The sequence below is a fragment of the Solanum verrucosum genome, unplaced genomic scaffold (genome assembly GCF_900185275.1).
Source record: "Solanum verrucosum unplaced genomic scaffold, falcon-dt-bn FXZP01000254.1, whole genome shotgun sequence".
NCBI classification, from domain to species: Eukaryota; Viridiplantae; Streptophyta; class Magnoliopsida; order Solanales; family Solanaceae; genus Solanum; species Solanum verrucosum.
In genome coordinates, this window is record NW_026019983.1 from 287,571 (window position 1) to 340,929 (window position 53,359).

The 53,359-nt window shown below is 29.6% G+C and overlaps 6 protein-coding genes across 7 annotated transcripts in view; 2 read left to right on the forward strand and 4 right to left on the reverse strand.

Moving 5' to 3' along the window:
* Nucleotides 1-691: 691 nt before the first annotated feature.
* Nucleotides 692-3,302, reverse strand: LOC125817838 (zinc finger protein 4-like). The gene is made up of 2 exons (XM_049497350.1): nucleotides 3,075-3,302; nucleotides 692-1,596 (listed from the first exon to the last, which is right to left on the reverse strand). The coding sequence occupies exon 2, from the start codon at nucleotides 1,525-1,527 to the stop codon at nucleotides 784-786; it is 744 nt and encodes a 247-aa protein (XP_049353307.1). The 5' UTR covers nucleotides 1,528-1,596; nucleotides 3,075-3,302; the 3' UTR covers nucleotides 692-783.
* A 5,560-nt stretch (nucleotides 3,303-8,862) lies between these two features.
* On the forward strand, nucleotides 8,863-9,710 carry LOC125817877 (ubiquitin domain-containing protein 7SL RNA2-like). Its single transcript, XM_049497384.1, has one exon. It carries the CDS (start codon nucleotides 8,880-8,882, stop codon nucleotides 9,708-9,710), a length of 831 nt encoding a protein of 276 aa, XP_049353341.1. The 5' UTR covers nucleotides 8,863-8,879.
* Nucleotides 9,711-10,425: 715 nt separating this feature from the next.
* On the reverse strand, nucleotides 10,426-18,998 carry LOC125817940 (transmembrane 9 superfamily member 3-like). Of its 2 annotated transcripts, none has more exons than XM_049497444.1 (8): nucleotides 18,737-18,998; nucleotides 14,807-14,847; nucleotides 14,104-14,689; nucleotides 13,880-14,017; nucleotides 13,608-13,764; nucleotides 11,511-11,995; nucleotides 10,863-11,115; nucleotides 10,426-10,646 (listed from the first exon to the last, which is right to left on the reverse strand). In XM_049497444.1, exons 1-7 carry the CDS (start codon nucleotides 18,898-18,900, stop codon nucleotides 10,896-10,898), a joined length of 1,791 nt encoding a protein of 596 aa, XP_049353401.1. In that variant the 5' UTR covers nucleotides 18,901-18,998; the 3' UTR covers nucleotides 10,426-10,646; nucleotides 10,863-10,895. The 2 variants fall into 2 exon arrangements, with proteins under 2 accessions (XP_049353401.1, XP_049353402.1); XM_049497445.1 differs by having other exon boundaries at nucleotides 10,426-10,656; nucleotides 18,737-18,928.
* A 943-nt stretch (nucleotides 18,999-19,941) lies between these two features.
* LOC125817941 (glutamate decarboxylase) lies at nucleotides 19,942-28,040 on the reverse strand. The gene is made up of 8 exons (XM_049497446.1): nucleotides 27,813-28,040; nucleotides 27,063-27,267; nucleotides 24,141-24,341; nucleotides 23,157-23,371; nucleotides 22,361-22,614; nucleotides 21,985-22,037; nucleotides 21,096-21,380; nucleotides 19,942-20,336 (listed from the first exon to the last, which is right to left on the reverse strand). The coding sequence occupies exons 1-8, from the start codon at nucleotides 27,896-27,898 to the stop codon at nucleotides 20,127-20,129; spliced, it is 1,509 nt and encodes a 502-aa protein (XP_049353403.1). The 5' UTR covers nucleotides 27,899-28,040; the 3' UTR covers nucleotides 19,942-20,126.
* A 15,168-nt stretch (nucleotides 28,041-43,208) lies between these two features.
* LOC125817868 (isocitrate dehydrogenase [NADP]-like) lies at nucleotides 43,209-48,435 on the reverse strand. The gene is made up of 15 exons (XM_049497374.1): nucleotides 48,243-48,435; nucleotides 46,417-46,460; nucleotides 46,201-46,310; nucleotides 46,001-46,038; nucleotides 45,632-45,709; nucleotides 45,492-45,545; nucleotides 45,308-45,409; nucleotides 45,031-45,122; nucleotides 44,741-44,844; nucleotides 44,521-44,589; nucleotides 44,314-44,429; nucleotides 44,130-44,164; nucleotides 43,762-43,904; nucleotides 43,427-43,549; nucleotides 43,209-43,325 (listed from the first exon to the last, which is right to left on the reverse strand). Exons 1-15 carry the CDS (start codon nucleotides 48,289-48,291, stop codon nucleotides 43,235-43,237), a joined length of 1,248 nt encoding a protein of 415 aa, XP_049353331.1. The 5' UTR covers nucleotides 48,292-48,435; the 3' UTR covers nucleotides 43,209-43,234.
* A 3,864-nt stretch (nucleotides 48,436-52,299) lies between these two features.
* Nucleotides 52,300-53,359, forward strand: part of LOC125817843 (homeobox-leucine zipper protein ROC8-like) — a 9,061-nt gene continuing 8,001 nt past the window's right edge. Inside the window, exon 1 of the mRNA XM_049497354.1 lies at nucleotides 52,300-52,429. Within this exon, the coding sequence (XP_049353311.1) occupies nucleotides 52,317-52,429 (113 nt within the window). The 5' untranslated portion in view covers nucleotides 52,300-52,316. The remainder of the gene's footprint in view (nucleotides 52,430-53,359) is intronic.

Genomic DNA, 53,359 nt, shown 5'->3' on the forward strand with positions numbered 1-53,359 from the left:
CACAACAACAATAACGTATTATGAGGATTCATCATAAATTTACTAGTTTATGTTATATGTCAACCTACCACAACCCTCATCGTTTATTCAGGTCTGGGACCGACCATGTGAGCATGCTCATATAGGCAGAGCACAACATGTAACATATAATCACAAGTTGTAACACATGTATTTTACACACACACACCGCACATAAATAGAGCTTAGTGTTGGCCTCAAACCTCTCAAGGCAGGACCTACATTGAAGTCTCAATCCATACCCCTTTAACTGTTTACGAGACAACGACTAATGAAAGCAATAATAACGAAAAGAAAAAGTTCATAACTCAATGTTATATGTGCTCTGAGGCTAACTTCATATGAATAAGCACATAGTTGAAAGTAACTCGAACTTGTCTAGACATCAACACACACACAGAGTTATAACTTATAGTCATCGATACTTAAAAAAGTAATGCAGTCATATAAGGAGAAAATACGAAGTATGATAACCGTTACAAGTCATTACTAATACATTCAAATTGTAAAACAATCATGTAGTGTTCGAATCACACTGGCCTGAGTTATGTTGTTCAGACTTTTCAAAAATGTTGCAACACCAGTATCGGATCCTCAAAATATAAACTACTTTTGAAGGATCCGTCAAGCACCAGACAACATGTTTTGAAGAGTCTGAGCACCATAGGGCATTGTGCATAGTATCCACACATAGAACAATATATCTCACTATACAAATAGAAACAAGAAAGCTAAGTGATGTTTGGCTATTTGCTGTCAAATATCTCAAAGCCTCAGAGTGAGATCTGGTGCAATTGGTTCATCTTTTTCGACGTATGGAGTCAATGTCACATTTGAACATCCATCAAGAGAAAAATTAGTATGAGAGGTACCAGGATTCGTCACTTGACGGAAACTGCCAGGCCATAGTACTAATTGATCAGCATCATCATTTTCCATGTACAGAGGTGGACTCTGGCGATTACCATACTCAAATCTCGCGCTTTTAAAATTGAGTGGCCTAATTGCTGGTGCAGACATCTGGTGTAGTGAAGCATGTGCTTTGATCCCTAAAGACCTTATTGTAGATCCATGTAAAGGTAAAGACGCCAAGTTAGCGTACCTTTCAGAGAAAACGCCCATTCTCATAGCACGTTTAGCTAGTGTTCGTTCTCTTTTATGTGCATTCTGATGTCCACCAAGTGCCTGTGAACTATAGAACTTCCTCTGGCAGAAATTGCAACTAAAAACTCGTTGAAATCCCGGTCCTGATACCGATGTTTGTGTAGTTGCAAGTTCATTGCTGCTTTCACTTGTGCTGGATACTGAAAAACCGCCTATCGAGTCCTGGCTGAGAGACAAGTCAAGTGACACATGTTCTGAACTTAACTGTGTGAAATCTATAACTCTGTTCTTGGAAGGGTCCGTGAACGTTTCACCCACGCATATGTTAGACGCTACTTGGCTAGTAATATCTGAATCATCTTCAAACAAGGCCTCAACTTCAAGATTGAATCTTGGTGTTTGCATCTTTGGTTAAATATTAACAACTTATTAACACTATCTAGTGATCAATTGAAGCAAATTACTAACATTGTCCTGCATATAACAATAAAAAGGGTTGGTTTAGTAAACATATACTCTTAAGTAAACAACATGCTGATGAAACAAATTCAAGAATCAAGTTTCGAGTACAGTTTGAACCTCGCGAATTCTATAATTTTTTAGTCCATTATCAACAACGGATTGATCTATGGAATCAGTCACTGATGCTTGGTTCAGGGTAGGCCACCTACGTAACACCCCTCGTGGTGTGGCCTTTCACCCTGAATCATGCATGAATGCGGGATGCTTCATGCACCGGGAAGCTCTCTTTTATCAATATATAGAAATTTTAATATGTTTCATGTACATTTAGAAGTAAATCTCACACTATCAAAGGGAACCACACATATAAGTGAGACTTAACACCAACATCTACCATTTTGGAACACTTCTCAAAGGACTAACAACACCATAATTTAGCTAATATAGTCATTGAGAGCCGGAGATTTGAGGCGGAGCTAGAAGTTCAGCTACAGGTCCGGGCAAACAAAGTAGTTTTAGTCCAAACTCCAAATTATGTATTAGGATAATGAAATTTACTAAATATGTACACAAATAAAATTCAGAACTCAATAACTATTAACTAACACCTGATGTCACTATCCTAGAACCCATAACGTTCAAATCCTGGCTCCACCTTCAACTAACTTAGTGAGAGTGCTAGGTTTTTTTCTACTATCCAAAACTTTATAAACTAAGTATGCTGACTCATGAATATGAGTTATTAATTCTATACAACAACAACTACTACTACTACTATACCTAAATTCTAAGTAATTTAGTTATATGAATCATCACTATCCACATTGCTCCACTTAAAGTACTTGTCTTTGTCCAAGATCACTTGTTATAAATAAATTCAAGAAAATTAACAAAACTATAGCAAGTTGATTGAAGAAAGATTTACAGCAAAGCACACTCTTGTTTATATTAGATCTTTATTCCACAAAGAGATATATAACCTATGTTGCTCAGACTCTTCAAAAATATCGACAGGTATGTGTTGGATACTCCAAAAATAGTATATTCTTGGAGGATCCGACACGGGTACAACAACATTTTCAGAGAGTCCGAGCAACATAGTCTATAACTTGAAATAAACAAAACACATTCAATTCTTCTAGATTTTCAGCTGCAAGAAAATTGCAAATAGAATGATAACTTCTTTTTCTTTATGAACTTAATTAACCTCCAAACATGAGGAAACCATTTATTTTCAAGATTTCAAACAAAAGATTAATGAAGAAGACATAAGGTAATCAACACAAAGCAATAGTATATTAAAATCTAAGCCACAAAAACACCTATATTGCTCAGACTCTCCAACTCTCCAAAACTGTTGTTGCACCCGTGTCAGATCTTTCAAAAATGGACTACGAAGAATCTAACACGTATCCATCAGGCGTTTTTGAAGAATCCGAACAACATACACAAAAACTAGACAAACAACACAAGAAATTAATCAAACTAACCAGCTTCTTCTTGCTGTTGACTTGCTGTAGGACAAAATATGGCGATGTTTAATTTCTAATGGGACATTTCAAAGTATACATGAAAAAAAGGAACTTTGAGGAATTGAAGAGTGGAGTTGTAGGTATCATTTTTTTTTTAATGTTTAAAATAATTTAAATTATGGGAAAAGCCAAAGAGAATGGTGGGACATTAGAGAGTCAGAGAAAAAGATGGTTATAGTGGGTATTGGCGTTTAATAAAGAATAATATTAAAAAAAAGTACACAACATGCATTTGGTTATAGTATATGAAACATGCATGACATTACTCTGATTGTATGTTTGTTAACATTTTTTTTTTTTGACATGTTTCAAGAAAGGATTTACATTAATATACGCTGACAGTATAAAATAAATATGTTTTTCATAATTATTTCCACTTTTTATGTATTTTACTTGTACATGGTTAGAGTCTTAGAGCCTAGAGGGTTAGACAAGATGGAATGTAGAAATGCAGCTCGATCTCTAGAATTAAACCTGATTAAGTCATTATTAGTGAATTTTCGATTTAATGATCTCAACCAACACATGTAAAAGATTTATAACACACAAGAAGACTGGACTAGAGCTTGAATATTGATATATTTCACCAAAAGAAAGAAGACATGTCGATAAGAAGATCGATCACATAGGTGAAGTTTTTTGGAGCGTACTGAACTTTCATATATCCCCTTGCTATATAATTATTTGACTTAAGGTGATCTGGTAGTGTAAAATTTCTTTTATATTGTCCACAAATACAAATGTGGGAATTATTCTATGTTTGAATTAAGCAAAATAATTTATGAGAGTTATTATGGTACAAGTCATTTATGTTGTTAGTCCCACAAAAGATTCTCAATCTGCCAAAAAAGAAAATATGTCTTCCACTTTTCTCTCTCAATCTATGCCCACTTTTAAATGTTTCACAAAAAAAGAGATGTAACTAAATATAAGGTTACTAGTCTTCATCATGTCCCCTATGTCTCTAATTACCATAACATATAGTATATATAATCATTCATTTAATCGAGACAGTTATACGTAGTTATCTTTAATTTAACGTAATAACAAATTATAAGAGTATCATATAAAATGAAATTGACTATAGAAAAAAAGAGTATCATATAAAAGGGACTAGCGAAAGTATACTACTAAGCATTAAGTATTGAAAAATACTTTTAAACTTTAGAATTAATTTTATAATAAACAGTTATTTATTAGATAAAAGTGTTGAAGCTGATAAGTGCTTAGAATGAATTGAGAGTATGAAGATTAAACAATTGCAATCACAAATAAATATATAGAAAGTTAATTTATCAATGAAAAATACAAGTGAAAATTTATAAATCGATCCATTGATTCTTCTACTCTAAGTTATTCGTCTTGAGCTAACATACTTCTCGAACGAAGGATAATGTTAAACTTTCTCGTATTAGTATTTGATCTTTAAAAAAATCAAATATCATTTAGCAAGATATACATTAGTCCAAATTAACTAATCACCAATCTCCATGATTTAATGTTCCCAAGAACATTTTTAATATTTAGTCTATCCTTAAACCCCACATCCTAGGTTAATTTTTAAAATTCTAAATTAATGTGAAAAAAATATTTTTTTTATATTTTTATTTATTTATTTGTCCCCCAAGTCCATCACAAGACTTGCACGTGACACCCTAACACCCAACACTACTAATTAACATATTAAACACAAGAGTTTAAGCCTTAATCCCAAAAATTACCGACATCTTCACGTTACCCCGCCGCTTGGCACGCTGCTCGAGGTAGTCGAATAGAAAAATATCTTGTTGAGCTTGCTTCTCGTGATATTAAATAAACGAATAAATAAAATAAAAAATATATTAAAATTAAAGAAAAAAAATTAAGATTTATTAATTTTTGTGCTCACTCATTTGTTGCCCACCACCTAGAAAAGCACATCCACTAAACTTAATTAGTGTATTTTCTTTATTCTTCTAATTTTTAAATAGCTGGTACTAATCCAAAACTTATAATAGTAAGTTAATTACAGGTTTTGCTTTGATGAAGATAAGTTATTGTAAGGCAAAGCTAATTAATTTATTTGATTAAAATAGTAATTAGGTATACATTCTTCCACTAAGTTTTGGTAGTGCTTGCTTTTTGTATACTCACATGCTTTGCTTTTATTATCATACTTTAGGTTAATGAACTATTAACAAATATATGGACCACCAAATTTTGCGATAAAGTTATGAGTACTGTTTTATTCTTAATTATAAGTCTCGTATTTGAGTTGTGAAAATGAAATTACATGTGATAAAGAGCAATTTACCTCCAAAATGAAACTTTTTTGAACTCAAATTCAAATTAATCAGATTTCAAAATGAATATTTTCTGATGCTAGATGAAAAAAAAAAGACGCTGAACAAATAACTTAAAATAAAATAAAATAACTTGGGACTAATTCTTAGCAAGTGCTTTTGTTTCTCAGTTGGTATCTGATATTTATAAACAACGTAATGAAATATGATTAAACTTAAAGTTTATGTGGCAAAATATAATATTTGGGGTCAAAACTAGCAAGTATATATGCTTCATATAAGAAGAACTAAATGGATCCCTAAAAGGTGGATTGAAAAATATGTGTTAATTTTTTATTCATTTGTTTTTTGAGTTGTCAACTATATAATGAGGTAAAAGATATATACTTTAATTATTTGAAAACTAAATATGCGTAGTCATAAAACACAATGATCAAGATTATAATTTATGATAATTAAGAGACAACATATATATTATTAATTTTGATCTTCTTTTTATTTTTATTTCACACCTAATGTCCAATGCTCCGTATCTAATTATATTAGAGTCTGAATAAATCTGAGACCTCTAATTATTTTCATGATCTATAATTAAATAGCACCAACACACATTTAAAGAGTTGCTACATATAACCCTCAACAATTATTTGAGCAGTAACTCTGGGTTATTCTTTTTTTTGTTTGGTAAAAACTTGTTATTAGTAATGAACTATTAAAGAAATATATGTGTGGCTCTAACAAATTCATAAATTTGTCAAGAACATTTTTAGTATAATAACGATTTGTATGTTGGTGAAGGGATAAATATGAGATTTAATTTAAAGGATGTCTAGTCTAAAAACTCCTAATTTTATTGATCTAAGAAAGAAAAATATTAATTGTATTGAAATAAAATAGAGTCAAGAAATCTTTGGCAGGCTCCCAAATGATCTTACTTGGCGTGAATCTGAATTAGTCAAACTTTAATGAACTTATCAGACACCAAATGAAAAATAAAAAAAAAGTACAGCGGATCAAATATAGAAAATTAATCATGTCATACAATTAAACTTCTACATTATAAGAATGAAATTTTAATCATTTTTCTATAAATACCACAAGTCAATGGATATGATCCTATAAGAAAATACTTATGCTAATTAAATGATGGATTAAGGTAAAAACATATATTAATTAACTATAATTTAGTGATATCAGTGTCCATTTATATGCTAATTATTAATTATGAACAAATGATATTCTTAAAATGTTGAATATTTTATTAAATGGTGAATCAAAATTATCTAATAAAAAAAGTAAAGACATTAAATAGAAGACTAAAAACAGATCTTAATATTTTGACCAAAAAAAATAATAGAAAAAAACATTTACAGAATGTGGAAAAAATAAATAAATGACTATCCATAAAATATCAAATATTTAGTACCAAAATCTAATCTTCTTTAATATTCATTCACCATTTTTTTCTTATAAATTTAACCTTGAATGTTCTGTTTTAACTAAATTCAGACTGAAAATCTTTATATAATTCAGTTCTCGACGACAAACTAATTTGATAATTTAGATATTATTATTCGTGATATCGAAGTCAAATGGATTTGTTTTTTTATCCAACAAAAGGATGTTCATTTGCAATTGAAGTTGGCTATTTTGACACTATTTTAGAGGTAAAAGAGAAGATACAAAAATATCAAGGTATTCCAATACCAAAACAAACTCTAATCTTCAAAGGTAACGTTTTAGCTGATGATCTAAATGTTCATTACTCTGATATCCTTGACCGATCTCACATTCAACTCGTCACAGATTTCGAACCGAATAAGAATGTTGTGGTTAAGTTGGACCATCAAAAAATCAAACTCCTTCTCAAAATGCCGACGTCGACCAAATCAATTATCATGTTAAAGGCGGACGTTACGGTTAGCCTTCGAAGGGTAAAAGAGAGAATCCACGAAATGAAAGGCATACAAGTGAGTAAATTAATACTGCGTGTGAATGGACTCGAATTGATTGATCATTACCGCCTTCAAGATTATGGATTTTCAGATAATTCAGAAATTGATGTTAGTATCAGGTCTGGTACCATTGCATTCCCACCGACAACAACAACTTCTTCAGAATCGTCCGTGAATAACTAAAACGGACCAAAGAAATTAATAATTACTCCATAATTTTGTCTAAATATACTACATAGTACTAAGAAAATTCTAATCGAAGGATGCCATATTTGTCAAGGTGACACAATTGAGATCTTTAAGGGTAGTGTATTGGTGGAGATTAGTTTTTTTTATTTATTTAATCGTGTGCTTGCGATATATTATCTGGAATATTGTTATAAGCAATTTAATATATTTTACTAATATATATAAAAGTTTGAATAGTTTTATTCAAAGATCCAAAATATTTATTGTTAAAAGTATAATAGAGTCTTTCTTTCATTCTTTTTTTATTAAAGATTTTTTACTTTTTCATTTTTTCTACAAACTTAAACATTATTTAAGTGAAAATAAATTCATAATTCATCTTTATTAAGTGAAAAAATAAGGTAACAACGTGTATTAGATAACTTCTCTCTTTGTCCCAATTTATGTATCATAATTTGAACATCTGAGAGTCGAATGTTTTATTTTGACCGTGAATTTGAACACAAGATCTTTAATTTTTTGAAATATAATTTATGTATCTGAAAATCACATAAAAATATTATAAGATGCAACAATTAACAACTTAGAGTATTTAAAAGGCATACGGAAAAAAATCACAATTAAAAAACTCATTTTTTTCGAAATCCGAACACATCCACATATTTTGAATGAAAGGAGTATCTATCTAAATAGAATAGCAGATGCAAAACAATTTGTAATGATAAGTGTCATCACCATAAAACTTCAAGTTTGAAAATTATTTTGAAATAGAAATTTCAAAAATAAATGCCAATGTTTTTTTTTTTTTTTTGATATCAACATGAATTCAAATTCAAATTAAAGTGTCCTATTTCCATTCGATTATTTCAATTTAAATAGGGATATGAATTTTGAATTACTATTTTTCTTATGATAACAAAGTATAGAAAAATATGTTTTGTGTATTCATTAGATTGGTATAAATATCGAGTACACCTTATTTTTTATCCATGTGATATTAATAGCATTTAGCAACTTGTACATATAAATCACAATTATGTTGTCGAAAAAAGTAATAAATAAATAATTAAATAGAATTTTGACAAAAACATAAAAAAGTGAAAAAAAGCAAACAAATGACTCTCATGCATTATCGGATATTGTTGTAACTATCCATATATTTAGTAGCAAAATGAAATTTGTTGAATCTTCTTTCACCTATATTTATGGTACCCTATTATTTATTAATTTAAATTATGCAATAGTTTTATTTTTGACTAAATTAATAGTGAAGATTTGGCAGCATAGCAATAATATATTCAGTATATTTTCACAAGCACGAAACATAATTTGTGTAAATGGATGTATTCATTCAACCAACAAAAGGAAGGTCATTTGCAATCGAAGTTGGATATTTTGACACTATTTTAGAGATCAAAGACAAGATCCAAAGAGATCAAGGTATTCCTATACCAAAACAAACTCTAATCTTCAAAGGTAACGTGTTAGACGACCATTTAAACGTTCATTATTCTGATATCCTCGATCGTTCTCACATTCAACTCGTCGTAGAATCCGAACCGGACAAGAATAACGTGGTCAAGACAGAACCATCACCATCATCTCTAACGAGAAAAATCCAACTCCTCCTCAAAATGCCAATGTCCAAACTCGGAGTCGCGTTAGAGGTGGACGTTACGGATAGTGTTAGGAGGGTAAAAGAGAGAATTCATGATATGGAAGGTGTACATGTGAGTAAATTAGTCATGCATGCAAATGGAATCGAATTGATCGATCATCAGACTCTTCAAGAATATGGACTTATAGATAATTCAGAAATCAATGTTAGTATCAGACCTAGTACGATCATGGTGTCCGCACCAACAACAACAACTATTACTTCTTTGGGATTGCCCATGAATAGTAACGGAAGCGGACTGAAGAAATTAAGAATTATGGTTTTATCGAAATGTGGCACTAATAAAATTCCGATCGAAATTAATCCATCAGACAATGTGGGACACTTGAAGAAAGAGTTGCAAAAATTGGAATTAGAGCTTCCACAAGAAGGGTATTTTTTTATTTATAAACAAAATGTTATGGATGATGATCGTTCATTTAGATGGCATCATGTTTGTCAAGGTGACACTATTGAGATCTTTAATGGTAGTGTCACTGGTGGAGTTTGATTTATTTATTTATTTATTTTTGTTGTTGTATTTTCTCTATTGGTTCAAAGTTTAATAAAAGTATATAATAAAAAATAAAAAAAAATAGAAAGAAGAGATTAAATTATGTTGATTGTGTTAAAAACTATTTATACTAAGAAACTTGTATATATAATGTTCATAGTGGAAACAAAACTCTCAAAAATATTGTGAGAAAAAGTAATATTTGCGTACATTCTATTTTTCTCTGACCTCACTCTTTTCAAAATCACACTAGGTATGCTGTTATATATATATATATTGTGTTGTATGAACAAAGCAAACTATTATTTCTTGAGAAAATCACAGAATAGTTTGTCCATAAGTTTGTAAAAAAATCAAAACTTTTAATCTCTATCAAATATTCAATAATTTATATTTGTTAGATTTAACAGAAGCTCATAAATGTTGTGTTTTTGCTTTCATTTAGTCGAAGGTCTATTAGAAACGAAACATTCTTCCAAAGGTCTTTCGAGAACAACCTCTCCACCTGCCAAGGTAGGGGTAAAGTCTACATACACTCTATCCTCCCCAAACGTCACATGTTTAGGTACAATGTTCGTAGTTTCTGCTATTTTTGATTTATTTGCGCAGTAAGATGATGGTGTATAACTTGCATTCTAATAACAAACGTTGAAAACTAGTTTAGTGTAACAAGTATGAATAACACAACAATTGGAACATAAACAGCTTAGGATGCAATTAACAGAACCATATTCTATATATTAAGAAGGTTAAAACTAGGAAAATTAAGCTGAAGCTAAAACTATTTATAGACTCTTTGTTCTAAACACAATAAAAAGAGCACTGATTTGAACTTCTTCTGCTTTGTTGCTCCACACCAAATTCTAAATGGATCTAACATGTGTAGCACTACTCCAAGCACGTTGACGATTTTTACACCAAAAACACAATCCCCTGTTGCATTCTTCCATGAACATCGCATGTAGTTTAGCCAGATGAAAACTTGATGTATTCTACAGTCTACGAGTTATGTTGCTCAGATCGTCCAACAAATGAGCTATTTTTTGGTTTTGGAGGATCCCGGAAGGGGTGTGCTGACATCTTTGGAGGATCTGAGTAACATATGTTGTGATAAAAAAAAAAAGTTGAAATGTAAAATGAGAAGCTTACCGGTTGAACCAGGCTAATGTGGAATTCTGCATCTTACTCGCACTTGATTGAGCGGTATATGTGGCGGACGAAAAACAAAGCAGCTCGGAAACCAACAGTTCCAAGCATGAGGAAGAAGGCATAGCAAATGCAAGCCATGTAACCAAAGAAGAATGAGGTTTGCATGAAACCTGACATGTCTGATCGGGCATAATAGTAATACAGGCAGTAGCCATAGATGAACAAGCCGGTTGATCCACCACAAACGAATGACCTAGAAGATCAACGTACATGTTAGAGACTCGACAAATAACATGTATTTTCAAAAACAAAATATTGTCAGCTTTCAAGAAAAGAGTTACAAGCAGAAGAGATGATTTGGTATTTGCTTACCAACTGCAAAGACATGAAAAGTAAAGAACAAATTTCCACAACAATACAACTGACCTACTTAAACACACTAACGAATACTTGGCATGATCGTGCAGCATATTATTAGTGACATATTAACATGCAATACACAGGAACATTCGGAGTTCTATGTACGCCTGGGAAAGGATAATCATTTGATGCATTCAACAAAAGTACACAGTTTTTAGTACTCGATTCATTTTTTGCATCCTTAGACTGTTTGAAAAGAATTGGATCAATTAAGTACTATTAACTTACCTCCACCACCATTCATGGTCTTCTGCGGCAAGTTGGAAGTATGTCAAAGCCACCGTAATAAATGCAGTGACAATGATCAGAATGATGAAAACTATGAATAAGATACTGTAAATCGTGTAAATCCTATGACCCCACACGCTGGCAAATATGTAGTAGAGTTCAATGTAGATAGCACTGAAAGGCAAGAACCCAGCCATTGCCATCTGAGGAAGAGCTCCACGATACCATGGTAATTGTGGTATCTCTCTCGGATACTTTGTTGTTCGGGTTGGAGCTTGAAATTCTGCCTTGCTATTCTTTCCTGCAATTCCTCCCAAGACCAGCAATGGTGATGTCACAAGGGCCCATATGAGGAAAATAACCACAATGGTACCGAAAGGAAGTGCTGCAGTGGCATGATACCCAATTGCAACAGAATTAAGGAAGCAAAAAGTTAGAAGCAACGGCCCACAGAACAGACCTCCTGTCAACAACAAGTTCCTTACCTGTAAAAGGAAATTGAATTTGAGATCAGTACACATTTTCTTCTTTCTACCGGAAACCAACCAAACAATGTCAAGTAATTATTAACTCCACGAAAGGGCCAACCACTACATTAATTGTTAGGAACCACTGAATTCGGTTTCAATGATAATAAGTTGCAAGGCAAAAGATGTGAAAAGAGAGGGGGAGAGAAAAGACAGTGAAAGGGAAGGGGGTAAACTTAAAATAGGAAGTTGTCTACAACTATGTTGATCGGACTCTTCAAAATCGCCAATGGATGCGTGTTGGATTCTCCAAAAGTAGTGTATTTTGGAAGAATCCGACATGGGTGCGGCATCGAAATTGAAGAGTCCGCACAACTTAGGTCTACAAAAGAGTGTCTATCTTACAAAATTCATGCAATCCTAAAAAAGAGCATAGTAAAATCGGAAGCAAAATTCCATACAGGTGATACCAACCAATCAGAATTAAAGTTCCATGTGCGTACAATTAAATTAAGAGTGCTTTTAAATAATATTTTTTTACAGATTTGTTTGTCAGTGTAAAATGTGAATAACCTCTAGTTTTAGTAACATTAATTTGTCTTAAAAGACAAGTTTCTGTAATGAGATGAAACAGGTCCAGATGAGGCATAAGGGACAATGAAAATTTATATAACTAACCCTTGATAAGTTTGGACTAAGGCGCAGCAATTGTTGTTGCAAGGGAAGGCCAAAGATGATTCTAATTGAAGGAAGAGAAGCTCCTCATTCACAATACAAAAGTCTATCTTGTGCTCTCAAAATTTCCCCTAATTCTATTGTGGCTTGCTAACTGCTAACTGCCCTTTAATCAAAATCCCACTACATTTCTACTAAATTTTAAATTTGAAATCCTACTTAACACCTCCCCCCCCCCCCCCCTCAAATTTTATCTTTATCCATCTTCTCAATTTCTTCCATCTCTCTTATTTCCAATTCCTCCTCAAATCTCTTGTTCACTCAACAGTGAACCCCTCCGTTTTCTGTTTTTCCTCTTTGCTCCTTTATTCAAGTCCTTCCCTTCTTTTCTTCCCCTCTCCGACCCTCCAGTCAAGACACATCTACTCCTCCTCCTGTCCATCCACCTTCAATAATCCACCTAAAAAGTAAAATTCATGTACTCTTCCATCCAACAGAACCAAATAGAAGGATAGGTTGCTTTAAGTTAAGGGGTAATGATGTTAATAGAATCATTTTTGAAATATGCTAGGGTGTGTTGCCAAAAGTTTTTTTTTGTATAGCTAAAAAGATTATTGATATAGGGGCAAAAGAATTAGTTAAGCTATTGTGGGATGCATTGTCCAAGATCCCTTATGTGGGGAGGATCTTTAGGAAATAGAGTCCACCATTTCCCCTCCCATAAAACAAGACTTGTACTGCAGAATACGCTCTGTTAAACTAAATTCGCGGAGGAAGTTTTCACCTTGCTATTAAAAATCCTATCATGACTACTCCATGTCAAAACCAAGAGACCTCAACTAACAGAAGAGAAATATGAAAATCAGGGATCTGAGTAAACAAAATAAGAGATGCACTTGCAGGAAATTTTGGCTACTTTACAACCACCAAAATAATTCTCTCCATACTTTCTTACCCAATTTTTCCCTTCAAGTTGGCAATAGAATGATGCTGCAGTATAGCCAGCAATTCCTGATGTAAGAGCGTAAATAACCACCAAAGCTGTGAAAAGAGCTCCTCGGTTGTAGGGGTAAAAAACACCAACAAGAGCAAGTATGAATATGAAAATTGCCCTGGGAAAAAAAGGCGGCAAGAATTAACATTTGTCAAAGAAATTTATCTCGAGAGCTGAATGGATTTTGCAAATCTCGAACTAAATAAACCCATATTATAGGCATGCATACTCACAGGGTAAACAACTGTGTGCCAGAACCCAGGGCTGCTGCAAAAAGTGACTTCTGCTTCGGGTACCTAAATACATCACCATGAATGTACTTCCACCCAGTTTCTTCTTGGTCATCAGCTGCTTCCTCATCATGGGCATATCTTTAACCAAAACAGTAAATGCCATAGAATAAGTACAAGCTCCTTAATTAATAAGTATGTTACCCAACAAAGTTTTTGTTACTTACTTGACAAAGTCATTTTTAAGGACACGCATCAGAATTGTAGCAAGGAAACCAGTTAAGAGCAAAACTGTGACACAAGAATTAATGATAGAGAACCAGTGGATCTCCAAATGATGTGGTAAAGCTGAAGTCTGCGAATATTTTTCCATCCTTTTCTCAAAAGGGATGCCTGTTTCCTTCCATTTTACAGAGTACATGAAGTCTACATCAATTTCCTTATCTTCAGTTATGTCCACTAGCGCATTGGGGTCAGTTCGTGCATTGACTTCAATCACACGGTCTTTGTTGTGATGGATGTCAAAATGAAGATGTTTAAATAGGTAATATTTGTACTCACTGGGGTCAGCTTTCCCCTCCTTATCTACCTTACCAATGAAACCCCAAATAGGAAGGTCATCATAGAACATCTGGAAGTAGTAGTCCTTGGCAACAGCATCACGGAATCTTGCAACTTCTTCCTTCGACAATGTCTTCTTGCAAACTACCTCGGTTTCTCGATCATTTGTGAAGTCAAGTTTGTATGGAGCAGTGACTAAACGATCTCCATTCAACACCTCACCAAGAGCTTCAGTTTTATCTTTTACATGACCTAAAGCAAGAGCATGAATAGATACATATTCCAATGGTTGTTAAAATGTAGTCAACAATAAAAGCTAAAAAGGGCCAAAGATATTAGAGCAAGAGAGGGCAGAGAAATGAACCTGACCTGGAGAACAAAAAGGAAGATCAAAGTAGCGATATGTTTCACTGCAATTGAGTGGAAAAATTTGAGATCTAAGTGGAGAACAGTAAATGTAGCATGTGCTAGAGAAGTACAATCAAAAATATTTTGATAAGTAGAAGTAACAATCAGAGTTATTCAATAGTTTAAACTGAGTCACCGAAGTTTTTTCAGTTTATATACTGCATCAAAGGAGTCAATTTTCACTAACTCAATGCTTTGCACTCCTCAGAGTAAGTGCGAGAAACAGCTAAAGACACACTCCAGGGAAGATGCATCAATTGCTGTTTAATTGCAGTAAGCAAGAAATCATTTCAGCAGCAATTTGCAAACAACGATGCAGACAACTCTCCAGGGGAGAAATCAAAGAGAAGTCACTAAACGACCATTCCAGGAAGAAATTGGGCAAACTTAGGAGAGATTTCCTTTGGCATGGTTGCAAAGAGAACAAAGGATACAATTTGGTCAAGTGGGCGACAGTTTTGCATAGAAAAGATAAAGGTGGCTTGGGCATCAGAGATTTGAGGAAGCATAACAACAGTCTTTTGATGAAATGGTTGTGGAGATACACTGAGGAGAGGCAAGCTTTGTGGAAAGATTTGATTAAATGTAAATATGGGGAGGATGGATTCTGGTGTAGTAACATAAGCACGGATGCTTATGGAGTGGGGGTTTGGAGACCTATTAGAAACTTATGGCCCAAGTTAGAAGCAAATTTACATATCAAGGTGGGGGATGGAAGGAGAACTAGATTCTGGTGGGATGTATGGATCAAACAAACCCCCTAAAAGACCTGTTTCCTGATCTATTTATTTTGTGCACCAATTCTGAGGCAATGATCAGTGATTGCTGGATAGTACAAGGTTGGAATCTCTATTTCAGAAGACTTCTAAATGATTGGGAAATAGAGAGAGTAGCCAAATTGTTGGAGGAAGTGGGGGATTTTGCAGGCACCAATACTGACAATGATGTTGTTAGATGGTCACACAGTGAGGATGGGATCTTCACAGTTGGCAGGGCATATAAAAAGGAGTGCAACTCGCAAAGTAGCAGATACCAGAATTCATGGAAAAATATCTGGAGGACTGCAGCACCAACAAAAGTTAAATGCTTTACTTGGCTGGTCATTAGAAAGGCATGCTTGACACATGAAGTCTTGAGGAAGAAAAGAAAGATCATACTTCCGTGGTGCTCTTTATGTGGAAAGACGGGGGAAACTAACAGTCACCTATTCTTACATTGTACTTTCACAACAGAAATATGGTCCATGTTTCTCAACTATTTAGAAGTGAAATGGACTATGCCCGAACATACAGCTGATTTACTTAGTTGTTGGATAAGGAGAGGAGGTAGCAAGAGACAGAAGACCTGGTGGAATTTGATTCCACATTGCATTTGGTGGACAGTGTGGAAGGAGAGGAATAGTAGGAATTTTGAAGATATATCCAATTCCATTCACAAGGTTAAATGGAATTGCATTGTATCTCTATATTTTTGGTGTAAAGAGATAGGATTAGAGGATTCAGATCAACTTTTAGAACTCTTAGGATCCTTGTAAGTCTTATGCTTTTTGTTCTTTTCTGAATTTTTTAAAGGTCCCCAGCATATCCTTAATGCTGAAGAATACAATGTTTACCAATTCTCAAAAAAAAAACAAAAACATCCAAAAAAGGCACTTAGCACATGCTGAATGTTTTTGCCTCCATATCTAGAGACTCAGAGTGATCAGTATAATTCCTGCTCCTGTGCAAGTGACCGCTGAGATAAGTATCATCCACGGGGAAAGTGAAAAATTTCTAGCATAGCTACTAGGTAGTTCCGCTATTCTTTCTTAAAGGAATAAGGACACACCATATATCCACATTGTACATGCTTTTGAAACCATCTTGGTGTATTAACAATACAATATATTGAATTATCAAAAGAGAGAGTGAGCATTGACACACACACAAAACTTGAAAAGACTCTTTGTGAGTATAAGTATGTCCATTTTAGAACTTTGCTTGCAAACAAGTGTGAGGAAATTTATGGGTACTCCATACTACCATGCTCATGAATAAGCAAGTACCAAAATTCAGAACAAAATTTGAATCTTTCAATATCTAAAGCAAAGTGATTAATGCTACAATAACTCTTATGCATAGAGCTGTCTGCAAAGCTCTCAGGTTAAGCAAAATGGATGAAAGTACTCCGTTTTTCATGATTATATCTCAGTAGCTACCTTTCACCAAAATAATTTTCTGAACAGAGGACTAAGTGATGGTTTAGACTAGCTCTTGGAAGATAGGTCTGGCTTTCTCACTCTTATGAAGCTTCTTTTCCTTGTTCTACAATTGTTTGTCATCATAAAAACACCTATAACTTCGGTCAATCATATACAGAATATATCCTAAAAAAATGCTAATGATATCTAATGTGCCAAGACACAAACTTAGCAAGCATAAGAGCCGAAACAAGATAAAAGAAGTAGAAGAAGTCTTTTTCAAAAAACTACTGGCATGCACACCACAAAACTCTTCCCATATCCAAACATCGAAAGCATAAAAGACAAGCCCTTTGTCCCGTTCTCTTTTAACAGTGCTCTTACAAAATGGACTACATTAAATTTGATCTAGCATGTAGAAGAACCAAGACGTTGGACAATGTCTTTCTCCTTACTTGTAGATATACAGATAAACTCTCAGATGAAAAGATTCACAATACTCAATAACCAAGTAGACTCATCAACATACATTGACAATTACTGCCAAAATCCAGCAAATATCATATAAGTTTCCCCTAGAATCCATTCCAAATCTACTTTTTTAAGAAATTCAGCACGTCAAAATGTAATGTTACAACCAAAACGTAAAAGAAAATCTCCCAATTCTCAGAAGATGACCAGCAAATATAAATTGAAACAGATCAACATTACACCCAAAATTCAGCAAATTCTCATCAAGTTTTCCCATTTTCAATCCAACACAGCCCAAAACAAAATCTTGACGTTTGCTCAAATATTCAACACAGACAACATGCAAGCTACAACCAAAAGAAGCTCACAATTCTCAGAAACAAAGATGACCCAACTAATATACATTGAGAAAACTCAACAATACAGCCAAACTTCAGCAAACTCTCGACAAGATTTCCCCTTTCCAATCCAACACAACCCAAAACAAAATCTTTAACTTTTTCCCAGATATTTAACACGTACAACATGTAAACTACATACAAATGAAGCTCTCAGATCTCAGAAACAAAGGTGAACTACTAACACACATCGAGCAAACTCCAATATACCCAAAACTCAACAAAGTTCTCACAAGATTTCCCCTTTTCAATCCAACATTATCCAAAACAAAATCTCAACTATTACCCAGATACGCAACACGTACAAAATGTATACTACAATCAAAGCAAGCTCGCGATTCTCAGAAACAAAGGTGACCAGTATTATACATTGAGAAAACTCAGCAATACACCCAAAATTCAGCAAATCCAAACAAGATTCCCCCTTTCATTCCAACACTACCCAAAACAGTATACTCAACACGTCCAAAATGTAAACTACATTCAAATAAAGCTCACAATTCTCATAAACAAAGGTGGCCCACTAATATAAATTGAGCAAACTCAGCAATACATCCAAAATCCAGCAAATCCCAGCAATATTTCCCCAAATCATTTTCCCCAAATATCAAAATGCCTACAAAATGTATACTACATCCCAAAACTAATACATATTGATCAAACTTAGCAATACACCCAAAATACAGCAAATCCCAGCAACACTTCCCCCAATAACAATCATCCCAATACTACACAAAACAAAATCTTGATTTCAACCCAGATATCAAAAACGTACCAAAAACCAAAAAAACTCATAAAAATGAAATCTTTAATGAGAAAAATTAAAAGGGTCAAAAGGGTTACCTTGGATTATGAAAAGGACCAACTTTATTTGCATACAAAGGGACTTCTTCTCCAGATTTATACTTGTGATCTGATGAATCCGATCTCACTTTCATAGCCCCAAAGAACAAAAGCACCAATACGACAACGTAATTCCCACACCCCATACTACTCTTCCTCACCATTTTTTCTGTTTTTTTTCTTACTCACATACAGAGAGAGAAGAAGAAAACAAAATACCAAAGATTGTTTCTTCCTTTGAAACTCTTCTTTTAGGTACAGTGGATTTTTTTGTGTAGAAGAGAAAGAGGGGGAAGTGGTGACCACGCGCTACTATAGCGAGTTTGTAACAAACGTAATGGTGACCTATCAAGGAATGACATGTGGATAACGACGTGTCAACTCTTTTTTTTTTTTTCTTTTCCATTTGATAAAAACGTGTCACCAAGGCTTAAAAGGTAAGTTCTACATAGTAACATTTAGACAAATATTATTATATGGGACATAGTGTTTGTCAATCAAGAACGTCCACATTCAGAAGATGAAGAAACTAGGTTTAAAGATGTTTAGTTGAAAGTATGGACAAACTAAGAGAGATGTGATTAAAAATAAAGATATATGGGCAAGGTGTCTTTCGAGGCATATAAAGGGGAGGTGCGTTGATGCATAAGCAGTGATTAAGGAGTCGTGAGGAGTTGAATGTAACATAAGTTGTGATCAAAGGTTGAGGTATTTAGGGAGGTGCGTGATTAGATAGGACATGACAAAAGTTTTAATTACATAGAACATGACCCTAAATAGGAAAATTTTGAAGTCGGAGGACTAAGATAAAAGTCTAGCAAATAGCCGAGTATTGTCGCACTTTGTGTGTGAGAAGTAGGGGGCTATTTAGCAGACACGTCATCTCTTAGTTTTCAATGTGTATATATTACAATTTATTGTTTCATTTGGTTATTATCTTCCTATTTTATAGTCATAATATTTTGAACAAGTATTTTGCTTCGAAAATATATTTTTGAGCCAAAGATTTATTGAAAACAATGTTTTTATTATATTCGAACTCCACTTATAAAATTATAACTAAATATATTATAGTTATTATTTCTTTTCCTCAACGTTTCTTTATTTTGTCTGGTTTATTAATTGAAAAAAAAAAAAAAAAAAAAAGACATGATGTTATATATAAAAAAAAATATCGAGAAAATAAGACTTCAAATTAAACACACATTAATTAAAATATATGATAAAATATAAGTTGTTACAAGAAAATCATATTACAAGTACACAAGAAAATTGACTTTAATAATGGTCCAATTTTACAATATTGTCGATTAAAAGAGCTCATTATTAAATACTTAAGTTATAAACTCATAATTAATTCATCATATCATAAACAATATTTATGAATTAATTAGCAAACTCCCTTAGTCTTATTCTTTTTATTAGCAACAAACTTCTTCCATGCTTCAGTAACCTCTAACTCCCATTCTCTATCCGTTTTATGATGCGATGCACTGTCGCTACCGTTCGCCGCGGCCGCCTCCCCGGCCATGACGAGCTTAGCTTTGACACGTGCAGGAAGCATGTCGAGCTCGTGGAGGACTTTAGCAATGTCCATAACCTATTTGAAAAAAACACAAACAAAAAATGTAAAAGATTAGGTAAGACTTGAAACACGATACAAAATACTTTTCTAAAAGAGATTGTTGTGAATTGAATGCAAACAATTTTAGTGAATATAACAAATCTATGTAAAATTGTAGAGGAATTTTTTTTTAAAGAAAAAAACAACAAATATTTCTAATAACTTCTCATTCAAAAACAGTTTATTTACCTTACATGTTTCATTTTATATGAATTTTTTTATTCAGTCAATTAAAAAAAGAATAAATTTTTTTTAAGTCTAATAAGGGACAATAACACTTTTAGCCCATCAATTATGGATAAAAAGTGTGGTTTTGATCCCTTATGATATGAAATAGGTTATATTTGAATTATTTTTAAAACTATGATTACTATCAAACATGTAATAACACTATAAACTTAACATAATAACATATATAAGTGGTAAAATAGTAAATTTGTGAGTAAAGCAAATGGATCAAATGTGTGCATATATTTCAAATAATTAAGGATGAAATGTGCTTAGTCAAATATATATCAAAAGGATTACTATTAAAATCTATCAATAACCGAAGGACCAGAAGTTTCTATATATTAAAATATTTTAACTTTAAACTTCATATTGTAGTTGCAAAATATTCATATCATATTTAAGACTATATGTTTCAAGAATCTCCCTTTTACTTTTAAAAATTGTATCCAAGTAAATGTCGTCATATAAATTGAAATGACAGCTAAACAGAAATAGAAACATTACCAGTCGTTCCGCAAGTGTTCTAGAGAAATCTTCTCTGATAACAACTCTAAGAACTGTGATGTGTTGAGCATCTGGTGGCATAGTGTATGCTGGAACAATCCATCCAAATCTCCTTAAAGATTCAGAAATTTCAAACTCATCATGTTTGCTATTGTCTTTAAGAGAAAATGCAACTAAGGGAACTCCAACTTCTTTGGAGACTATGTCAAATCTTCCTGTCTTTTCGAGTCCTTCTCTTAGTACCCTTGCATTTTCTTGACAATTCTCCATAACGTTCTTGTAGCCCTGGTTTAAAATAACAAAATATTGAGCTTTAAAGCGCGTAATTCTTAAAAGATATATAGTTTTATACACTAATAGTAACAGTAGCAAAGTATATGTTGATCATATTTTTCAAAAATGTCGTTGAACTCATGTTGGATGGTCTAAAATAGTATATACTTTTTAGATGATCTGAAAAGGATGTGTAATCAAATCTTGAGTTTAAAGCATATAATTCTTGAAAGATATATAGTTTTTATATACTAATAGTCTGTTAAACTACACTGATAAAAGTAACGAAAGCAAGTTATTTGTTGCTTGAATTTTTCAGAAATGTTATTATATCCGTATTGAATCATCTAAATCATATATACTCTTAGAAGAATTGACAAGGATGCATAACAAAATTTTGAGCTTTAATACATGTAATTCTTGAAACTATATAGTTTCTATTGCCTAATAATCAAATCAAGTAATAGTAGAAGTTATATTGTTTGGATCTTCTAAAAATGTTAGTTGTATTTGAGTCAAATCATATCAATATCAAGTATTTTTATTTGATCTATCACGTACACAACGATATTTTTAAAGAATTCAAGTAATATAGAATTATTAATCTTGTACTCACCTCATAACCCAAGCGAATAAGTTGGTAATATTGAGCAATTACTTGACTAGATCCTACATGACAATATAGCAAAATATGATCAAATTCATAAGAGTATACAACATACTAAAATCTTATCAAATTTTCGAATGAATATTATACTACTAAAAATCAGTCAATTTTCAACAGACGTTTCATGGAAAATCCATTTAAAAGCACTTGTTAGAGCTATTTTCGATACACTTTCGTCAAAAATCTCAATTTTCAGACTACTTTAATTTCTAGATAGTACAATAAGGAAGTAAATTTGAGTGTTTTTTTTTTTGGTCAATAATAAATTCATATGGATTAAGAACATAATTATGGAATTATCAAAAGGGATTAATTAATTAATTACCTTTAGAGAAATTGAGAGTGAAAGTAGGTTGATCAGCACCAAGATAATTAATGTGGAAAATAAGTTCATCAGGCAAGTCTTCTTTGTTCCTCCAAATGACCCAACCAATACCAGCATAAACAAGACCATATTTGTGACCACTCACATTAATACTTTTCACTAATGGCAATCTAAAGTCCCACTCAAGCTCTGGATAAATAAATGGTGCAATAAATCCACCACTTGCTGCATCCACATGAATTGGAGTGTCCCACCTGTTTTCCAATTTACAAACTATTAATTATTTAAAATATATATTCAGACGCGTAAAAGACTTTCATGTTGTTAATATTAGGAGACGAACTACGACATCTCAATACACATCATTCCCTTACTTTCATGTCTCCACACCCACTTTCAATATTATGTTGATAAATGTTAGCAGACGACCTACAACATCTGACTATTGTAATTAGATGTTTTTTGTTGGTATAACTTGGAACGTTCAAAACGATATATGTATCGATGCCCAATTTTCAATATACATATATAATTCCATGTTTTCATGTCCTTAATTTTAGAAGACGACCTACGACACTTGACAAATAGTCGATATAACTTTGAAAGTTTGAGATAGTAAATGTGGCCGACACACCCCCCTCCCCTTATTTTCATTGTTGCTAATACTAGAAGACGACCTACAACATCTGAAGGTCCGATGCCTATGGTTGATATCAACAAACTTCTAGAAGGGCGCCAAAAAACTTAACAACCAAAAAACTCGACAAAAGTAATAATGTTAGAGATTGAGATTTACCCTGTTTCTTTGTTCTTCTCAATCAAGAGGTCATTCAATTTCTTTACATCTTCAAATTCTCCATTAAGAGTTGAACCCAAAATAGCAGCTACACAAATTGTGTTCTCATCCACCATTTCCACAGCTTTCTCAGGATTCATCACATAGTATCCATCAGTCAACTTCACTTCCTTTAGCTCCACTTCAAAATACCTTGCAAATTTCTCCCAACACACCTGTTGAAATTACTAATTAGTCCCTCTTAACTCTTAAGTTTATTTTGTAGAATCTACATTATCAGGTCAGTTATAAGATTATTATAGATAGTCATTCGTAAAAAATGTGTTGGATTCATTACCTAAAAGATAGAACAGGTTACTTGCTATAACATGTTAAATTACATTGATGATACAAAATGTGTTTATACTGGCAATGTATATAAGCTAAGTCCATGAATATACAACAGACTTCTCTATAACGTATACATTTCACTGTAACAATCAAAAAAAAATTCTTTAGACCGATTTTTAATATTATGTTATATTATATGTTCTTTATAACAATATTTCGCCATAGCAGTCAAAAAATATCCAAAAAACCAATGACATTATAAAGAGATTTGACGGTATATATGTGCGCACATACAGTGTTGAGGAAATATGAGGAAAACATGTAAAAATAACGCTACTTGATCACTTTTCGATTCAATCTTTGAAAACTAACTACTGACATATAGTTTCAAATTCCACGAGTAAAATTTTGTAACAAAGTGTGTAGAGTCACATGTGTAAAATTCAATGACTATTTTTCAATGATAGCGCTTATTAGCCACTTTTTTACTCAATCTTTAAAAACTAACTATTGACATGTACGTAGTTTCAAATTCTACAAGTGAAACTCTGTTACAATGTGTGTGGAGTCACATATGTAAAATTTAAGACTATAGAACAATGACTATTTTTCGATTACGGGGACCTAAAAGCAGCTATATGTGAAAGACCATACCTGGACATTAGCACCAGTAACAATGTTGGGCTTATCATAGGGCTTTCCTTGGGCTTTCATTTTGTTTTGCCATTTTCTCTTAAAGGCCAATCCAGCAAGCATAATGGCTTCTGAAGATCCAACTGTTCCAACTCCAACTGCAGTTTCTTTATCTTCAAGTGGTGCATTAAATAAGTGCGCTATCATGTTTACACATCGATTCTGCAAAATAATAATAATAAAAATTGATTTTACAACTTTACTTGATATGTAAAGAGGATATGTAGATTTTAACGTTGCAAAAACTCAATGTGAAAGAATAACATAGTAATAAATCTATTGACAAATTCATCGAAAAATCGACAGATATTTGTTAATTTTGTGACACGTCTATGTATTTGTTGTAAATATTATGTCATAAATGTGTTTTTCTGGTATGAGAAGAGGTAGAAAATACTTATATATAATACTATAAATAAATAAAGTACTAGGGAGAAAGGGTTATGGTTATTTTTCCAAATTTGATTAATTTCATCATAATAGCGTTAAAAAATTGTCAATTTTATGGTGGGCCACGAAATAATATTATTAAAATCATATTTTCTAGAATCTTTTTTTGAATTGTATTTTTGACACTTATTAGACTAGTTTGTTTCTAGGTTGTTGAAAAGTCCAATTGATTAGTTACGATGTACTATGCTTAGGAGAAATCGAAAACGACTTTAAACTTTATATAATCATATTTTAATTTGAATAAATCAACTGTCTAATTAGTCAAAGTAAAGCACTTTCTAATTATTATTTTTTTAGTCCATCTTGATATTTGACTGAGTTTTTTACTTTTAATTACAACTTTACTCATAATACCGTAAGATGGAGCTTTTTTTAAAATTCGGTATCTAATACTAATTGTAGTCTGATTAAATTCATATTTACATGTTATATAGCTTATTAAAAGCATAGAATGCATTTGCATCATCATCATTTTTAAATAAGTATTTTTTACGACAGCACCATGGATAACATAGTAAAGCAACGCTCAATATACGATCTGATGTAGTATTAATCTAAGCTTAATTACCTGATTAATAAGACTATTTTATGTAGTATTAAAAGAGACATGTACAAGTAAATGAAATACTAATGCTAAAACTTTATTCTTCTACCTAACTTCTAAATATATCGAAATTCTGAATAATGAAAAAAAAATGGAATGATAGCTACATTTACAAGATTGAGATTTGTAATGTGTTAATAGGTTAATAAGAAGTCCACATGACTTTTATGGTTGGATCACACACGTACTACAATGACAATTACAAATAAAAATAATGTTATAAAATCGAGCCTATTTTTGAGGATAACACTTGTAATATAATTTTTTTGTATAAACTTAAACTCGAGATGTGCATGACCTATATAGATCCAAAACTACAAAGGGACATAAGATAACGACGATCCAGTGAAAAATAATTGAGCAGATTTAATTATTATTATTATTATTATTATTATTAGTATTATTTTATATTACTTTTTTTAGGTAAGTAAGAGACTTATGGACTAGCAAAAAAACACACTAATGAATTTGAATTTATTCGAATTTTAATATTAGTGTTAAATATCTAATGAGAAATAAAAAAGAAAATCATTCTAGAATTTTATATGTAAGTCGATAGCACTTTAAAATAAGGTACAAAGTAAATATCTTTGTTAGAAAAAAAATCATTAAAATTAAATTACTATAATTTCGGAATACATGACTTTATCAAAGAAATTTATAATCTATTATATATATAAAAATAAAATTTTAACTTTATATATATAATTTAATTTTTCAACGAAGAATTTTCCCGACTCCACTGGGAGTTGTAGATAGAACACTTAATATAAAGGATATTATTTTGATGTGTGTGAACAGAAAGAAAAAAACGCGTGGGGGGCAATAATGCATTGAAGGACCACTTTAACAACCCATACTCTCTACTTATTAGTCATATTCTATTTTGTTTGGTTCTCAATATTTATTTTGAATTTTGATTAATTCAATTTTGTTAGACGTGAAGTTTATTAAAAGAGAAATCATTTTTTATTAGGACTTTTTTTCTTGTAAGGGGTCGAAATATAAAATTTTCAATTGAAAATGGAGGATCTTATATGCTTATTCTGTCACAATCCTCGATGGTGTCTATTTTCTTTTTAGCTAAAAGAAATACCATTCTTTATTAGATTTTTTTTTATCGTCAAGACTAGACATTGAACTCGACATGTGATTTTTTAAAATTTCTTAAAGGTTGAGGAATTTTGTGTGTCCATCCCATCACAATCTTGGGTGGCTCATATTTTCTTATTTAGCACTATTTTTTGATACCATTATACTATTAAAGGTTGAGGAATTTCGTGTGTCCATCCGATCACAATCTTGGGTGGCTCATATTTTCTTATTTAGCACTATTTTTTGATACCATTATACTATTCAAATTTTAAATCGTTGAATTTATAAAAAGTTCCATCAGGAATTATGACTTTTATGAAAGTAATAATTTCCTATTAGACTTAACAGTTAACATCACTAATTTTTTTTAATATATATATATATATATATATATATATATATAGTATAGTTTGTGTGTTTGGACGAACTTAACAATATTATTGTAAATCATGTATTTGTCTTAAAAATTTTATTATATTTGTATTATTCATAAAATTACTGGATTCTCAACTCGTAAATTTCAAATTCTGATTTATTTTTATGTATACTTATTTCACCATATAATGATTTGATTGTGTGAATATCTTACCAAACTTGTGGATGACTTTATACTTACTCCACCTACCTAAACTTTTTTTTTTTTTATTGCTTTGATGGTGTATATATCGATCTCTTTATATTGTCAATACATAAAACTTAAACTCTACCGAGACGATGGAAAAAAATAATACCTGAAGCTCAGTGGTGACAGGATATTCATCCATGTCAACATAATTTTTGTTAATGGAATCCATCATCAATTTGTCACATTCTGGTTCCATCCATGTTGTCACAAATGAAGCTAAATTCAACCTTGGATTTCCATCTAACATAAGTTCATCATTTATTATTTGATAGGCTGCTTCCTTTGGTATTGAATTTTCTGGCATCTTAAACCTAAAAAATTAAGAAAAATTAGATAATTTTTTTTTGAAAAGAAACTCTGACTTTAATTAAGTATATATACAAAAGAAGATAATAAATTTGTGTTGGTACGGCAGAAGTCATTTAAATGATTTGTTTTCTGAAAAATATTTTTCATTGTTTGGTTGATGAACGAAAAGTATTTTTTTTTTAGGAAACACATTTTATTATGAAAGATCTACGATGATATTAGCAAATCAGATAGTGTTTTGATGAAATTTGAGAGACTTTAGACTTTACAATTTGAATTCACGAGTTACCAAAAAAAGGAAAAAGACATTTTATTTTTCTCGACGATCAAGCACTAAGAAAATAGAAAGTAACTTATTTTGCTATAATTTTTTCACAAAAAATATTTTACGTCATACCAAACGTATCCGATGATGAGTAAATTCTTTAAGTGGAATGGATAACTTTTATCGCTAAACAATAAAAAAATAGACGATAGATCATGATCATCAACAAATAATCCTTATAAGCTACGAACTATTTAGCAACAAATTAAGTATTATCAATACCTTGGAAGAGAAGTTCGTACATATCGAGATGCGAAAGTCGAGTGAATGGATATGTCACTTTCCGACGCTATCTTGGACAGAACCATGGTGGCGTAGTGGTGGTACTACGACGGAGAAGATCAATGAGTAAAGCAAAAGAGAGAAAATGGAGAAAAAGAAGATATATTTTTTTTCTTGAAGAAGAAATGCATAAGAAGAGTCACTATATATAAAATAATGAAAATTGGAATATGTGAAAGGACTAACACGTCATTATTGAAACTTAGAATTTAAGTTATAAGTCTATAAACATCCTCGATTATTTTATTTGTTGTAGCAGATAATTTATCTTATCTTAAAATTATAAATTCAGCATTTAAGCAAATTTATTGGTAAATATATTTTAAAACGATTTGATAGTATAATTAATAGAGATATGTAGTGTCAATAAATTATTTTTTAGGTGTAATTAAATTAATATCACTATATTCAGAATTGCTAAAATTTCCGATGACATTATTTATATAGAATACTAGTTATAACTTATAAATACCTATACTATTGTCGATCAATAATTGGTACAAAACTATTAATTAGTTGTAGTGATAGAAATTAGTCTCATTCAAAAAAGTTGATTACATTTTTTTTTTTAAAAAAACAAGAATATAATAAAGGTAGCAATATAATTATTATGAGAATTTTAATGCAATTAAAGGTAAGAATAACAATATGGACTTTTAACTTTATAAGTTGTAAATGTAATGATGCTGCTTAAAGTATATTATAAAAATTTTGAATTTTAAAAGTTTCCACAATTAATTTTATATATTAATAATTAACTAGTATGCGTACCCGCGCGTTGCGCGGAAATTAAAGAGTTCCCTCATCTACACATAAATAACAATAAAAAGAACTCTTAAAAAATGAGTGAATGTATCTCATAATGAACAACACTACAACAAAAAAATTTAACAGAACAAACTAAAAGACTTCATCTTTTGAGACTTAGTCTTGATACTTTAGAGAATTCAAATATAACATTCCATTAAAATATAATAAATTGTTCATTCATCTGAATAATTGTTCCTTTCTGAATCCTTTGGCATAAAGACACTAAAAGAATCAAACATAAAACAAATAAATAAAATAGAAAACAAACTTTAAAAAAAATAAAAAATCATGAATCAAACACTTAAAATGAACAATTAAAATAATAAGAAAAAATTTGTGGACCCGTTATCAATAAAATTCAAAAACTTCAATTATTTAGGATATAGATTTGGATAAGTACAATATTTAAAAATTTAAAAATAGAGTGAAAAAGGAAATAAGAACTTGTATTTAGTTGTTACAAATAAGGAAAAATTGTTTTAAAATGTTTTAAATTATAAATAGATAAATTTTAAACTTGTTTCCATGTTAATTTTAAAACAGTTTCAAAATAACTGTTTTGTTTTTTAAATTGTAATTTATTTATTTACTTATATAATATAATTACAAATAATTAATTTTAGTCATACAAAAAATTGAAAATTTGATGTTGATTTTGATTTTGGAGAAGTATAATATTAATAAAATAGAGAGAAAAAGGAGATTAAAATTTTTATTTATTTTTAGTTGCTGTAAATAAGGAGCATTTTGTTGTGTATAGTGTAAAAAGTGCGGTTAAAACTGCTATAGTTTTTAAAATTGCATTCACGGTAATTTTTAAAAAAATTTGCTTTTATAATTGTAATCTATTATCTATTATTTTATAATAATTACAAATAATTAATTTTGATTGTTCAGAAAATTAAAAAAAATTATGGTGTTGACACATGATACTTTTAGCGCGCACACACGCATATATATATATATATATATTTTTTTTTTTCCTCTTATATTATATATAGATATATTTTTATTTTAATGATAAATATTATTTTTTGTGGGCAACAGTGGTTACTTCTATATGTTCTTTAAAACAAAGTGCAACATAATTCATGCCCTCAATTTTTTTAAAAACAACATATATTCCTCGAGTTTTAATTTAACTTAATTTTTTTTATTTGATTTTATGTTTTTAAAAATAAATACTAAATATTCAAAGTTTCATATATTCAGTAGTAAAAAAGAAAAAAATAATAAGTTAAAGAAAAGTAAAATACACGGTATGACCCCATTACCCCCACTTATTCACAAATATACTATTCAGTAATAAAAAAAAGAAAAAAAAAATAAGTTAAAGAAAACTAAATAAACGATACTTACCCCCATTACTCCACTTACTCATAAATACATGGAATAAAATAAATATTCTAATTAGAATAAAAATATGAGTCCAAAAAAATAAATAGTAGCCATATATAAAATCAGTTACTTTTTAAAAAAATGAAAAGAATATGGAAGATTTACATTAACTATGGTAACTTTCCAATTTTAAAAGGAATTCGTTTAGCATATAATTGATGATTTTAAATTTTAAATTTTAAATTTTAAATTTTAAATTTTAAATTTAAATTGAAAATTACTAACTAATACAGATTTAATTATTTTTAGATTTTAATTTTTTAAGAATGGAAAAATTTTGTGGTACTGATATGTGGCACTTTTTACTTTTCATATTATATATAGATATAAAATATTGTGTTATACGGTTAGTTTTTTTCTAAGGATAAGAAAAGTAAGATTAGTTTCTTATCTTTTAAAATTTAAATTTAAAATTAATTATTCAAATTTCAAAAACTTATACGTTTGGATATTAATTTGGATAACTATCATTTTTAAAAATAAATTCAAAAAGGGAGACCTTTAGAAGTAGTTATGTTATATTTATATTTTTATTTTTTATTTTATTTTTTTCAAAATCGCATCTTATTTTAGTGTTTACAATTTTTTTAAAATTAGATTTATTATATATAGTTACCATATATAGATAGATTATTTCACTTCTCCTATTATAAATAGATAGATTTTTTTTAAAATTATTTAGAATAATAAAGATTATCTGCCTATCCATATTATCCGAATAATAAAAATATAAAAAAAACTAATAGTTAGATTAAAACAAAATATAACTAAGAAAAGTCCTATCATAATGCTAAGCATACAACAAAAAAAATTATAATCACTTGGATATCATTGTTACCAAACAAATGTTAAATTTTAAATATGTGTAGTTATAACTTTATCAATAATTTTATAAGATATCATTATTATCAAACAAATGCTACACTTTAAATATGTAGTAATAACAACTTTAAAAATATCTAAACAATTAAAATTAAAATCCAGTTCATACACAAAGCCTACAAAAACAAACAAACAAATTTAAAATCATTAATTTTTTTTAAAAAATCAACACAAACTAACAGTTTACTATATTTATTAATCAATATATATTTAATGCATACACAAATCTCACGTAGTTAACAACTATTAAAATTTGAGTTAAAAAAAATGTAAAAAGTTCAAGTAATTGTAGAAATTTGATATTTAGTATCTTTCAATTCCTTTAATTAATTTCTTATTTACGTAATCATGTGAACTTTTGTCACAAATCGAACACAACGTGTAAAATGCAGCCATCAAATAAATATAATAAAATATAAAATAGAACAAACAATTAAATAAGCCAAAATTAATATTTAATTGATATATAGTCATACTAAATAACTATCAGAATGCTCAACATATGTAACCAATAAAATTGTTCTAATAAAAATACTAAGAAAAATTGTTCAATTGCTACTAATTTAATTAATATTCAAAATTAATCAGTCGAGAAGTGCAAAATTACTTTGGAGTTATCGCCTTTAGCTTCATTGATATCTTCCAATGTTATACTTATCTCCAAGAATTCAACTTTTCAAATGTTTAAAAAAAATAAATTAAATGCAAATATTTTTTATTGTTAGAATTTTTTCAAAAATATGTATTTTTATGTGTTACTATTCTCTTTCATTGCCAAAATGAAATGATTTTCTGAACCTATTGTAAGTTTTAGACCTCTATAACAACTCCTACCCATTTTAAACAAACTAACAGTAGAAAAGAAAAAAAAAGCCCAAGAAAACTTATATCGGTCATAATCCAAATAGAGCTTTTGTAATTTTAATTAAATAATACTCCTTATCTCCTATTCAAAAAAATAAAATATTATCCCTTTATTTCACTAAGAAAAGAAAGTTTTATGTAAATTATGTATTAAGATGTATAACTTATCACATAGATTACATGATAATTAGTAGCTATAGCTTTATGTCAAAAAAAATATTAGTAAACTTTAATATATCATTTATATCAAAATTTCAAATAGTTTAAGATATTTCATAAATTCAGCAATCAAGTTATTTCATTAGCAAAATTTGAAATTCTCAATAACCTAAATTCAAAAGTTAATCTCTAAATTCATAAAAAGTCTTGTTTCTGATTATCCCTACATTTATGTTTTTCTTTATACACATTAAAAATAACATTGGTATATTTATCTCAACATTTAATATGTTCATATATGTGTTTTTTCTGTTCATCTTTACAAAAGGATCGAGTAGGTGACTTTTTGAATGGACTTATTTTAAGTGCATTCTCAGCCAAAAAGAGGAACTGTAATCATACTAATACTATTATGAGAAAGGCTCATCTATAACTGTAATCTTTAGAAACGTTTGCATGCTGCATACATGCAATGAAAACAATAGATTTGACACTCATGTCATGTGAAGATAGCATGCAGGCAAAACTCATGTTAAGAGGGTGGAGGGGGTTGAAAATCTTACCAGATAATGCATGATCTACTGCCTCAAATTAAGAACACATCCAACAATTGCTCGTAGAATTCAGAGTCATCCAGAAGTTCATTATCACCATCCATGTTTGTTCCCTCATGATTGCCATTAGAAGAGTTTCAAATACAAAATGTAAATCTAATTTACCGAATAAAGGTCATAAACTCCCAATCTCTTACAACCCTTTTCTTGCATCTCCTTCTTCATAGCTTTATAGCCACTATTAAAAATCCAACAAATTCCATGTATAATTGTAATATGTGTTATTGAGATTGATGTATATAGTGAAAAACTTTGGCAATAGGATAAACTATTTTTTTGGTTTTTCCATTGAAATTTTGTTGAAGAAGTTACTATAAAAATGACATTAATAGTTGTCTCAATTTGAAATTCTTTTACTGAAGCGATTGATAAAAAGTATCTATCCGGATGAATCAAAAAGTTGTTTATGCTTTTAATATTTTATAGATAGATAAATGTTTGCGGTTACTAACTATACAACTCAGTAACTTTCAATTGTAGAATTTTTAAATATTTAAATTTATCTCAACCAATAAGAATAAACTCAAATCCAACTTTCAAAATTGTTTTTTTTTTTTAAAGAAGGAGTAACGATGAAAAGTTACTTCAAATATTTAATATAAAAAAAATTGATCATGGAATTATTTATTTCGTTACTTTTTCTTCTTTTTGGTTAATTTTAGATATAGATTCAAAAAAAATATAAATATAGATATATAGATAAATTATTATTATTATTAATAATATTAGTATATTATTATTATTTAACAATTTACATTATCTTTTTATTATTATAAAGAAGGAGTAACGGTAAATAGTTACTTTAAATATTTGTATGAAATATTGAATTAATTGATAATTTAAAAATTAAAATTAGAGATTAATTGTGGTGTTGACACATAGGCGCTATCACCTCTCCTATTATATAGATATATATAGAATATAGATATATAGATATATAGATATATAGATATATAGATATATAGATTATTATTATTATTATTTTTATTAATATTATAATATAATTTTTTTGAAAACTGAAAATGAAAGACTATAACATGTCTTTTAAAGAAACTGAAACGTTTTTTTAATTTTAAAAAACTAACAATTTTAATTGGGGTAAAAAATATTTAACTGTTCTTTTAAAACAGTAACTTTTTTTCTTTGATTAAAATATTGAATTAATTCTATTTAATTAATTGATAATTTAAAAGTTAAAATTAGAGATTAATTGTGGTGTTGATACGTAGGCGCTATCACCTTTCCTATTATATATAGGGATAAGGTCTGAAAAATACTCCAACTTTGGTCGAATTTGCTGTTGCAATACTAAACTTTCATGAGGACCTATTACCTCCCTAGACTATTTAATACCGTATTTTTTTACCCCCTGAACTATTTAATAGTGTATTTTAAAGGTATATATGTGCCCACATGGACACATTACTATTTATAATTTTGCATTAATTTTTATGTCCACGTGGGAAAATATATATGTTTAAAATACGGTATTAAATAGTGTAGGGAGGTAATAGGTCCTTATGAAAGTTTAGTATCGCAACAGTAAATTCAACCAAAGTTGAGGTATTTTTCAGACCCTTATCCCTCTTATATATATATAGATTTAACAATTTACATTGTCTTTTTATTATTATAAAGGAGTAACGGTAAATAGTTACTTCAAATAATTGATACAAAGAAATTGATAACTACCCACAAAACTGATAATTTGGTCGGTTACTTTTTGGTTAATTTTAGAAACAGATTTAAAAATTATAATTTACAGTTACATTACGTTAAATTTTAAAATTGTTTTAAAATTTTATCTCATTTAAATGTCAGAATTGATTTAAAATAATATTTTAAAATAAAATAGTAGATTATTATTCAAACTAATTACATATCATTAATTTTAATTAATTTAAAAACTATTTTTGTGGTGCTGATACGTGGCACTTTTTCTTACCTACTATATATAGATAGATATAGATTATTATTATTATTATTATTATTATTATTATTATTATTATTATTAATAATAATATTATAATATAATTTTTTTGAAAACTGAAAATGAAAGACTATAACATGTCTTTTAAAGAAACTGAAACGCTTTTTTAATTTTAAAAAACTAACAATTTTAATTGGGGTAAAAAAACTTTAACTGTTCTTTTAAAACAGTAACTTTTTTTCTTTGATTAAAATATTGAATTAATTCTATTTAATTAATTGATAATTTAAAAGTTAAAATTAGAGATTAATTATGGTGTTGACACGTAGGCGCTATCACCTCTCCTATTATATATATATAGATAATACTCCATATATACTACTAGCTTTTGTACTTCAACTACGTATTCATTTGTTCAAAGAAAAAATATTTTACAATATAATAGCTTTATTTGAATATATTTTTGAGTTGGACAATTACAAATATGTTATTGGAATTCCAGATATTTTTCTGACTTTTTCTTTATAAAAAATTTCCATAAATTAGTTGTCCACGTGCTTTTTTAGGTCTCTCATGACTAATATTTTTTCTAGTTATATATATCTTTTTATCGAGCTCAATATGAATATCAATCATCATCGAACAGAAAAGTAAAAAGGAAAGGTCATTTATGAAGATTTGGTTTACACAAATCCACATATGCACATGCTTCAATCTTATAATATACTAGATATAGGACCCCGTGCCAGCACGGGGCCCAATATATATTATTTTTTTATTTTAATTTATGTCATAACATGGAATTTGAGAAGTTATTGAAATTTTTATATGATTTTAAAAATATTTTAAATTTTTAGGTATTGTGATTTGTAGTACTTTTTTTTAAACATAATTTTGAAAATAATATTTATTACTCTATTTGTTCTAATTTATGTGGCAGATGCAGAATTTCAACTATTAACCCTTTTTTATATGTCTCTTTAATATATTAAGTTGTTAATTATTTTATTTTATAGTATATTTTGAACCTAATTTTTTAATAATATATGTTATTTGCCATGTCCCAATTTATGTGGCATTAATTGATAGATTTGTTGGAGTCGAGAGATTTATTTTGTTAATTATTGTAATTTATAGTTTTTGTTTTCGTCAATTTCAAACAATATATGTTGTTAATTGATAGAATACTTTTAATGTAATTTTTTTAAAAAAATATGTGTGACTCTCCATGTCCCAATTTATGTGGCACATGTAAAGTTTTGACAATTAACCAAAATTTTAATACATTTAAAAAAATATTTTTAAGTCGTTAAATTTTAAGTAATTTAAATTGTTGTATTATTTATTACAATTTATAATACTTTTAAAGTAGTTGAAATATTGTACTATTTATTATGATTTATAACACTTTTTTTTAAAATTTATGTCATATTATGGAATTTGAGAAGTTATTGAAATTTTTATATGATTTTAAAAATATTTTAAATTGTTAGCTATTGTGATTTGTAGTACTTTTTTTTAACATAATTTTGAAAATAATATTTATTACTCTATTTGTTCTAATTTATGTGGCAGATGCAGAATTTCAACTATTAACCCTTTTTTATATGTCTCTTTAATATATTAAGTTGTTAATTATTGTATTTTATAGTACATTTTGAACCTAATTTTTTAATAATATATGTTATTTGCCATGTCCCAATTTATGTGGCATTAATTGATAGATTTGTTGGAGTCGAGAGATTTATTTTGTTAATTATTGTAATTTATAATTTGTTTTTCGTCAATTTCGTCGACTATTTTTTTTTATTAATTATTGTAATTTATTGTTTCTTTTTCGTCAATTTCAAACAATATATGTTTATCATATAATCCATTTTATGTGGTACCAATAGAATTTAGAGAGTCAATTAAATTTTTTATATAAGTTTTAAATAATTAAGCTGTTAATTATTGTAATGTATAGTATTAATTATATTATTTTTAAATATATTTAATTATTATATGTTAGGTTTTTTATCCTAATTTATATGGCATTGATAGAATTTAAAGTGTCAAATAATTGGTAATTATTGTAATAGATAATATGGAGTATTTAAGTCATTTATAGTATAATAATTAATATATAATATGTAGTATTTAAGTGTTATATTATGGAATTTGAGAAGTTATTGAAATTTTTATATGATTTTAAAAATATTTTAAATTGTTAGCTATTGTGATTTGTAGTACTTTTTTTTAACATAATTTTGAAAATAATATTTATTACTCTATTTGTTCTAATTTATGTGGCAGATGCAGAATTTCAACTATTAACCCTTTTTTATATGTATCTTTAATATATTAAGTTGTTAATTATTGTATTTTTTAGTACATTTTGAACCTAATTTTTTAATAATATATGTTATTTGCCATGTCCCAATTTATGTGGCATTAATTGATAGATTTGTTGGAGTCGAGAGATTTATTTTGTTAATTATTGTAATTTATAGTTTCTTTTTCGTCAATTTCAAACAATATATGTTGTTAATTGATAGATTTTTTGGAGTGGACTATTTTTTTATTAATTATTGTAATTTTTTGTTTCTTTTTCGTCAATTTCAAACAATATATGTTTATTATATAATCCATTTTATGTGGTACCAATAGAATTTAGAGAGTCAATTAAATTTTTTATATAAGTTTTAAATAACTAAGCTGTTATTTATTGTAATGTATAGTATTACTTATATTATTTTTAAATATATTTAAATATTATATGTTAGGTTTTTTATCCTAATTTATATGACATTGATAGAATTTAAAGTGTCAAATAATTGTTAATTATTGTAATAGATAATATGGAGTATTTAAGTCATTTATAGTATAGTAATTAATATATAATATGTAGTATTTAAGTGGAAGGTGGTGGGGCCCACTTATATAGTTTGATAAATATATTGGATATTAGTAGTGATTTATAGTATAGTAATTAATAATATATAATATGTAGTATTTAAGTGGAGGGTGGTGAGGCCCACTTATATATTTTATAAATATATTGGACATTAGTAGTGATCTTATTGGATAATTGGTAGTCATTCCTAGAGTCTTCTATAATATATTAATTAAGTGACAAAAAAACTATAAAAATTAAAAAATTCTTACAATATATTTAAAATCAAGAAATAAGTAAAATAATTAAATTAAATGAATTTTTATTTCATTGGAATATGTGAATCGTCGGTGATACGATAACACCTTCCCACATGTTACAAAAGAATCTATATATATTGATTTTTATTCTAAAAAATCTTCCATTTTAATTTAACAAAAAGACAAGTGGATACCAAATTAAAATTAAACAATTATACTATACCAAAATAATTTATTTGAACCAATCACTCAAGAACCATTAAATTATTAATTTGCTTCCTCTACCTAACTCATCATTTTCATTACTAAATAATATCTCTAAGTACCAACATATTCTCACTATAACAAATACAAGATTATGCGATAATAATTATATTATATTTAGCAATAACTATATAATATTGATATTTATAAACAATATTTTATATAAATATAGCCTAAATTTTTTAGCTATTTTCGATGTAATGACATTAACTCAATTACTACTAAATATTTTAATGATAATAAATATTAACATTAACAGGAAAATCTATTGTCACGAAGTGTTTATGTTGTGGTAGTGTCTTGTTGTATGCTTTTCCTATTTTTTTCCCTCTTAACTCAAAAAAAGCATCTTAAAAATGGAAGAGAACTAGACAACTATTGTTTTAGTTTAAGAAAAATAAGTAGACTTTTTTGCCCATGATATAAGAAAAGTAGATGTACATAAAGATAATATTAATAAGTTGAAAATTGATTTATATCTACTTTGGTCAATAGTGGAGGACTAATAGCTGTGTTGATGCCTTGATTGAAGGAGACAGTGCCAAATTTCTAATGACAAAAAAATTGTAATAATTGCACACTAAGGTGTGGCTTCCAAAATTAGTGAGATGGGTGTAACGAGATCATTACAAAATAAAATTGATCAAAATACTGTTATTATGATGTATATAATAAGAAACGAATTTATCCAAAATTATACGTGATATTTTAGATAAATTTCTATCTATATATTAGAAGAGAGAATTTCAACATGTCAGCTTGGTGACATTAGAAGAAAGTTTAAGGGTATAATAGTATTTTCCTAGATCAATTTGCTTAAAAGGAATTGTATTTTCTGCTTTATTCTTTAGACCACATCAACAGGTCCATAAAACATCCATCATTTTCTGTTAAATTACAATTGATGCCATCCACTGAAATATCATTAAATGTGATTGGGACCCATTGAACTACACTTGTGGAGTTGTGTCAGTCAGTGTTCCCTCAACTTTTGCCTTATTTATTTTTCTAATAAAACACTTTAGCCATTTTATTTATGAAATGTCCATTGATGAGTTTGGAATTGGATCTAAATTTTTTTTAAATGAAGTATTATTAATTCAGATTGAAAATGTATATATTAAATAATAATTTTTTTGAAGTGTTATATTACATTAAAAAAGTTACGAATATAAAAACTTAATAAATGGTCTTATATGATTTATGATATGTTAATTATAAATATAAAATAATTTAAAAGTAAAATAGAGAGTACGAATAGTAATTCTTCAATCAGCTCTACAAATAATGAATAGAGAGTGAAATAGAGAATGAATGAAGAAATCATTCTTTATTTTACTCTCCAAATATAGAATGAAATAAAGGTGGATCGGAGATAGTTATACTGGTTTTTTATTTTCAAGATGTTCATAATTGATAAATATGATCTTTAAAATCAATTATGATTAAATATAAATAATAAATTTTAGAAAAATTAAAAAAATATCATATAAAATAAAATAAAAAAGTCGATAGACTCCTTACACTTCGAAAATAATTTATTGTGATGAAAAAACATCCTCTTCTACTATATTATAATTTTAGATGATTGAGATTTATTAATTAGAATAACAATAGTATATAGAATTTATAATTATGCATAATTTTATCCTAATATTTTGTATATAAATATAATGTTGGCACGGGCCATTTTTACTAGTTTTTCTACATAGAAATGGGAGTAAAATGGATGGGAGGGAGTAGCAAGCTTCTTATTTTTGTTATATTTTGGCATAATATTGACTATTGAGAAAATTTTATAATTTAAAGTTCGACTTTGAAATGTTTTTTGTTTTTGTCTTCTTTCTACATCATTACACCTATACACGTATGTACGTGTTCACACATGATTGATCAAAAATATTTATGAAATTTCAATATAAATAATAAAAAAAGGACATTAGAAAAGGTAATTTAAAAACAAAGTCGAAAAGTAGCATGTGATGATGCAATGAATAACGTGGATGATTTAATATTGAAAGTGACCACCGTAAATTCTCTAGTCTTTAATTAGACGCGTCGAGTTTGAACATAAAATGTAAAACTCTTATTAAAAAATAATTTTAAGAAAATAAATTTTAGATAATGCGCATATAAATTATTTAGGTAAGTAACTTCTGGACATATAGATGAATTTTTTTTGTGTGAAAGCAGAATTTTCTCTAACAAGTCTTATGTAGGCCGAATCTAAATTAATCGAACCATTTTCGAGAATATTATCAAATGATTATAAGAGAATTAAAAGTGATTGAGCAATGACAATTAGAGAGTGTATATATCACTCTACCGTTTAATCAGAAGTGTCAAGTTCAAGTATGTAAATAGCAAAATCCTTAATAGAAAGTGTTTTTCTCAACTAATTTATTACATGATGTGAATTTGAATTAATTAAAAAAATAATTATCAAATACCAAATAACTATATAAAAAGTGATAAAATTTTGTATTAGAAGTCAAGTTTGAACAAGTGAACCTTACTACAAGCTTAGAAATTTCCACAAGCCAACTTCAACATTTAGAAAAGAATCTTCCCCACACAATATAGATATTACAATTCTGATATAGATTTTGAAAACAACCTTTCGTCCTTTCTATTGATGTTGATCACGATCTACGTTATCATATATTCTAACGATAACAAAAATATCTTCTCTTCTAAGTTTGAGAACTTCTATTATATGTATGACTTGAATTTATTTTTATAATTTTAATGATGTTTTTAACAAATTATGAATATTTGTGTTCTGACAATATGAAAAATATTTATATAATTAGGAGTATTTGGAATCCGTTAATTTACTATATTTGTGATGTTAATTTGTTCCATTTGGAAAGTTCTAGAAGTTTTATTACAAAAATATTTGAAGTTTTTTTTCTTTTGACTTAATTGGAAATGCGAAAGGAAAGAAAAATAAAAGGAGTAAATAATGGAGTAGGCCAGACATGATGAAAAATTGATGGCAAGTGGCAACAATTGACACTTTCCTTCTTTGTTTGGACATTACATTTCACTAATTTTGAATTATATTTCTTAAATATATAAAAACAAAAAACAAAAAATATATTCTTAAATGTGATTTCTTTCTTAATTTATAGAATTCATTGACAATTTTATCTGATTAATTCAAATTCGCCTTGTGTATAGATTTTTAAAGAAGAAAATATTTTCTATTAAGTTTTTTTCCTCATCATTAGAGTTAGAGATCTTTGCTCAAGGATGAAATAATCATATCGACTCACCGCAACTCTTGGTGGTTGTTGTAGTGAAGTTGAGTTCTTCATTGATGAGTTCAACACTTACCACCAAAAGAGGGCAGATAATAAATTAAGAGTATATTTTTTACTTGATGTGAATTCAAATTAATCAAATTAAAAAATATCGGTTACCTAATGAAAAAAATCTAGCATCCATGTGTGTCCATGTTACCGGCCATTTCTTTTAGACAAACAAACAATTAAAACCAATCGCACCCATGTTTTTTTTTCCTTGAATCTTTTTAAAGGAAAGAAAATAAGAAAATGACCTTTCAGTTTTTTTTTTTCTTGAATGTAATCCTCTGGTTAAGAATGAAATAGTCATATCGATCTACCACTTCGATCGTTGTTGTATTTAAGTTGAGCTCTTCATTGACGAGTACAACACTTGCCACCAAAAAGGGTTAATGGTGGTTTTTTTCATCCTTAACTAAAGATCTTTAATTTTAGTTCATTGAATCAATAGGACCATATATATTATAATTTTCGAAATATCATAACTTTTTTTTTTCCAAAAAAATACCTTTTAGTTAGAAGCGTTTCTACTCTTACTCAACGTAAATTCAGATTAGTCGGACTAAGGATTTTCAGATACCTAATGCAAAATATATAGCATTCACGTGTCCATGTTACTGGCAATTTTTGTATTTTTGGAGACAAACAAACGATTTAAACCAATTGGCACACATGGTTTTCTTACTTGAAGAATCTTTTCAAGGAAAGAAAATAAGAGAGAATTTTAGAGATTTCTTTTATTTTTTTCCTTTACTTGTACCAAATTCTATTGTATTCCTATTAACTAATTTTGGTACTCGTGACAAGGTGGGAGTGGTCTTCGCACTTGGTAGATAAAATGAGGAAGGCAAGACTGAGATAATTTAGCTATGTGAAAAAAAGATACGAGATGCCCTAGTGAGGAAGTCATATAAGAGGTTAACTATAGTGGATCCTAAGAGAGGTAGAGATTGATGAAAGAAGGATTGGATAGAGGTGTTACCGAGGACATAACTTTATATAGAAGGATATGGAGGTCGAAAATCAAGGTGGAAAGCAAATAGATAGTCGAGTGTTGCCAAATCCCTCTTATTAGTAATATTATTAGTACACTCCTAATGCATATCTTATTACTGTATTTTATTTTTACATGTTTTTTCCTCTACTTCGTTTATCGTAGTATTTGTTCTTGTTGCGCTTCTTTTCTCCATTATTTTCTATATGATTTCTTCACTACTATATTTTTTTTAATGATTTGGATAATGTTATACTTCAGTCAGAGATCTATTTGAAATAGCCTATGCAAAGTAGGAGTAATTAGTAAAGTTGCAACACACTCTCCTCCCCAAACTCTACTTATAGAATTTCACGGAATATATTATCGTTGTTGTTGGTACAACTTAAATCGACTTACCTAGGAACCACTTAGGACAATTTACTAATTACTAATGACATGCAAGATACAAATGGCAAATATGAAACATTACACACTAATTTTACTATGCATCAAGATCATTAAAATCAACTGAAAATTAAAATTTTATTTTCCACATGGATCGATGAGGGGAACAAGAACACACTAATCCAGGGTTAAGGGTGGATTAGTGAATAATGATGCACTAGAGCCATAATACAACAACAACGACACCTTAATCTCAAACAAGTACAGATCGTCTATATGAATCAATCCTCAAAGTTCTGGCAAAATGTCTTTCTCCTCTAAGCAGAAACCTATCTGGAAAGAACAGATAAAAAGAAGAGTCAAAGAAAGAACTATAATGATTATAACAAAAGGCCGCTAGACACGCTGTCTAGAGGTATAAATTCGATTAAAAGAAATGATGATTATAAAGCAGCATAACAGTGATATGAAAACAATTTAATGAATGAAGGGAATAATATATGGTTGTAGGGGGTGGGGTTGATCAGAAGTCTTTTAAAGTTATAAGGGCTGAAAATCAAGTTCTGGAAAGCTATGTTGCTTGAGACGATAAAGTTTTCGATCAGAAAAACGTACACTTATATCTTTGCTTTTAGAAGTCTAGCTTTCAGCTCATCAGCCACAGCATCAATGAACTCTTCAGTGTTTACATATTGACGTCTAGCGACCCTGTAAGGTGTCAATAACACGCAAAGTTTAATGACGACAACACAAAGGGTTAACTTCAGAACAATGAAATACGATGCATGAGATAAAAGTAGGGAGCTCACTTGGATCCATGGATAATAAGTGCTAGATCTTTGGTCATTTTTCCGTTTTCCACTGCACCGATGCAAGCTGCTTCTAGTTTCTTGGTGAAATCTAATAGTGCAGCATTGTTGTCCAACTTTGCCCTGTTAAAAATAATGATTATTTGTTCGGTACTTCTATCATTAAAAATCTAAGTGCATCCTTGAGTATTAGCGGTGCACAATCTGAAACTCGATAGACAATGGACCTGCCTGTGGCAATGGTCTGAATCCATGGCGTGTGCCTAATCCACACATCACGTGATCAAAGTCCTGGGGGCGCTAAGCAGAGCAAATTAGGTACCAGAATGTCCTACCTATGTGCAAGTCCACGAGTCCAAGCAAAAATCGAGGCAATGCTATTTGTGCTGGTTTCACCTCCTTTCTGATGAACCCTGTAGTGGCGTGTAACAGTTCCATGGGCTGCTTCTGCTTCCACGGTCTTTCCATCCGGACATATCTGCACCAAATATTCCAACCCCATTTGAACCCAAAATAAAGTCGCAAATCAGCAATGAAGCCAAAATGATCCAATGAACGATAAGTCTTATTTTCTAGAAAACTTAAGACCTTCTGCATCTAAGCAAGGATTTCTCAATTAATCATATGAAATCACAAGATAAAGGACTCAACAATAAAGGAACTGAAAGCAGCAGGGGAAAATGGAAGCAAATAAAGAACATACCAGGATCGATGTCATCAATCCAAGCGATCCAAATCCTATTCAAGCAATAAACAATATAAGAATGATTACGAGCATTAAAATTGGTAGCAAAAGTGAAAATTGAACAAGTAAACTTTTTCATATTGAAAGTCCAAAATGTATTCTAGATATATTTATAAACCGTTAGCAAGCAGGCCAATCATACCTTGTGCTAAGAAATCACTCTGTACATCTCCATCATAGTTTTTACATGCCCATACATAACCACCATCACTTTTTAAAGCATAAGCAACCATATCATCGATGAGGCGATGTTCGTACCTATTTTGATGAATTCAAGCATTTAGCAATCTCCATCATTTACAATCATTAACAAGAATCAGTTATTGGAAATGAAAAGTCGGGTGCTTACCAGATTCCAGCTTCTTCAAACTTTGACTTCCATTTTGACTCGTAAACTTCCTGGAATATATCCTTGAATCTTCAGAAAAAGATCATAAAAGTAAGAAGACAAACCCCAAAATAGAAGGGGTCGTGAAGACATGCAAATAGAGGTAACAAGGTAAAGGAACAATCCAATTTAAAAGATGAGTGTGCAGAAAAATATAGAATAAGATCAACGCTAGCCATACCTTCCGTCGTATTTCTTAAGGATGGTATTTTTTGTGCTAAGATAGAGTGGCCATTTCTTTTGGTATGCCATGTTCATAGAAGCTTCAGCAAAAGAGCAAATAGACTGCACCGAAAGAAAAAAATAGCAAAGATGCATAACTCCAGGCATTCTAATTATCTGTTTTAAGCTATGTTACTCGGACTGTGCATGTGGGATCCTCCAAAAGTAGTGAATTTTTGGAGGATCTGACACAGGCAAGACAACAATTTTGGAGAGACAGAACAACATAGGTTTTAGGTATACTCAAACCTCATCCGTGTTGTACATGGATAGAGCTACTCCACCAGCACCAGTGAAGTTGTAAACCTCGAACTCGGTCTTTTCATCTGTCCCTTCTGGTACTGCAATCATGTTCAATACAATATCTCAGCAACATTTTCAAAACAAAATCACTAAAAAAAAGTAGTAAACGAACTGAAACCAATATACTCATAGACAAACTAGAGTAGAGAAAAAATATCTTAGCAGAGTTTCGGAATCATACAGGTTCATGCAATTATACTGATACAGATGGGCAAAACTTTACCAAATACTAATTTGAGTTTTCCAGCTCCTTGAATCACTGTATCAGTAGCTCGATATTGATCACCAAAAGCATGTCTGCCAATGCATATCGGTTTTGACCAACCTGATGTGAGTTATATCTATGTAAGTCAGAGAGAATCAAGTGAACAAATAACACAGCTAGAACTTCAGCAAATAAAACATACCTGGAACAAGTCGGGGGATGTTTTTGCAGAGGATTGGTTCCCTGAACACCGTACCTGCAAGAAAATAGCCAATAATAATGGATATCTTCAATTTCATACAAAGGTATCACCCACCAAAACTGGTAGAGAAGGAGACTCACCATTCAGAATGTTCCTAATTGTCCCATTTGGGCTCTTCCACATATGCTTCAAGTTAAACTCTTCCATACGGGCCTCATCTGCAAATGCATTAACGTACAACTTTAATCTAGTTTCAACATCTTATATTATCTATTTGCGGGATTTTATACTTTAAGGAACTTATGATTTTCTCAAACTTTCTTCAATCAAATTGTCGCATATAGTTCCTTAATGTAGGTTCTAAACACGTAAATTTTAAAGATTAACGAATAGATGTCAAATATGACACTTAAATTTGATGGTCTATCCGTTGTACTATGAATAGCATCATTAATCCAGGACCAGCAGGTTAATAAACTCAAATAAACCACACGGAAAAATGTAAGCACCTGGAGTGATGGTTGCACACTTAATAGCTACATTATACCTGCAATTTTTCAGTTCAAAACATAATAAGGCTGGATTTATAAAGATCAAACATTCAGTAATCGATGGAAAGATTAGAGAAAGTCAATATATGAGCTTGGTCCTAAAACAATCGCTCTTTCATTAAGCAGAAACTTAGAGATAGAAAGAAGTGGATACATACTTCAAAGTAGCCTCAGCGCTTTCAATTGTAACCTTATCATCTGTGGCATCACGGTGAGGAAGGCCAAGATCGAAGTATTTTATATCCAACTCCAGAAAAGGCAAGATGAGCTAAAGCTTAAAAGAGAATTCAAATGTAAGCAACTGTGAAATGAACACGAGAGTATAGAGACAGGATATTCTACTGACATATACATAAGGCAAAACAACTTGTTACCTTATCCTTAATTAATTTCCAAATGACACGGGTCATTTCATCTCCTGCATTACATAGCCAGGTAAATAAACATCAGAAAATGAAAATATACATTCCTTGACAGTTAAGAGGAACCAACGAGTAATGCAGTGGACCAAACTAATTTATCATATATATAATGATGTAATGTGAACTTTTATCATACTTTGAAGGTTGATTATCATCTCACCCTGCTCCTTGAGTACGGCAATAACTACAATTTTTGGAGATGAACTTACTAGTGAATTTAGCTGTTACATATGGTACCAGAGGTGCTTCGGCCTCTGACCTTAAAGAATAGTGAGGAAAACTTAAGCAAGGACGTTGAGCCCCTAAAGGAGGTGTATGTAACACCTTAGGAAACCCCCACATTATCAAAGCATGGAGAGATGTTGGTATGTAAAGAAACAGGTCCTTGACCCTCGTGATGTAAACCCAGTGTCATCAAAAGCGTAAAAAAGCTCTAAGGTCCATTGGGACTTTAAGTGCAAATAAAGCATGAGGTATAATGAAAAAAGGCACAGGTGGAAAAAATTGCAAATATATATGTTTTGTTCAAAACTAGTAATTATAAAGCATGAATGACAAATACATGGACAAAGAATTTGAAGTTTTTTTACGATAAAGTGAAATATCAAATTACAGCCTAGAGGTCAATGAAGTGAGTTAGGAACCGTGAGGCCTCAGTTCAGTTTCTAGCGGAAGCAAGAACACTAGGTGATTTCTTCCCATATGAACATAGAGTTATCCGATACCTATGCAAGAGGGAGGTGCACGCAAGTTGGTCTTGACATCACGGTTATAAAAAAATGCATATTTTTATGAAATTACAGCCTCCAGATATTAGTGGACTGGTAGATAAAAATGCAAAAAGAAATAAAATAAAATTCCACAGATACTCTTTTACAATGGTTAAGACGAGACCCTTTTCATCCAGAATCAAGGAACAGCATAAAGATCAATTCTTGAACTAAAATCAGTACATATATTGGGATATAACAGCCTACAGTAACTGAAGCAGCTATCTACACACACCAAATGCACCTAGAATTAAGAAACAAAATAAAAACAAATTCTTGAACTAAAATCACTACATAAATTAGGATATAACAGCCTAGTGAAACTGAAGCAGCTATTTACACACATCAATCAACATGCAAAAGAAGCAGGACGTATTTTTATGAAATTACAACCACTAGTCAATGAAGCAAGTTGAGAACCATGAGGTCTCAGCTTCACTTTTAGAGGACACAAAAACACTAGGTGATTTCTCCTCACCCTTGCAACCCATGCTGGAATTAGTCAAGGTGCGTACAAGCTAGCCCAGACACCACAATTACAAAGAAAAAACACATATTTCTATGAAATAATCCATAAATACTCTTTCTGAGTGATTAAGAACAGACCCTTCTCACCCATAATCAAGAATCAGCATAAAAATCAATTCTTGAAATAACATCACCACATAAATTTGGATATACCAGCCTATTGAAACTAAAGCAGCTATTTACACACACCAAATTCAGCCAGAATCAAGAATCAGCATAAAATCAATTCTTGAACAAAATTCACTACATAGATTTTTATATAACAGCAAATTGAGACTAAATCAGCTATTTACACACACCAAATTCAGCCATAACCAAGAAACAACATAAAAATCAATTCTTGAACTAAAATCACTACATAAAGTTGGATATAACAGCCTATTGAAACTAAAGAAGCTATTTACACACATCAAATTCAAGATCAGAGACTACTCAGATGGAAAAAAGAAGCACATAGTGATAGAGAAATAAGAATCTGACCGTCCATTTCAACTATGGGGTTAGCCACTTTGATCTTTTGAAAAGCCATTTTTAGTGAAAAATTGAGATCAAGAACTGGAAATTCTGGTAATATAAAGAGTAATGGTGTTTGATAAAGAAAATTTCGCCGGCGGGAGAAGCTTAAATTGTAACAAAATGGAGAAAAAATAAAATTACTTTGAAAAGGTTGAGGTTTTGACAAATTGGAAATAAAAACAAAGTGATATGACATTAATGTAGAAGTATATTGTACCATGAATTTTCAACTACTTATTTGTCTAAACAACAACCTTCACATGTGATACTCATTTTTGACAACAACATTCTTGGAAATTCCGTCGAGCAGAAATTTTAATTTTGAGTATGCACATATAGACACCTTGATTTATTTTATTGTATGAGTTAAATATTTTAAATTGTGAAATGATTATTTAGATTCCTCAAACATTTATGTGTCATGTCAGATTTGGGTACTAGGGACGAGCTAGAGTGTTTAATGTCAATTGAGACTATAAACTGAGGTGCGTAGATGTGGATTTTCAAAATTGGAGTGTTTACTTGTGACTTGTGAGTCAAAGTTAAATTTGGGCCTAACCCATCGGTGGCCCCCTAAACTTGGCACGATCTTTCACTTTGACACCTTAACTAGGCTTTGTTCATTTTAGACACCTCATGTCACGCTCAACTATGTTAATTTGACACTTTTTTCACTAGCACATGTTCACTTCAAGTGCGTGTTAACCAAGCGTGTCCATGTGGATTAGATGCCCAATTATATTATGCCAACTCATTAAAAGACTATCATATTAAAGAGGAAAAATAAGAATTAAAATACATGACAAAGTAACCAATGAATAAATGACATATGGTCTTTTTATCCCAAAAAATTAAATTAAATATTTGACAAATTTAAAGAAAAATGCAACCCCCACAACATCCCCAGTCATCTTCTCCATTCATCTTCTCCATTGTATTACTCCATTTTAATTATTTTTGAACTTTATTCTTTCTGACATAACCCCACACCCACACAATCTACTCTATCATATTCCTTCATTTTCATTACCTTTTCCGTCACACCCATAACCACGCATCCATCTTTCCCGTTTTATTCCTCTTTTTCATGATTTTTTTCTGCCATATTCCCTATTCATTGCACCCTCCCTTAGGGCTAAAAGGTGCAAATGTATAACAACAATGGTTCATATTTTAAAGATTGCGTCTCTTTTTCTTTAATTTTGTGATATTTGCAGTTTAATTAGGGCTCAAGGTTAGTGAGATTAATATTTACATAGTAAAAATTGAGATTTTTTGGCTCCTATTTTAGGATTATTGTGGGTGACCTTTACATGATTTAGGGTGTTGTTGATATGAGTTCGATTTCTTGTTTCTTTTTAGGTCTATCTGAGTTTGTAGTGCGAAATTGAAATTGAAATTATTATAACAAAAAAATTTAACCTCCATTGAAGTACTTTAAGCTTTGAGAAATAATGGGAGAGATAATGACTATAAAATGGGAAAGAAGAAGAGAAAAAATAAAATAAAATAGACTAAATAAGTCCCTCACACGTCAATAGCGAGTGTATAACACTCACTTTGCCATGTCAGCTGAAAGTGTCAAAATGACACAACGGAGCCTGACATGAGGTGTCTAAAATGAACAAAGCCTAATTAAGGTGTCTAAGTGAAAGATCGTGCCAAGTTTAGGGGGCCACCGATGGGTTAGCCCTTAAATTTGAGTGTATGTTTATGTATTATGCCTTGTTTTAATTTGTTAACTAATGTTCAATGTGAATTTGGACAATGAGTCTTCAACTTTTTGCAATAAAATTTACATGTTTTGAAACTACATAAAAAAATATTAGAATTAATAATTAAAAATACATTTTGCGGGTTTTCTACTTAAATTATTAGATTTTCACTTTTTAAAATTTGAACTATTACCAACTATTTATCAAAACGTCCCTCAATTATCAATTATTTCTTTTCCCGAATGAAATACCATCATCGTTCAGATAAAAAAATAAAATAATTAATAATTAAATTATATTTCAATAAATAATTGATAATAGTTTAAGTAGAAAACGCGAGAGCACTTAAGGTTGACTATGGTTTAACACTACCCTAAGGTTGGAGGATCCGTCAGATATCAAGAGGAAAAAATGAAAAAGATATTTTTAATGACAATAATAATATTCGACCAAAAGTTTGACTAAAGTAGATTTTTTTTTTAAAAATAATTAAATAGTCAAACACAAATTTGTCATTTTCCCAATATTCAAATATGAAATATTTAGGAACTAACCATATTTGTTGATTCTATGTATTGAGAGCCAAATAAAAAAAGCGAAGAAATCAATTACCATATTAGCTAAAAAAAATTAAGGGAAACTATTGAATTCTTTTCCTATAAAGAACTTCCTAATGAAATTACCAAAAATGTTAATTTGTGTTTTAAATATCTCCTTTAAAAATTTATTTATCTTTTCTTATTTTTATTCACTTTTTATTTCAATTTTAGTGTGAAAATATGTGAAATAAAAAGAAAGAAGGGTTAATGGAAAAAGAAAAAAATAAAAAATTTAAGACTATTTTGTGATTATATTGTAATTTATTTTTTGTGTCTGCAAAAAAAAGGGGCATCTAAGATAAATTTTACAAGATGAGTGACAAAATAAAATTTGATTATCAAGAAAATAAATTCAAATTATCCGTTTAAATAAAGATGGCCAAAAATAATTTTCATGTGTGAAAAGAATTAAATATGCCCTTTAACTTTGCAAAACTGTCAAATATACCTACATGAAATTTATTTTCAAAATTATTTTTTCACTTTCATTAGACAAAAAGGATATATCTGGGTCATTTGTAATTGTAAGGGTATATGTGAGTCACTTTTATAATGAAGGGTATGTCAGCTCTAAATCGCAAAGTTGAGGGGTATATCAAACCCTTTTTCTTTTCATTTTTAGTGTGATAATATGATAAATAAAAAGAAAGAAGTGTGAATGAATAAAGGAGAAAAATGTAAGAAAAAAATTTAAGACTGTTGTTTTTGCGATTACATTGTAAGTTATTTTTTTCGTATCAATGAAAAATAGGGAATCTATAATAATTTTTCAAGAAGATGGGTAAAAAAATAAATTTAATCATTAAGATAATAAATCCAAATTATTTATTGAATTAAAGAAGGGAAAAGGAAAAAAAACTCATGTGTGAGAAGAATTAAAAATACTTCTTAACTTTCCAAAAGGATCAAATATACCTACATAGATTTTATTTTTTTTAAAATAAAAAATCAAATAAATATACAACAACAACGATAACATAAACAGTGAAAAAAATAATAAATAAATCATAATTAATTTTTCACTTTCGTTAGACAAAAAATATATAATGAGTCATTTAATAGGAGGATATGTGAGTCACTTTTATAACAAATGTATATCAATTCTAAATCGCAAAATTGAGACATATATCATGTCTTTTTTCTTTAATTCTTTTGAGGTCGAGTCAAGTCTATCCTCTTTTGGTTGAGTTTTGTACTAATTAGATTAAGTATTAATGGTTAAAAATTGTGATTTTATTATTAGAAAGGATAATTATGTGATTTTGATGGAAAAAAGTCATAATTATATTTCTATTTATGAAATACAACTTATGGTGCAATTTAAATAAACTATATATAAATAACAAACCAAATATACTAATCTCAAACCAAATATTTTGTGAGAGAAAAACAAAATACATTACAATTCTTATTTTGTGTTCACACTTTGTATTCTTTAGAATTCCCCCCTAATTTTTTACAATTCAGATTCTATGTGTTAGTCACATGTTAAGTCAATGTATTTTCTACTATATAAATAGACCACTTACATTTCTTTCTCTCTATCTCTATTCATCAATCAAAAGGTGTGTAGAAATCTCTCTCTTATATATTTATTTTCTCTTTGTTTTATTTTAGTTGTTTCTTATATAAATTGTTTGTGTAAATAATAAATCAAATAGTTTAACGCTTGATTTTTTGTGTTTCTTTTGTTATTTGTTTTAACAAAAAATTAGCAAAGAAAAATGACAGATTCTGGGGAAGAACACGTTGGAGAATCATCGAATTCCCAAAAGAAATCAAAAAGGCAAAGACAGTGTCATAGACACACTATGGAACAAATTCAAAGACTTGAAGCGTAAGAACAATTTTTTTTTTTTAAAAAGAATTTAATCCTTCATATATGTTCAATCTTTTTTTGTTTGTTTGTTCAAAGAGATGATGTTATTTTCATAAAATGCATGAATGATAAAATTAAAATTCATTAGCGATATAGTAATTTATTTTCTATATGTGTTATTTGTGCATTAATTTATGTTAAATTTTTATTGATTTCAAGTATTGTTTTTTTCTTTTGTTCTTTATATATCCATTGATATTTAGTGAAAGATCTGTACTTTTGATTTTGCTATTCAATTTTTTTTTATTGAATTACTAAAATGATTCAAATATAATTTATTTGGATGATTCATCTATCATGTAGATACATTTTTATAAATGAATCAGTCTGTTCTTGATTATTCATTAATAACTTTAACATAAGGGGATGAATTTCCTTAATTTTAATGTTTTTCTCATTTTTGTACAAAAAAAAACAAACAATCTCTTTCTCATGGTGTTAGATACCTCTTTTGAGGCATGATTAATTCAGATTTTACATAAAAAAAAATTCACTTTAGGACCCAACTAATCCAGATCGCATCGAAAAATTTCACTTTAGAACCCGTCTAATCTTGATGTGTGTTGTAAAGTCTACTTTAGGATTCGTTTAGTTCATATTTGTATCAGAAAGTCTCACTTTGGGGGATAAATCACTCTCTACCAAAGATAACAACTCCAGCCATAGGACTGAACACGAGACCTCTAATTAGGATAAATGAATACTTACTGCCGCTCAATCTTTGGTGAGTATATGGCACATGATCTAGGACCTGACTAATCTAAATTCAAGTGGGGAATTAAGTCCTATTTTAGGGGTAAAAGGTTCCTTACCAAGGAAGCTTTAGTTCCAACACATAAAGTCTTTTTTGTTCTTTGCATTTTTAGGGGTTTTTGTTTTTTTTTTTAA

Coding starts and splice junctions, on each gene's coding strand:
- LOC125817940 (XM_049497444.1), bottom strand. CDS start 18,900: ATGGTGAGGAAGAGTAGTATGGGGTGTGGGAATTACGTTGTCGTATTG. Junction 11,996..13,607: donor AACTTGAAGGGAAAAATTGG/GTAAGAAAGTAT, acceptor TTCCTTTTACAG/GTAAGGAACTTGTTGTTGAC. Junction 11,116..11,510: donor GACCATGAATGGTGGTGGAG/GTAAGTTAATAG, acceptor TTGATCTTCTAG/GTCATTCGTTTGTGGTGGAT.
- LOC125817877 (XM_049497384.1), top strand. CDS start 8,880: ATGGATGTATTCATTCAACCAACAAAAGGAAGGTCATTTGCAATCGAA.
- LOC125817941 (XM_049497446.1), bottom strand. CDS start 27,898: ATGGTTCTGTCCAAGATAGCGTCGGAAAGTGACATATCCATTCACTCG. Junction 27,268..27,812: donor GTACGAACTTCTCTTCCAAG/GTATTGATAATA, acceptor TTAATTTTTTAG/GTTTAAGATGCCAGAAAATT. Junction 22,038..22,360: donor CACTCTCAATTTCTCTAAAG/GTAATTAATTAA, acceptor ATTGTCATGTAG/GATCTAGTCAAGTAATTGCT.
- LOC125817838 (XM_049497350.1), bottom strand. CDS start 1,527: ATGCAAACACCAAGATTCAATCTTGAAGTTGAGGCCTTGTTTGAAGAT.
- LOC125817868 (XM_049497374.1), bottom strand. CDS start 48,291: ATGGCTTTTCAAAAGATCAAAGTGGCTAACCCCATAGTTGAAATGGAC. Junction 46,311..46,416: donor GGAAATTAATTAAGGATAAG/GTAACAAGTTGT, acceptor TTTAAGCTTTAG/CTCATCTTGCCTTTTCTGGA. Junction 43,905..44,129: donor GATTGATGACATCGATCCTG/GTATGTTCTTTA, acceptor TATTTGGTGCAG/ATATGTCCGGATGGAAAGAC.